Source organism: Furipterus horrens, unplaced genomic scaffold, assembly GCF_987537825.1.
Source record: "Furipterus horrens unplaced genomic scaffold, mFurHor1.1.pri manual_scaffold_8, whole genome shotgun sequence".
Lineage (NCBI taxonomy): Eukaryota > Metazoa > Chordata > Mammalia > Chiroptera > Furipteridae > Furipterus > Furipterus horrens.
In genome coordinates this window covers 88,228,933-88,299,972 of record NW_028327178.1, presented here as the reverse complement: position 1 = coordinate 88,299,972, position 71,040 = coordinate 88,228,933, and the positions used below count along the sequence as shown (strand labels likewise).

The following is a 71,040-nucleotide window of genomic DNA, read 5'->3' as shown; positions in this document are numbered from 1 at the left end:
CCAAAGGGATGGCATGGATGAAGCCCTAAGGAATGGATGGAGGATGGGTCCAGCCCTGGCATGCATATCCAGACCCCACTGGACCCCCATTTGAGAGCAACACAGACTTCCATCTCTAAGCCTGCAGGATACGGTCAAAATTGAATGTAACCTCGTGAAAATTAAATATGCAAAAGGCCTGCACACAGTGGGCCTTGCTGTAAGGTGACCGGAACAAGAATTGGTGCTTTCCTGGGCTCAAGCACCACAGGGACTGGTTGCTGGCGCAGGGGGTTGTGGGGTTGGGGATTGGGGAGCGTGCCCTGGCCTGGTCTGGGCTGGAGCCTAGAGCAGGAAGCAGCTGAGTCTCAGAGGTCTGAGCTGTAGACTGGCGCTGGCAACAAAAGGTATTTGCATCAGATAATGGGTAAAGTGTCTTGTTATTTCATTAACTTGTGTAGCAATGGACTGCCGCAGAGAGAAGGGAGATTTGGAAACCCACAGGGTGGCAGAGGCTGAGGTGGCTAAACAGCAACCAGACTGGTGGCTTCCAGGGGGCTCAGCAGCCTGGACAGGAGCTGGGCAGAGGCTGGCCTTTGGGTGGAGGGGTGCAGGTGAAGCTGGGCTTCACCCTAGATCCTCAGCCCCCATTCCCAGGACAGGAGACCCAGCTGGGAACAAAATCAAGAAACACGTCCCTGGCTGGCACCACCCCAGCAGCCACAGGAAGTCCTCAGGAAGAGGAAACAGCAAGCGCAGAGGCCCAGGTTGGACAGGACCAGCGCACCGACGACAGGAAGGAGGCCAGTGTGGCTGCAGCAGAGTGGGCAGGGAGGACAGTACGGCCCAGGACAGAGAGCACCAGAAGGACCCGCCAGATAGAGCAGGGTCAGCTGGAGGACTGGGGTTTGGTTTTAAAGCACCATGGCAGCCCCTGGAGGTTCAAAAGCAGGGGAGGGACAGAGATTGATTTAGATTGTCCGAAGGCCTCCTGGATGCTGGGTGTGGGTGGATTGCAGGGGCCAGGGCAGGAGCAGGAGGGCTAAAAGGAGGCTGGTGCAGTGTCTCGATGCAGATGGCAGTCAGTGGGGGTCGGGGGTCGTATGGGGGGAGGTGGAAAGAAGCAAATGGGCTGGAACTGGGTTTTAAAGGTGCTGTTGAAAGGACTTGAGAATGGATAAGGGGGTGAGGAAAAAGGAGGGGACGAGAATGACCAGGATGACATGAGATTACGAATGTGGATAAAGGGTTTATTTAGCATGGCATCGTGCACATGCTCAATAAATACTGCCCATAAGAGCAAAGCATTCTGCCCTGAGGCCAACCTTCTATCAGGATCAGCCCTGAAGGTCATGCAGGGTGGTGTTTCCAGTCTCGGTTTCTTGGGTTGGACCAGATGACCACGGTTCAATGTGCACAGTGACGGCATGAGCACCAGGCAGGGACTTGCCCAGTGTCACTGGGCTTGTTAGGAGCAGAGCAAGACCTGGAAACCAAGTCTCCTGATGCTGGAAAGTCCCCTTTGGGATCTGGAAAGCCTGATTTCCCAGGCAGGAGTTCCAATAGCACCTTCCTCCAGCGTCCACTGAGAAACTAGCTCTGCAGGCTGTTTCCTTCAGGGGCGCTGACAGTCCAGCCCCACAGCCTTTGCACGTGTTGTTCTCTCTTCTTGAATGTTCCCAAGACTGCTCCTCACCCCCGCCCCACACCAGCAGTCCCGCAGAGGTCGGCCTGCAGAGCTGACCCAGGCCTCCCCGGGCCGGCAGGATTTCCCAGCCCTGGGCAGCAGCTCAGCGATCCCAAGGGTCAGGTCAGTACTACATATTGCCTCATCTCCTTCCACAGTTGACTTGGAAGGACTCCCAGCCCTATGGCTGCCAGCACTCCCTGTGTGGCACCACAAGTCCCCACGTGGACTGGCTCTGATTCCTGGGGGCTGAGTCATCCAGGATAGATCCACCTTTCCTGCTGGGACAGAGCCCAGGTGGAATCCCCCTTTCTTCCCTCTTGCCCAGCTTGGATGTGAGTCAGGGAAGGTCCCATTGACTTTTTCCTCTCTACTCCTCCCCAGCCCACAAAGGCAAGAGCAGGCACAGCTGCACATGATGGGGGTGGGGGTGGGGGTGGGGGTGGAGCCAATGCCCAACCTGCCTTGTTGGTACCACCATCCAGGAGCCTCCAGCCAGTGGGTATTCCTTCCTCCTTTCCTGAGACTCCAGCCTTCTCCTGGCCCCAGAATCAGGATACACGCTTTATACTTAACCCCAGTGTGGGCCCTGCCTCACTCATGGCCAAGTTCAGACAAGAGGCAATCAGGGGCTTAAGTAGCTGCCAGAAAAGGCTAGCTGTCTGGTTATTAAATATTAAGAGGCAAGAGCCTGGGAACGTATAATTGCAAATGAGACTTTGAAGCAGATGTTGCCAACAGCTTGGACCAGCGTTCACAGTTGGGACCAACAGTGGATTTCAAGTCCCCAGGTCAGACTGCTGGCAACAGCCCTACATGCACTGGGCACCTGCTGGGTGCCAAACTCTGAACTGGATGCTGCAGGTACAAAGATGGGCCAGACATGGTCTCAGCTTCAGTGGGTGTTCCCAGTCTGGTAAAGAAGACAGACAAGTCAAGCAAAGACTCATAGCCTAGGGTGGTAAGTTCTGGGCTGCAGGTAAACCTAGGGGTGCTGTGGGCCCCAGGGAAGCACCTGTAAAGGAATGGGTAGTAAAGGCTTCAGAGGGGAAATTTCAACAAACATTTATTGAATACCTACTGTGTGCCATACATTATTGTAGATTCTGGAAAATAAAGTATTAACTAAGTCAGAGACTTTCTCTCATGGCACTTAATCCAATGGGAGCTTGCATTCCACTGTTGGACAAGAGTTTGCACCAGAAAGAAAAGGCAGAGAGGAGAAGCTTGTGCACGGATCCAGAGGCATGAAAAGTAAGATGTATTGAAGGTGAGTGGGGAGTTCAGTGTGGCTGAACAAGTGTGAGAGGGAGGGTTCGGATCGCTAGCAGTCCAGTCCTGAAAAGCTGCCAAGATGAAGAATTTGGGTGAGTCCTAGTGGAGGTCAAAATGCAATGGAATGATCTTCCTCACGGACAATCCATGGTTCCCAAGATTCCTGGGATAGGACTAGTCTGTCCTTTTAAGCCATCATCGTGAGAAGCTATGAGAGGAAGGAGACACCCCAGTGGACATCCTGAGGGAAGCAGCTGCCTGGTTAGCCACCCACCTCACCCCAGCCTGGGTTACTGCCAGGGCACCACAGGAGCCCCGCCCCTTGGCTCTCCTTACACCTGCAGCCTGTTATGCCAGCTCCTGAATGCTGAAAACATATCCTGGGAACACAGGCACCTTTGTCTCAGTCTCTGCAGAAGGTAGCAGGCGTAATTTGAGAGAGTAGACCACGCAGGAGACAAGTCCTTGCCAAGGGAAGATTCCGGGACAACATCCCCAAGAATGTCCCAGCTGACTGGGCCACCCTCTCCACTGCCCTGCCTGAACCAGAGGGGTGGACAGAATGAACTTGCAATGAACTGGCCATAATTCTATACAAAGAAAGGCAAGAGAAAAGGAAGGAAGAGAATGATGTTTGAAGATGCTAAAGTTGCAGGGTTTTTGAGTGCTTGGATATGGTTCTAGGAGCCTAGAGTTGCACGAAGTTGAGATTCTAGAATTCTCTAGATCTAAAATTCTAGGATGCTAGAATTCTGCGATTCTAAGACTAGCTTGACTGGGGGATGAGAACATCATAGCCATCACGTTCTCTTAATAAAATTCATGCCTGTGGAGTGAACCCCCCACCTTGACTCCAAAGCCAAGCAGGCTTGTTTTCCCCTTTCTGCCTTGAAATTGTCTTCCCGCTTCTCGGTGTCTGCCCATCTACACACCCCTCCACAATCCCTCCTCCAAGCCTGGCAACCACACATTTGCCATCTGCATATAACCCAGTGATTAGCACAGCTGAGCAGGAGAGGAAGGGTGTGGAGCCCTTGCTGCCTGCCAGTAAGACAGCCTAAAGCCGACCAGTAGCAAACTCCCTGAAAGGGCTGAGCAGGGAAGGGGAGACACACTCATGCAGACACACACACACAGTGAAGCACAGAAAGAAAGATTCTGGACACACAGACATACAAAGACACAGAGAAAGACACACACACACACCACACATGGACGTCTGCACATATTCACACACATGTAGACAAACCAAACAGATACAGGCAGACACATGGCCCCACAATGACACAACCCCGAGCACACAGATACACAAAGCCCCAGATAAAGACATGCACAGCACACACGGGTATTTGTCGTGCAACAAACACACATCCATAGAGACAAAGCCACACCATAGCATACACACAGATACATGTACAAACACATGTAAACAAACTCAAATAAACAGATGCATATTATAGAGTTGCATCTGAGTTGTTAGTGCACCCTCCCAGTAAGAATTGTCGGGAAGGTCACCCTTTTCATTTCCCTCTCATCCCTTTGCCATCCCCACTCATTTATGGGACATTATTGAAGGCCTACTATGCACACAGTCTGCTTTGGGCCCTTGGGACATCCCAGAGCTCTGATGCAGTGGAGTGGGAAGGAGCAGTTCATTAGGCCATGGCAGCATGGAAGGAGCTAGAACACATGTAGGCAGTAAGTTCAGAAAACCATTCCCAGAGGTGTACTAAATGAATTGTCCAGAAAGGTAGTGAGCTCCCTGTTGCACGAGGCAATTTAGTGCAACAGAGAGGTTCACACGTCAGGTGGGAGAGGGAGTGCTGAGGGGAACTGAGGCCTTTAAAATCCCATCCAGCTCTGATATTCTTTCTATCAGTTCCACTGGGCTTTAAAACTGTGGTTCAGAATTTTTAAAATCATATTTCCTACTAGTAAAAACATTTTAAGCATGCACCCCCACTGTATGTTTGTTTGTTTATACATGCATCATATACTTTTTGGACTAATATGTACTTCATAGACAGAAACAAAAATAGAAAAACTTGAAGTAATGAGATGAAAATCCGTAGGTCGCTACCTTAAATGACAGGGAGAACTGGAGGGTGAATGATGTAGCATTTATTGAGTACCTGCTGTGTGCCAGACTTCTTGAATCTTCAAAAAAGCCCTGGAAAGAGCTGTCTTCTTCTTCTTCTCTCTTTTTTTTTTTTTCCTTTTTACAGAGGAAAAACTGAAGCACAGAGAAGTCACATAGCCTGTAGTGGTCAGAGTTGGAATCTGGACCCATCCAGGCTGGCTCAAGATCCAGGCTCCACCCTGAGGCTTGGGTCTTGCAAGGAAGGGGTGGGACTTGCAAGGGGGCGGGGAAGACCCATTCTGCTGTTGTAAGCAACAGTTGCCTGGTTAAGGTTCCAGCCTTCAGCTGAGTGGGAAGGACTGCAAAATTTGTCAAGAGCCTCAGATGACATCCCAAAGGATTTGGGCTTGCAACTGAGCAACAGATTGGATTCTCAAGCCACCAGCACATTTGGACAAGACACACAACTTGCCTGCTACTCAAAGTGGGGTCCATGCATGGACCAGCAGCTTCAGCTTTACCTGGGACTTGTTACAAAGTCAGAATCTTAGGCCCCACCCAGACCTATTAAACTAAGTCAGAATTTACATTTAATAATGTTAAACTTTGATTATGTTAAATTCATCTGGCCTGTGATCCTATCCCACCAGGAGGACAGGAAGTCAGTCCAAATTTGGTCATTCTGGGGCTCCTTTTCTCCTGAGTTGGCTCAGCTTCAGAGTCTTAGAGAGTCCAGGAAAATTTGAGGTGGCTTCCAGGAATCTGTCTACACCATTCTCCCTGTAGCTTCTGGGCCCATCTTGCTCCAAGTAAAAGCCAAAGGCCTTACTTTGGCCTGTGAGGCCATGAGGACTGGGGTGTGCTTCCTTGCCAAGCTCACCTCCCCCAACACTCCCCTCACTCTCCTTGCTGCTCCACTGACCTTGAACTTGCCACCCTAGGACCTTTGCACTAGTTGTTCCTGTCACCAATATTCCTGTGGCTCTCCTTTGCACTGCCTTCAGGAAACACCATTCCCTGCAAAGAATAACACCCCCCCGCACTACCCAACCCCCATCAATGTCTGTCCCTCACCCTTCTTTTTCTCAGCAGCTAACATTGTCTACATAGCATGCAATGTGTTTCATAACTCATGTGTTTATTTTTCCACCCCTCTCATTAGAATGTGAACGCCTCCAGCACCCAGAACAGCCCCAGCCCATAGAAGGTGCTCAGTAAGTATCTGTCGACTGAATGAATGCTGTGTTCATTGTCCCACCCAAGGGGGCTCACTGGTGCAGCAGCCCTGTGGGGCCGTGGGGCCTGTGGAGAGGCAGAGGCCTTGGCACCTGGGTCTGGGACACCTGAGATCATGTCCCCACCCCCCAGTCCCACTGAGGAAGGTGCAGCACCTTTACCAGTTTGGGACCCTCCAGTTTTTCAAACATGTTCTGCCCTGCCCCCAGTGTCTCCCAACTCTCTCTGGCAATTCCTATAGTTTTAGACTTGACCAAAAACCAAGGGAGCCTTACTATGGGCCAGAATCCCCACAGCACCCATTTATGAAGCCCAGTTATTGGCTTGAAACTGGGGAGAAGAAACACTAGGAGGACAAACATAGACTAGTTCTAATTTGACCCATCACACTTCTGGGCGGTGAGACTCAAGGCCACCCGATTTCCCTCTCTGTGCCTCAGTCCCATCCATTCTCGGGATCAGTTACTGCTTTCTTGGCTGCACAGGGAACAAGACTGAGTGAGGGTGCAAACACCAAAGGTGGGATCCACCTCCTGCCCCAGGCATTGTGGGGGAGGGGTGGTGGCACAGGGAGAAGGATAAATTGAGGATAAGGAAGAGAATAAGGAATTTGGTATCAAAAGATCTGGGGTCATCCTCCTTGCTTTGCATTGACTCAATATGTTGCTTGTACCTGCCTATCACGCAGCCTCTGTTTGCTCATCTGTACAAATGGGTGGACGTGACTGGCACACTCTGGCCAGGTGAGGCCAGCATCCAGGCTCAGTTTTCACGCAGCAGATTAGAGGCTCCATAGAGGTAACAGGCCAAAGAGCTCTGGAAGTGAGCTCTGGAGGAACCTCCCATCCCACCTTCCTCCTTGCTCCAGGGACAATGGCACTGCAGAGGCCAGCATGGCCACCCACTCCCCTGAGGCCACAGGGCCAGCTCCTCAGAAGCTGGGAGCAGAGAAAGTGGTGCATGTTGCTTTGGCTTTCCCTAAGAGTATGGCAGGCTGCTGCTTAGGGACAGATACTTCCTCTCAGGAACAAGAATGAGGCCAGCTGGAGCCCTAGCCTCCCTGCCTGGGAAGGAAACCTGAGTTCAGCGAGGACATCTATTCCTCCAGGAAACCAAGGCCAAGACAGGCCATCGGGGCAGAGGATCCTGCATGTTTGGTGGAGCTGCCAGCACCTCATGGACAGAGCTACTTGCTCTGGGCTCCTCCCACTCATTTACTCACACCCTGTTCTGTGTGGGCACAGCTCCAGGGGCTAGAGAATGAGGATCCTGCATGGGGCTCACAGTTGAGTGGAGGAACATCCATAGCAACCAAAAAGTATATCATATTTACATACTATTTAGAAAAATAAACTGCGGTAAGCGGGTGAGAAATGACGGGACAGTTTTAGATAGTGGCCAGGACAGGCTTCTCCAAAGAAGGGACATCTGAGCAAAGATCCAAAGTAAGGGACAGAGCAAGCCAGGCAGCCAGCTGGGAAGAGAGGATTCTGGGCACAGGGAGAAGCAAGTGTAAAGGCCCTGAGGAGTGTGCCTGCTGGGTATGTTCAAAGAGTGAAGTGAGCCAGGAAGTGAGGGGGGAGGCAAGGTTAGAGAGGGGGTGGGATCGCAGAAGGCTTTGTGGGCCACATTGAGAGCTAGGGATTTTGTTCTAAGAGATGAGAAGCAAGGTGATTGGAAGGGTTAGGCTGAAGGAAGGACAAGATGAGGAGTCTAGTGAGGAGGTAACTGCACTAATCCAGGTGAGAGATGGAGGTGGGTGGGACCAGAGAGTGATACGGGTGGTAAGGACTGGTCAGATTCTGAGTTTATTTTGAAGGCAAATCCAGGATGATTGACTGGCAGTACTATGATTGGAAGGAAGAGAGAGAGCTTGAGAGAGACCCCAAGGAATTTTGTGTGAGCAGCTGCATGAGTGGAACTGATAAAGACGGGACAGAGGCAGGCACCAACCATGGTTCTCAGTTGCCACCTCCTGGTTCTGTCTGTTTGTCTCCCCCCATCCCTATCCCCCTCAACCCTTTTTATCCATTAATCCTGCCCTTAACCTGTTTTCAGATGAGGAATGGAGGCTGAGGTCTACCCAAGATCACACAGCTAGTGAAGGGCACAGCTTGGAGTTGCTCACACAGCTCTCTGCCACTGAGCACTGGTGTTCCATCACAGCTAGAACAAGTAAGACTCATATGTTCATTCACTGATCCATCCATTCATCCATCCATCCATCCATTCATTCATTCATTCATTCACCAGATCCTTCCATCTTTCATCAGGCCTGGGGATAGAGAGGAATCAAAGCCAGAGGGGCCCAGAAATCATCAAGCCAGCCACTGGGTGGTGGTGGGGACCCAGAGAGGCCACTGCGGGATCACCCAGGCTCATAGTGAAGTAGAAGTCAGAAAGTACAGAGGTTGGGAGCAGGGGCTGAGGAATGAGGACACCTGGATTCAAAGCCTGATTCTGCAGTTTATAAGATGTGTGCTCTTGTGCAAGTCGCTTAACCTCTCTGTGCCTCAGTTTTCTCACCTGGTAAATGGGGATAAGAATTATGTCCATGTAAGAGAGGGAGTGAAATGCATGAGAGAATCCACTAAAATCCTTCAGGTTGGAGCTTAATAAGCACTTCTACATTTTTGCTATGATTAGTATTATTATTGGGCAGTCAGCACTTGAACCCAAGTCTCCCAGTGTATGCTGAGGCGACCAGCGCTCTGTCCTGACAACAGCCCTTACTTGCATCGACACCCTGCAGGGGACCCAACTAGGGGAGTGGGGGAGGCTCAGCTCTGCACACCTGAGCTAGGTCCCCAGAGCCTGAGAACAGTGTTTAGGACCTGACGACGTGGTCCTACCCCTGACGAGCTCTGAGAGCTGCTTGCTTGCCTGCTGAGTCGTTTAGTTGCTGACTTCCCCCAGGAAAGCATTAATTACAGCCTGGCTCCCCTGGGCCCTGGCTCTGTGATCTGTCACAGCCCCTCAGCTCCAGGGCACTGTCTGCTGTCTCTGAGCCAGTGCCCTCATCCCTTTGCTTCACCTGGTGGTGGTGGAGGGGGTGTGGGAGGAAATGCAGAGGGAGAGACAGACCGACCAATAGGAACACTGGGACTGGGCTCACAAACCATTCCCCCCAGTCTATTCGGTAGCTCCCAAAGTGTGATCCCTAGACCAGCGGCATCAGCAACACCTGGGAACCTGTTAGAAAAGCAGATTTTCAGACCTTACCTGAGACCTGCTGAATCAGCAATTCTGGGGGTGGGACCCTAGGATTCATGTTTAACAAGTCCCTCCAGGTGCCACTGATGCCTGCTCACTTGGGGAACCACAGGTCTGAGTCCTGTGCAGCTATGGTGGCCGGAGGGGAAGTGGGGGACGTGCTATGAAGAGGTGATTATAAAGTGAGGTGCGTTGAAGCACAGGCGCAGACAGATTCAGCCACCTTCAAATCCAGACTCTGCTGAGGTCTTATCATGTGCTCTTGGGAAGGTCACTTTTTAAATTAATACGTACTTATGGAAACCTGCTCTTTACTGTTGAAGGCCCTGTGACTGCACTGCTGGGAGCAAACAATGGCAATAGCCCCCATCTTTTCCTATATTCACTCATTCAACCCTTACAAGAAACCTTTACGTGCGGTTCTATCACTGCCCAAACCTGGGCAGGGGAGGCACAGATGGGCCAAGCAACCTGTCCCACCACGAGTCTGAGGCTGAGCAGGAGTCTGAGCCATAGATGTGTTTTCAGAGCCAGGCGCTGGGCCGTGGGGCTGCACTGAGCTGTGGCTAGTTAAGGAGATGGACAAAATGCAATGAGGACACACAACACTGGCAGGTCATGAACATATTTTGAAAACAAAGTAACATAGGTAAGGGGATCAAGTGTATTGGGGTGGGGTGGGGTATGGGTGACTATTTTAATAGGATGGTCTGGCAAGGCCTCTCTAAGGAGGTGACCTGTGAGCTGAGACCTCGTTCTCAGGCAGCTTTCTTACCTGTAAAATGAATTATTAGCACCCCCTCCCAGGTGTGGTGTGAATATGTCACACGAACATGTCTATGAAGCATAGTAGATGCTGAACAAATAGGAACTATTGTTAACTGAAGAACTGAGTTCCAGCCCTAACTGGCTTGGCCCCTCCCTAGCTGTGTGTCCCCCAAAAGTGACTCTATCACTCTGAACTTCTGGTTTCTGCAGCTGGTGGAAGGCTTGGAGATAACCCACAGAAAGGTCAAAGGACAGAGCAGGGGCACAGTAAGGGCCCTCCCACATCCTGCTCCCACCCTGCTTTTTCTCCAGGCTGTCAGAAGCTCCTCTCTGGGGCTGTTGCTTCCCCGATCTGGGCCGCCCAGGAGTCCTTGCTGTTTTTATTTTTATTGTTCTGGCTCCAAAGCTGAGGCCTCTCACTCCAAATGGCTCCTCTTGCCCAGAAAAATAGGTCATTGGCAGCTCCAGCCTCCTGACAGGCCCCACACAAAGGCAGCCTGGCAGGCTGACTGCTGACGCCAGCCCAGGGTTACGGGAAGTCAGGAGCAGAGCCCAGGCAGGGCTGGTGCCAGGTGGAGCTGGGTCCCTGCAGGTTCCTGCAAGCCCTGGCTGAGCGACCCTGGTCAAGTCGCTCTCTCCCTCTGGCCTTGCTTCCCCAGCTCTGGGAACACAGTGGAGTTGCTGAGGCTTCAGGGAAACGATGCATATTAGAAGGGCCTGTCACACACACGTGCAGAGGCAAACTCCAGATATGCTCCACTATGGTTCCTTTCACAGCTGTGCCAGCACTGCCCCTGGGATCAGGGAGACCTGGTTATTCCTGTTTCACAGATGAATAGACTGAGGCTCATGAAAAATCTTTCCCCAAGTCGTGTAAGTCAAATTGGTGGAGTCTTGGTCTCTGTGCCCCCCACCCCACCTCACCCTGTGCTCCCCTCCTCCCACTCATTCCAGTGTTCTTCCCAACAGGGAAAGAACATGATCTGACTTTTATAAAAAAGATCCCTTTGGCTGTTGAGTGAAGAATAGATGGAGTAAAGGGGGAGCAAAGCTGGAAAGAGGGTGCCCAAATGGGAGATGGTAGAAACTTAGACCAGGGCGGTAGCAGTCATGAGGCGCTAAGTGCTTTGGTCCTGGATATGAAGGGAAGGCCCAACCAGCAAGACATGCTGCTGACAGATGGCACCCAGGAGTGACAGAGAAAAGTCAGAGCAATGCAAGGACGGAGCTGCTTCAGGCTTCCATTGGGGATCTTTCAGGCAGTCACTCAAATATCACCTCCTCTGAGGCCTTCCCCCTCACTGGCCTTCCTGGGCCCCTTCCCTATTTTATTTCCCTCTAGAGCTTTATCCCCATCTGATAGACCAAATATTTTACGTCCTTATTTGTTACTTGAATGGACTAGAATGTCAGTTCCTTGGGGCAGGAGTTTTTGTCTGTTTTTTCCCCCATTTGTGGCATCCCCAGTGCTTAGCACAGAGCCTGACACATAGTAGATGTGTAATTAATACGTTCAAGTGCATGAATAAATTGTATAGGTATGAAGGCAACTCAATTTTAATCCAGGGCATCCCAGAAGGCCTCTTATGGAGGTGGCTGACTCACCTCAATTATCTGCCATAATCTCACTGTGTGACCTCAGATAAATTGTTCTCCAACCTCAGAGTACCTGACTGCCCATTGGACTCAGTGACCTTTCAACCATGATGGTTGGCCACGGGTGAGTTTTCTATGGATCCTGGATCAAGAGAATAAGGTCTAGGCCCACTTCTGGGGCAGATGAAACTTCCCTAGTGTTGGGAAGCCCTGCTGGTTGCCTTTGCCAGAGGTGCTATATATAAATAGCAGGTGGCTCAATTATTATCCTTCCCTAATCCACAGTTTCCTAATCCAGGGAAGGGGCGTGTGTGTGTGTGTGTGTGTGTGTGTGTGTGTGTGTGTGTCCTTGGGAATGGTGAATGGCAGAACCTTCTGGAAGCCCAGGTCAGGAGTCTGCCTCATCTCTAATCTTCATCGGTGGCCCCTGTCCCCATTCCTACCCCAGATGGATTCCAGTGATGAATTTTCCCAGGAGTCTCAGCTGGTCACTTGCATGGTCTCTGCCAGATGTGTCCTAAAGAGCGAGAGATTCCCTACCCCCCACTTCAGCTACTAGGAAGACCCCAGAACAACCTCCTCACTGGCGTCCTGATTCCATGTTCCACTTCCTACAGCCCACTCTCCACCTGCAGCCAGGTTGGCCTTTCAAACACATGGATCAGACCACAACACTCTCCTGCTTAAACATTCAGTGATTTCCTATCTGCAGAATAAAGGCATTTTTTACTAAGGTCTGCAAGGCGAGCCAGCTAGACCAACCACTCTTCCCCATTCTTCAGTCACTCCCACCCAGCCAAACTGGCCCAGGGCCTTTATCTGTGCTGTTCTCTCTTTCTGGAATAGCAAATCCCCAAATCCTCAGCCTGCTGCCCCTTCTTGTGATTCAGCTCCCAGCTTCTCAGGAAGGCCTTACCCTTATCTAAATGAGTGCATCCTTCTCACTCTCTGAGCTCAATCTTCTGTTGTTCATTAATTATTTCTACTTGTCTACCTATCTGTCTCCCCACTGGAAGGTAAATGCCTCACGGTCAGGGGACATTGTGTGGAACCCTGCTGTATCTCCCATATCCACAGAAATAAAATACTCTTGCACTTCAAATACAGCCCAGAACCCTGTTGTCAAACACTTTACTTATTTATCAAATGCTATGTAGCACTTAGGATATGCTAGGCACTCTTTAAAGTGTTGTACAAATATTAATTCATCAAATCCTCACACCAGCCCTTTTAGGTTGATACTCCAGTTGGCTTCGTTTCAGATGAGAAAGCTGAAGCAGAGAGAGGATAAAGTATTTCCCCAGATCTTCACAGCTCCTAAGAGGTAGCTGACAGGATTTGAACCCAGAGAATCTGGTTCATGCTCTCAAAAGCTCTACTCTGCCTATCTTCCTCTTAGCACAAGACCAGGAGGACCAGGCATCTGACAGGGAGGCTGGGAGGGGACTGGGGCTCATCACTTTGCAAAGGTCTTTATTTAGCCTGGGAATCAGGAATTCAAACCTTATTTCTACCCCTGAACTTGCTGTGTGGCCTTAGGCAAGTCCACAGCCTCTCTGGGTCAGGATTCCTTTTCTTTGCCTCATTTATATCCTTTGCTGAGCAGCCATGCCAAGCAAAACTTGTTATTGCTTATTTCCAAGCCCCTACCCCTCCAATTAGCAGAGGGTCTTGGACTCCTTTCCCCCTCACAGTCCCCAGCCACCTTTGCCAGGTGACCAGCACTCCCACTTCGTATAACTGACCTGGCTGCTACAGCAAACACAGTTTAGCTTCAAGGAAAGGGGGAGAAAAAGAGGGAGAAGGAGAGGGGGTCAGGGGAAGGGACAGAAGACAGATAGAGGGGTATTGAGGCTGTCCTCTCCATCTCCAAGCCTCTTGCCTCCGTTCCCCTTTTGCTCTCACAGTCTTTGTGCCAGTCATTTCCCGGAGCCCAGGACTTCAAGTCCCTACTCTCCTCTACCCCCTGAATCTGCTACCCCTGATAGGCGGGCACCTGGCAGAGAGAGCTCCCTTCCCCAGGGAAGTGGGGACCTTTCTCCTCTAGTTTTCTGGCCACAGCCCCCCTTCTCGCTTTCTCCACCTTGCGCCGCTTCTCCAGGCGGCACTGAAGTCCTTCCTACACACACGCTATTTTTGTATCATCACTCTCTCCTTCCTCTCCCCCTTCCCCCTACATTCACTTACTTCCTGCTTTTCCTTCACCTAGGCCTAGCTCTAAAAGAATCGGGGCCCCCCCGGCCCAAGCCCACCCCCTACGGGGGCCTCCCGCTTTGGGGCACAGGGGCAGGGCCACTTGGGGAGGTGCAAGGCAGACACCCCCGTGCCGCTCCACACCCCCACTCTGTCGCCGCCTCTAGCGTCTCGCCGTAGGGAAGCGGGGACTGACCGCGGCGGGAATCTGGAGGCAGGGGAGGTCGGCCGCAACTTCCCCAGTCCACCTTAAGAGGACGGTGTAGCCAGCTCGCCGCGCCGACCTTAGAAAAACAAGTTTGCGCAAAGTGGAGCGGGGGGCCCGGCCCTGGGCAGCCCCGGCGGCGCTTCCACAGCCTTTCAGCCCTCGCTGGCGACGCAGGTCCGAGCCCCGCTGGCAGTGGGAGGGGAACAGGAGAGGGGGCGGTTCGGAGCTGGTGACAGCCGCGCGGGCTTCTGAACTGGCACATTGTTGGAGACGGAGGCTGGCTAGTCCCGATCCCGAGCGGGGTGCGCCGGCGGGCCGCCTCCCGGGGCTGCTGCCGTGGGCCCGGGCGCGGGTGGGTGCCGCGGCCTCGGCTCGGGCTAGGGGCGACGCTGGCCTCCCGGCCGGGCGCGAAACACCAGCCCTCACTCCCTCCCTCCCGCGGGCTCGCTGCCGGCGGGAGCTCGCCGAAAGGGTGCCAGCGCTGCCGGAGCCCCGCAGCCCCCGCGCGGGCAGGAGAAGGAGGGGCACGGGGAGTTGCGAGGGGGCCGCGGCTGGGCGGGCGGGGGCCACGGCCGGGACTGCGGCCGGGAGCGGGCGAGCCCCGGGCAACGCGAGGAGACCGGGCGGGGCAGGTGGGTAGCGGCGGGGGCGTCTGGCCGAGCTGCCCTGGACCCTGGCTCGTGAACCTCCTTTCTCCCGCGCTGCCGGGCTCGGTCTGCGCGCCGCCTCGTGCACTCCTGTGTCTCTCGCTCGTTTGCTCGCTCGCTCGCTCGCTCGCTCTCCGCTCCCCCCCCCCCCCCACTTCTCTCGCATTCTCGCATTCTCCCCCTCTCGCCTCCCTGTGTCTCTGGCTCGCTGCCTGGCTACTCTGGGTCTGTTTCCCTCTCCTGCCGCCTCTCTGGCCGCCCCGGGCTTTCTTTCTCGCGCGCTTGGGGTCTGTCAGTCTCTACATCTCTCCCGGGGCGGGGGTTGGGGGGCTCCGAAAATCCCGGCGGTGACGGCGGCTCCTAAGCAGCTCCAGGCGCCCATTCGGGGAGGGAGGGGGAAGCCCGGCCGGGAGGCGAGGGCGGGGAGCGGGGGGGCGGGGCGGGGGGGCTTAGTCATTTCCCCGCTCCAGCCCGCGCCTGCCCGAGCGCGCACTCACGGCCGCTCTCCCTCCTCGCTCCGCAGCCGCGGCCCATGGAGCCCGCCGGCCTGGCCCCGGGCCGCCTCGGGCCGCTGCTCTGCCTGCTGATCGCTGCGTCCTGTACCTGGACAGGTAAGCACCCCTCCAACCCGCACCGCTGCTGTCCCCCAAACTGCGGGCTCAGGCCTGTCCGACCGGCTCTGAGAGCCACTCGGCTGTCAGCACTAATAAGGGTAAAGATGCCTGTAACCAGGGTTACAGATTCGAAAACTGAGGCCAAGAGAGTGCCAGCGACTTGCCCAAGGTCACACAGCCAAGGATGGAAGCCCGTCCTCCCCACTCTGACTGTGTGCCACTGTGCTGGGCACTGGCACGTACCCAGTTGAGTTGTTTCACCTCGCCCCAGACCAATCCGGAGGGGGAGGCAGGCTGTCAGCTGCTTTCAGAGCAGCGCACCCCTGGCTTCTCTAGAAGCTCTCTCCCTGGACTGATGCTTTCCAACAGGTTTGCTTTCAGGGTCTGAGGGAAGAGGTGGAGGCAGAGGTCTTCCAGGTACTGCCGGAATGGAACAGAAACAGGCTGTGGCAGTTAGGGAAGAGTGAGCAATCCCTCTGGTGCGCAGAGTAACAGTGTTAGTGTGTGTATGGGAGAAAGAAGAAGGCCGTTGTAACCCTGGGGTGAGCTGCTGCGATCAACAGATCCTAATATGAAAACACGGTGGATTGTCCTTGTGGTTGCCAAAGCCTCTTGCTGGATGGCCATCCTCCTTGCAGCCACCCCCCTCCCACCCCCGACATCTCCCTACCTTCCCCAGGCTGCCAGGCAGCTCCCTGCAGTTCAGGGACTCTGTGGGGCTATTACCTGTGGCTCTGAGCAGGTCTTTTTGTTGGCCTACATCAAACACCTGGCTGTCTCCCGCAGGCGGGCTCTGAAGGCTGGCATGTGTTCGCCAAGGGGTGAGGTCACCATTCAGGAGTTATGCTTCTTAAAGGGGTTTTGCAAAACCACGGGTCTCCTGGGAGAGCATGGGGGACAGAAAAAATGGTATTAAAGAGTAGAGGTGGAGGAGAAGAAATGAGGATCTTGATTTTTGGCTTCTTGAAGCTGTGTTGTTGGCAGAGGGGCTCTCTGCACCTCCCTCCTTTGAGGCAAAGATGAGCTCAGTATCCGCCTCCCCCCTTTTGCATTTGCCTGGAGACTGGTAACCATCTGAAAGCAGTGAGAAAGGGAGAACTAGCAAAGAGTGGGCGGAGGGAGAAGTGGGGGTAAACAGCTGCTTCTCTCTGCCCTGCAGTCTGCCCTGAACCTCAGGGTCCACATAGGCATCCCCACCTCCACTCCAGGGTCTTTGGGTGACAGTTGGGTCCTTGCTGGGCCGAAGGAAACACTGGTATATTTCGTATCTCTGGTGAGTGGCATCTCCGATCTGCTCCTTCCTGCCTGAGCTGGCCACGCACACCCTGCAAAGTCCCAGTCCTGCCCTAGCATCCTTCCTGGCCTGGAAGTGCATGAGCCTCTCTCACCAGCGTTTCATTTTTGTAAAGCAGAGAACTGGGCCCAAGTTAACGTCTGAATGTCTGTTCCAGACCCTTCTCCAGCTAGGACCCTGTGGTTCAGTTTCTGGCAAATGAGCCTTCACGCTGGTTAACAAGTGTTCAGATGGACAGTCTGCCTTTCCCAGGGCACGGGCTGGGGACACCACCACCCTTCTTGTGAGAGAATCTCTCCCTTTTGTCTATAAAAACAATCTATAAAATGGTAAAGATTAGGCCATAAAACTTCCGTTCCAATCCATTCAGCATCAATAGCCTGAAAAAGTGGGAGCAGCAGAGGGGCCAAGATTAACTTTGAAATAAATAAATCTTAGAAGGTAAGAATAAATTTCTTGGCTGAAGGTGGTGGGGAAGGGATGGGATGTCACTATCATAGCTGAAGCCTCCCAGCATCCTTCACGCTGTGCTCTCCGGGGTCCTGGTCACACTCTGGGCCCTGGTCTTGAATATACCTGGTTTGGCTGAAGGATGGGGCTTCAGGCCCCTCCCTCAGTTGATCTAAGCATGAAATATGACAAAAGTGAACACAGGTAGGACAGAAGGGCAGAAAGGTAGAAGGAGGCAGTTGTGTAATTTTCTAAGAAAATGGATTTGTTTGAGTGGGAAACTCAAATGTCAGGCTTAGGAAAGCAGCTCTGGATTGAATGACTACTAGTGTCTCAGACAGAGCTGTTGGCCTGGGAGGTGTCACATGATTGCTGTGGCTTCACATGATCACTGTTTGGAGGGGGCTGGTCATGGGAATTTTGTGGTTTGGGGGAGGCAGGGGAAGAAGTTTCCAAAGACTGCTTTCAGCACAAATGCTGCCAAAGGAAAATTCTAAAAAGATGCCAGCGAAGTCACCAACCTGTGTCCTTGGAGCCAATGTGATGCTTGTTTCTTAAAACAACTTCACTGAGGGAGATTCTGAGACTGGGAAAAGGGCAGGGGACGGGGGCTTGGGGACACCTGGCAGACTGATCCTATAGCAGCAGCACATGTGAAAGTGAGCCTGCTGGCTCCTGTCTTGGTCTTACCTAGGTCTTGGGACGTTACCTACTGGGCTGATCTCAAATGAGCTTCCATTCACTCCTTGCTCTGGCCTGGAGAAGTCAAGGCCATGTTGGGGTTCACACTTTAGGGAACAGACAGCTGGGCCCTCTGGTGAAACTCTGACCTTTTGGTAGAGGGTGACATGCTGATACCTCCTCTGTACTTTCCTAAATGGTGAAACTAATCTCACTTCCTCTTTCACAAGAAGAGAAGGGCCAGGGGCTTTAGCCCTCTTGGGCTCAGGCTATTAAAAGGTGCTTAAAGGCATGTGTTCTTTGGGTACTGCTGCCATTAATTATTCCTTTCCAACCCTGCGGAGACTCAGGGTGTGATTCATTCCTCAACTTAGAGTCACTCAGCACGTATGACGTCCTGATGTGAACCATGTGTTGAGAGCAGCAAGGAGACCCAATGTTCTTTAAATGTTAACTGTATTCCAGGCTGTGTGCTAACTGCCTGTCTGCGTAATCTCATTAATCCGCAAAGACTGAGTCAGCTGTTTTCCCCATTTTGCAGACAAGGAAAATAGAGTCCAAAGCTGGGGAAATAACTCGTCCAAGACAGGGAGATTGGGTTTTGAATTCCAGCCTCTGGCTGTTCCCTCTGAAGGAACAAGTTCACTGATCTAATCAGGATTACTTAGTCTAAGCTTAGGGGAGCAAAAGGAGCCCCCTCCAGGCTTAGATGGAAGTTTGTAGAAAGGCTCCTTCTGGAGCAGAAGTATTTCACTGAGTCACAGTCATTTCTCTGAAAAAACACTGAGGATGGAAACACTGACAGCCCCTTGGCCCTCACAAATGACAGCTCAGGAGAGCGATGTAACTCCCATCAGAGCCCCCCATCTGGGCTGCTGAGCTCTGGATCCCCCAGAGCTGCAGTATTCCTCCTTGTCTCTATCTGCCTGGTGCCCTTTGCAACAGATGGAGAGGGGGTGTGTGAGAGGAAGGCAGTCTAAAAGTGTTGTAAAGATCCCACACTCACTCGCTCGCTGCTTCCAATGGCTCCGTGTGACAGGTTATTTTTTTATTTGTAGTCTTGGACTGACAGAAGGTTCCCCCAAACCCCTCTTTTAAAATGTGCTCATATTTCTGGCCTGCCAACGCAACTCAGATTACTCAAAACTGTTGAGTGGGTCCAAATTTCTTTTTAAAAATATTGTCCCAGGGCCTTCCTCCCATGACCGGCCTTACTTCTCAGCCACATGTTGTCCCAAGTGCTGACCTATTTGAGATGCGGCAAGGTGACCAGGCTTCCTTTCTGAGGGCCAAAGCTTTCCTGGCTACTCAAGTACCTTAGAACCTACAGCCCTTGAGAAATCCCTCAGTTGTAGGTAGAATCCCCATTCAGGCCCTGTTTACTTCCGTGTTCCCCAAACATACAAACAAGAGGCATTTGGTTTGTATAGCACCCATTAGCCTGGCCTAATCCAGTTGGTGAATGCTTTTCTACAAATTCATGCCTTTAGCTAAACTCAAGTATGTGCCTTTGCTTACACTGCTCCTGCCATCAGATGGATCTCCTTACCTCTTTACGTCCAAATCCTACTCCTCTCACAGTTCAGTTTGTGCTGCCTTATGCTCCAAGGGATCTCTTCCTTCTCTGAACACTCCCCCGGGATTTTATCTTCCTGTCTGAGGCTACGCATTGCTTTCTCCTTGTTTTATCATCCTGTGCGTGTTTCACTCTAGCACCTGGTTGGCATGGTGGTCCTACAACTGTAGTGATCATTTAGCCTCTCCATGGAGAGACGCAGCTAGCCTAGTCCTGAGTCACAGGCTTGGAACCAGAAGTCTGGGGGTGTATCCGCTTGGACAACTTCTTGAACTCTGGGCCTTGGTTTCCTCATCTGTAAAGCAAAATGCCAACAACCCTTGTTTCCAGGATTAAGTCAATTGCCTTATGGGTAATGCTTGAAGCCATGCCTGGCACGTTGTAGGTGCTCAGCACATACTGGCCAGTGTTGTAATCATCAGTTTGGTTTTACTTGGGTTTTCTCATCCATAAAAGCAGGCCATACTCTTGTAAAGCACCTAGCACAGCTCCTTGAACAGAGTGGGTACTCACAGAACAACAAAGCTGTTAAGGGAGTGGATGTCTTCAGCCTGAGGTTTTTCCCTGTAGCCTTTATGCCAGCGGGGGATGGACGAGTTGAGCAGAAGCCCAAGCTGTGTGATTTAACTGTTAGTAGGACTGAGTGCTGTGGGCACAGCTTGCCTCTAGGTGTCTCTGTCTCTATCCACAGGTCTGGAGTGATCCGTTCCCAGACCTGGGAAGCCATAGGGGGCCTGAGAGAGCTGTCAGTCCTCTCATCCAGCACTTCCCTGTGCTGCAGAGAAGAGAACACTGCAGCCCAGAGAGGAAGGGACTGGCGGGCTCCCACCGCAGAGCCGGCAGATCCCTGGCAACATGTGGGTGGGACGCCAAGCCAAGCCCCCTGTTGTTCGGCCAAGGCTTTTTAAAACTGGTAACTGGTGTGTGCTTAAAGTTTACATCAGTAAAGCTAGAAATTCGACAGGATCCCAACTTCTAGGGGAAAACACTTAAGTAACAAGAATGGGAGCCATCTTTTCTGGCCTCTTACTGGTCTCCACACTTGGTGTATATGATCCCAGTGGTACAGCTACCCTGAGTAGTGTGTGCACAGTGACAGTCAGATCTATTTGAGCAAGGAGGAAATGAGGCTCAGAGAGGTGGTGTGACTTGCCCAAGGCCACAACATAAGTGGCAGACTCAGGTTGATGACCCAGATCAGCCCATGCGGTTAAATGGACATCACTTAACCCAGTTTAATAGGTGGGGAAACTGAGGCCCGGGGGGTGCCAGCATCTTGCTTTCTTGGCACTCCTTTCATACGTCTGTCAGTCAGTGTATCCTCCTGGGAGGTGGCAGATGTTCCCAAGATGTGTTTCCGTCCCATTCCGGAGAAGGAAACATCTATTTTCACAGCTGAAACTGCCTTCCTGTTAACTGGGGCGTTCCTGGGCAGGTCTTCTGTCGGAGCCCTGCACGAGATGGATTTTCCTTGCCAGGTGTCCTGCCAGGCCTTCAGTCTGGAATGATGCAAAACAGCTAAGGTGGAAGTCGGAAATGATACAGAATTGGATCTTTGTGTCTGTAAGATTTCCTGGCACATCCATGTGGGGGCGCAGGGTGTTAGATGGCTGCAGATTAGCAGCAGGAGCTGAAGGCGATCAGGTGGCTGAGCAGGATCAGGAGGGAGATCAGAAGCGGGGAGTGAGCATCAAGCTTGCAGCTGGTGGGACGGCTGGAGAGGGTGGATGCCGACACCAGGGCCTCTCTGTTGTCCTGTTCTTCAGGGGCACGTGCCCTCCAGAAATGGAAGCTCGTGGTAGCACGAGATGAGCCTTGAATCAATGTTTTCTCTTCTTCCTCTTTTTATTTTGGAATATTTCAAATATACACAAAATGGCAAGCAGTGGCGTAGGGAACCCCAGCTTCAGCACTGATCTGCCATTGTTGTTTTACCTGCCCTCATCTTCAGGGGCAGGGGGTAGGCGGCTATTATAAAGCAAATGCTGGTGATTGGGGATCATTTCATCATCAATATTTTGATGTGTGCTGTCTTCTAGTCCCCACAATGAGCCGAAAAGCATGGAGCCTTCATCCCCATTTTGCAGAGAAGGACACTCAGGCTCCCCAAAGCTAAGATGGACTCCTCCCAAGGCCACATAGACAATGAGAGTTAAAGCCAGCTCCAGGTTTACTCTTAACCACCTTGCTGGTTCTTATTGTGGTTATTTTAATTATAAATATTTGCTCAACAAATTTTTCTGAGCATCTACTATGTTCCAGGAGTGGCTGTAGGTGCTAAGGATACAACTGTGGACCAGACAGACAAAATCGGCCGCTCTCGTGGAGCTGACATTCTAATGAGAAAATAAAAGTAGACCCAAGTAAACATAGACCCAAGTAAACATTACATCAGTTAGAGACATGAAGACAACTAAAGGAGTGTGAGGGAATGGAAGGCTGAGTGGGGTCAGAGGCAGGGCCCGTCTGAGGAGCAGAGGCCTGAATTAAACAGAGGGAGCAGCCATGGGAATATTAGGAGAAAAGCACTCCACACTGAAGACATAGCAAGTGCAAAGGTCCTGAGGATGGAATGAGTTTGCTATGTTCCAAGAATAGAAAGGAGGTTAGTGAGGCTGGAGTGAAGGGGATGACATGAGGGAGTTAGGAGAGGTCAGGGCCAGACCAAGTAGAATCTGGTTCATTGAGTACCTGACATTGAACGTGTCAGACCATGTGATAAGATCATTCATTACTCTGTATATTATCTCATTTAATCTTCACCACAGGTCTGTGAAATGGGAAATATTATTATACCCATTGGACAGATGAAGGAACTAAGACTCAGAGAGGTGAAGTGACTTACCCAAGGTCACACAGCTTATAAATGCAGAACTAGGATTTGAGTCCAGGCCCCTAAACACTACAGCATCCATGTCATCATTGCCTTTCTACTTTCACTCTGGCCTCTCATTCTCTTTACCCATAGGAGCTGAATGAAGCAAATCCTCCTTGTTCTTGCTCCAAACTTTTCAGTGGTTCTCACTGCCCTTAGAATAAAATCAAACCCCTTACTCATGAGGCATGGCATTTTCTGAACCACATCTACCTCTGCAGCCTCCTCTTGTACCAGACTCTCCTTCCTTCATGGGTTGCAGCCACGGCAGCCTTCTCTGGTCTTCATATACACTAACTTATTTCCTACCTCAGGGCCTTTGCACTTATTGTTCTCCCACTGCATCCCCTTCCCTGGCCTTTGCAGGTTCCAGCTGCAGTCTTACCTCCTCAGAGATGCCCTTCCCAACCCCAATCTAAAAGATGTTTTCCCTTTTTCACTGTCATGGCGCCAAAATTGTTTCCTCGCCTAGCCATCCATTTCTATATTTGTTTCATTACTTCAGCCCTGTCTCCCCAAATAAGACATAAGCTACACAAGACAGTAGGGACTGTATCTGTACTATAGCACAGGACCTAGCAGCAGTGGGTGGGTTAATACATATTGGGTGAATGAGGGGAATAGATGGGTACTAAGATCCCTCCCTTTTTTTAATCCTCACCCAAGGATATGTTTATTGATTTTAGAGAAAAAGGGAGGGAGAGAGAGACACACACATCAATGTGGGAGAGAAACATCAGTTGATTGTCTCCTGTATGCACCTCTACCGGGGATTAAACCCACAACCTAGGTATGTGCCCTGACCAGGGACCGAACCTGCAACCTTTAGGTGTGAGGAGCAATGCTCCAAGCAACTGAGCCACTCGACCAGGGCAAGATCCCCATTTTAAGGAGGAAGCTCAGAGCTACAAGGTCACATAGGCAGTTACCCTGGTCGAAAGGCAGAGCTGTGCCCTAACTACTACATAGTCCCTGTGGCCAGCGCCCTGAGCACACCACAGATTCCTGCCCATCGTGCTGACATAAGGATCCCTAAAATATCAGGAAGTACAAAAATACCAGTGTTGGATGGGGTGGGGAGGGTTGACCAAGAAACCCAAGAATCTGTACTTAAAATTCTGGCTGCACAAAACTGCTCACCTCAGCATAGACACCATGACAAAATGAACAGGCAGCCCATGAGACGTGACACAGTCAGGGCCACGGTCAGCCAGGGTTTGGTTTGGCAGGCCTGCTTGGGGTCCATTGCACGAAGCCATCTGGTGCTGTGGGTGAAAACGCAGGTGGAGTCAGATCGTGTGACCTTGGCTATACCTCTTGAGCCTCAGTCTTGTCCTCTGTGAAATGGGGCTAGTGATCACCCTGTCTTGTGCTTACTGGCTGTGTGCTCTGGAGCAAGTGTCTTGCCCACTCTGAGCCTCAGTTTCCCCATCTTTGAAATAGAAACACTGCTACTGTTTCCTCTCATATAGAGACTATTGAGGGTTAAGGGAATTAAGAGCCGTGGAAAGTGCTTTCACGAGCTGCAAAAAGCGCTATAAAAGACATCAGTAAATAGCGTCAGCTTGGGGGAAAATCTTGTCCGGAGACTCTCTGCCGTAGACAGCAGAGTGTGCTGAAACCTTGGCAAATGCCGTTTAATAAATGCATGTCGCTTTTAAGGGGCCTTTATCTCGGCTGGGAAACGTGTGTGCGTCCTTGGCAGCCTGAGAATCCAAAAGCCTGAGCTGAGGGGCCCCGTGGCCAGGAGAAGCGATTGTACACAAGCCTCAATGGCAGACGACATCTGTGTTTGAGCCCTGCCCCTGCCCCTTTCCTGCCTCTCCGGGTCTCAGCTTCCTCACCTGCAAGAAAGGGACGGTGACAACAGCATTCCCCTCACTAGGCTGCCGTGACAGTTAAATGAGGGCTTCCCATGATCTGGCCTCATCCACACGCCGAGCCCACGAGAGCATGGCTGGGCAGCTCCGGGCCTGTCCTAGAGGGGCAATTGGGCTTGGAGGTTGGAGAGATGCTACCTGGGTTCTCAGCTTCTCCAGGTCTCAGATTCTTCTGCTACAAAATGGGGAGGTGGGAAGAAGATCCTTAGGTTGTCCAGGCACTGAGTGCAGGGGATGGTGGGTGCTGGGGCTCCTGCATGCTGTCCCAGCCTCATCTGCTTCCCTAGGCCTGCTAAATGCAAAGGGCATTTACAGCACACATATACTGATAGCTGCTCCCTCCCACTTTGCAAACAGGGCCACACTGCAAGCGTTTCTTTATTACCTCCAGGTCTAGTCTAAAGCCAGCAAACACTCACCAGGGCCTTGGGCCCTCCCTGCCTGCCCGCCTCCTTGCCAACAGCCTGCTCTCAGGTCCTGTTTCGAGTGGTCTTGCGCATACATTAGGGCAACACTGGTTTTGCCTCAGAGTGAATCCTTAATCTCTCACACTTAAGGCTGTGCTCATGTGTCACCCCTCCCATCCTGAAATATCCGGGCATGGGAACAGCTGCCCTGCGCGGAGGGCCTCCTCTGCACCAGGCACAGCACTGAGACCTTTATCTTCATTTCACCCTAAAACAACCCTGGTGTTACTACTCTTATTATCATTATCATTGTCATTACAATTTTCATTATCATTATCATCCTGCCCATTCTACAGATGAGATACCAGTGGTCCAGAGGGACTAAGACCTATCCTAAGGTCTTTTAAATGACAGAGTTGGAATCTAAACCAAAACATACACTCAACCAGCGCTGGGCACTGGTAGAAACCTGGAGGCTACTGCAGGGAACAAAACTAAGTCCTTACTCTCGAAGGGCTTATAAGTCTAGGGTGGGGAGATGGGCATTAAAGAAATTAACAAATACATAGCATGTTGGGCCGTCGGTGATATGAGAAAAATAAAGCAAAATAAAAGGCATTGGGAGGGTAGTATTTTATACAAAGTGGTCAGGGAAGGCCTCTCAGACAGGCCTGAAGGAAGTGAGGGAGCCAGTGTGTAGATGGATGGAGAGTGCCTGGCAGCGGCAATGGCAGGTGCGAAGGTCCTGAGGTGAGAGGGGAATCTCGCATGACCGGGAGCAAGGCTGTAGAGTCCTGGGTGCCACCAGAAGGATTCTGGGTCTCACTCTGAGTGCAGTGGGGCCTGTAAGAGGGTTTTGGGCAAAGGAAGGATGGTACCTGGCATAGGTCTCAGAGGCTGCTCTGGCTCCTGGAGGAGTAGCAGCAGGGAGGCCAGTTTAGAAAATGAAACAAGGATCCAGGTGAGGGATGATGGTACAGGAAAGATGAAAAGAAGAGATCAGTGCCCTGGCCAGTGTGGCTCGGTGGTTGGAGCATTGTCCCAGAACCGAAAGGTTGCAGGTTCAATTCCCGGTCAGAGTACTTACCCAAGTTGCAGGTTCATCCCCAGTCCGGGTGCGGATGCGTGCAACCCCCAGCCCCAGAGCCTATGATCCCCAGTCCCAGTGCAGATCCCCGGTCTGGGTGCATATGGAGGCAACCGATCAATCCTTCTCTTGAATCAATGTTTCTCTCTTTCCGTTCCTCTCTTCCTTTCTCTCTCTCTCTCTCCCTCCCTCTAAAAAAGCAAATGAAAATGTCCTCGGTCGGGTAAAAAAGAGAGAGAGAGATCAGAGTCTGGCCAACTCTTGGAAGTTGAGCTGGCAAGATCTGCTAATAGATGGGACATGTGGGAGAGAAAGAGGGGAGCTGAGAAATGGATGGTTCTCAGTCCTGCTCTTCTGACACTGGCCATCTAACCTGGGGAGAGGATGTGGTGTTCCCTTGTTTACAGGTGAGGCTTAGAGAAAAGTGGCATTGCCAACTCACCCTGCTAGAAATGAGACATACTGGTCTCTGGCCCCAGAGGCCGAGCTTTAGACTGTTAGCACCTTAAGAGTTTACCTGCTCCATGAAGGACCTATGAGGTCTACCTTTTCCCTTCAAGGATATGGCACAGTGCCCAGCTCCCTGAGGTGCCTGGAGTGAGGGTGGAGAAGAGAGTACGCCGGGCCTGCTGGGCCTGCCTCCACCTTATTGACAAGACCATGTGTCCCCGTTTTTGCAGGTTCCAATGCAGGTGGTATCTTCTACGACACCTGCGGTGTCTCCGCACGACAGGTTTATACAGTTTTAGCAGTAGGCTGCTCCCAGTGATGGCCTGTTGTTCAGATGGCAGCTGAAGCCATTCTTTAGGGTGTCATGTTAGCCCAGTCCCAGGCTGACTGTATCCTGGTTTGCTCACAGCCAACAAGCATGTCCCAAGGACTCTACCCTGGTCCCTGGATTGTCCAGAGCCCTTTTCTCCCCTCTGTACCTTTGCTGATGTGGTTTCCCCCTCTGGGAATGCCTTCCTTTCGTCCTAGACTCTGTCAGCCTTCAAGACCTAGCTCAGGGGCACCACCTCCAGGAAGTCATCCCAGATACCACCCACTTCCAATACTCCGTCCCCAAGCCTCTTCTTGCTCATTGATCACCCTGCACATGCTTATTGCACACATCCAGGACTCTGCCCCTCCTAGCTCTTATTTAGTTGTGTTGTCTGGCATCTAGGACAAGAACCAGCAGTGGAATGAGCTTTGAGAGGGCATGAATGAATCAGTCTGAGTCCAGAGAAAACTCAGTGCCTAGCTACGGCTGTCAGAGCCCTGATTCACCTGCTTCGGAGCCCTGAGCTCCATTGGGAACTACAGAGTCCACACAGCCACCCACCCATGCAGCCCCTCCATGAATCAGCCCACAGATCATCTGTCCCCCACCCAGAGTCTGAGCTCCAGCAGGGCAGTTCCAGGCTGGCCTCTCAGCCCTGTGCCCTGTGGCCACACAGAGTAAGGTGTCAATAAAGGTTTGAGCGTCCTCTCAAGGCAGGAACCCGTGCCAGGCGCACACACGGCCTTGCCACCGGACAGATCTGAAGGAAGCGTCTCTCTCACCCTCCTTCTTTCTACACCCTTGTGCGTGGAAACACACATGGCAGGCACGTTCACAGCTGGGCACGTGACACATAGGGAGTACACAGGCAGTGGTCCCCTCACATGCTGTTGTCCCTGCTCCCCAGCACCGTGTCAGCACACACCCTCCCATTCACACTCACTTATACACCATTCCCAATGCACACGTGCTTTCCCTGTGCACACCCTCCACACACACTCGTGTGCACATCCCACTCACGGGCTTGTCTCTCCTGTACTCCCCTGCCTGCAGGCGCATTCACATGCACTACTGTGCTCACACCCTTCCCAGGCACCTGCTCACACCCTTCCCAGGCACACCCCCTCACGCTACTGACATGCTCACACACCCAGGCCACCCGGGATTCATATGCTCATGCACACAGGTCACGCCCCTTGTGCTCCTGTTCGCTGGTCCCCATTCAAACACCCTCTGAGCTGTGGTGTCACGTTCCTTCACACACACATCATCTTATGCACACGCTAACGTGTGTACCGCCCCAGGGCCACCCATGCATGTGTGTGTGAGTACTTGCACTTGGCATCCTCAGGCATGTGTCCACTCTCCATCGGCTGCTCTCTTTTACTCCCATGTGTGTACTCTCAGCTACACTACTCTACCACACACACACACACACACACACACAGCCATCAGATCACAGCCCAGAACATGCCAAAGGCAGCACCTATGAGGTGCTGCCGTGCTTGTGGGCTGATAACCCAGCAGCCCCCCGGGATGGTCAATAATGCTCGTGATTGTAGTCAGGGAAGTGGGTGTCAGGCTACCCTGCTGTGCGGGCTGGGGTGTCATTCGAGCCACCTTGGGATAATGAGCCCCAGGCACAGCCAGAACTCCAGCCATACCACCCCCAGGCCCTGGGCTCCTTATGTTTGGGGAAAACTGGTGGGAGGCCCTGCTTCTCGGGGATGGGCAGCCTCCCATGCAAGTGGCAGTGGGCACTGGTCTGGGCAAGGCTGGCTTTTGGGAAATGTGCGTTTCAGCTTTGTTCTCTGCCCCGATGAGGCAGGCTTCTGCAGGAATCACACCCAGGGATCACGGTGGCCCTGTTTCATTTGCAGCAAGTGTCAGTTCTAATTTGATGTGTTTTTCCCATTAGCAGAGCATCCATGCTTATTTTTTCACTTCTAATGAAAATTGTTTCCATTTTTTCTTAATCTTGAAAGCCACACATGAACATGGAAAAAAAAAATATCCCCAAGCCTGATGGTCAGTTCTCAGCCCCATCTGACTTCATCCCTCACACCCTCCTTGGCCTGTTTGTGGAGGACAGAGGAGACTGGGGTGCTGGGAGCCGCAGGTCGCTGGGATGGGGTCAGAGCTGCCAGCAGGAGTCACTTGTCTTAGGGGTTGCGGTTCATTCCAAAAGTAATCCCTCGATTTATTTCTTTAAATTCTATCTTCTCTGCTCGTGAGCAAGCTCCGCCAGGCCAAGGACAGAGCCGTTCCACGGCCCTCCCTTAGCTCAGGACCTGGCGCACAGTGGAGCCCAGTAATTCATCACTGACCGCCTCTGCTGCGGGCGCCCGCGTCCTGTAGACAATGAGTTCCTCGCACAGCAAATGCACAGGGCAAACACCACCCCTGTGCTGACTGCTTTCATCAGAAAACTTACTCATAGGTTTTCTTTCTTCACCTTAATTTTTCCCCCAAAGCAGTGAATGTTCACTGCGAGAGCGAGGGAGAGACAGACCGGGGGGGGGGGGCGGGGGGGGGCTTCAATCTATGGTTTACTATAGAGGAGAAAGGAAATGTGCACACCCCGTTCCTACTTCCCAGATGTAACACAGCTCAGCATATGGTGTTCATCATTCTAGACGTCCTTCTCTGGACAACCGGTCAGTCAGTCTGCAAATGTTTATTGAGCATCTGCTCTGTGCCAAGCACTGTATCAGGAGCTGAGGAAAACAGCAGTGAGCAAAACAGACAAACTTCTTGGAAGAGAGGGTCGTTCAGATAATAAATACCTACAGGGCAGGCAGAAGTACATTTACTGTTATTCATATGGAAAATAATACAATAATAATAATTCAAGAAATAAGCTCTGTTTCCCATACTCACAACTGTAAACCTACTTTTGCCCCACCCTGTATGTAGTATACATGCTATGTGTGTAGATTTTGCTTATTACAGAATGAGATACTGTAAATATTCTTTAATATTCATTCAGTTTAGAAAATCTGAAAACTCCCTAAAATAGAAGGGGAAAAAAAAAAAACCCATCAGCTTTAGATTCATGATCCAAAGAGAGTTGTGTTTTATAGCTTTGTATAACCTTGCAGCTGTTTATTTATATATAGTTTTATTTGACTTGATGAAGTCATGAGCGCAGCATAGTGAAAGCATAGTTTTTCCTTCTTTTTATTGCACAAGTAATGCAAACAGAAAACATAAAAATAAAATCTCTTGTAAATCTACTACCCACAATTAATCGCTGCTAATCTTTAATATCATATACCATTTTTTTAAAAACTAGAAGTCTGGGATCACACTGAAAATGTCACTCAGTAAATGACTGTGAATTCCTAACGTATCTCTGTGTCAATAATTGTAATTCCACACCATCATTTTCATGGCAGTAGACCTGGTTGTCATGTCGGTTCAACATCTTGGATCAACCAGTCTCCTTTTCTTGGACATTAGGGTAGATCAAATTTTTAATTTTCATCAGAACCAAATGAATGAAGCAAAATGTTAGTAGATAGTCTTAGTTGTCTGAGTATAATTTTACATTGTTTTTATTCACACATTCTAACTACATTAAAATGTTGATCTCAGTTGTCTTTTATGATATTCTGTGAGATCATTAATTTGTTTTTATACTTTTTTTTCTATAAATGCTTTGCAATGAACAGGTTTTATTTGCATAATCACATCATTTAAAATTCTGCCATTCAAAAATTTCCAGATTACCACAATTTTCATTATGATCGCCTTTTATGGCTGCCTGTAATTCCAGCTAGGGGAGAGGCCGTGATTCACCTAACCATTCCCTACCATTGCCCATTTGAGTTTTTTCCCAACCTTTTCAAGATCATTATACAGGAACCCCAGTTCAGATAGCTTTCACACCTTTGGTACATGCTACCAAACTGCTCTCCCAAAAGAATATTCCAGTTTCCACTCCCACCAGCAGCATGTGAGAATGTCCGCCCAGCCACCGTCCTCTCCCGGAGGCAGCTGTTCAGGCCCCTGGACCACCCGCTCTCTGCCAGGAGTGCAGGAGAGAGCAGGAAATGGTTTTGTGACCAGCATGATGACCCCAGGCCCCGAACCGCAGGAGTGAGTTTTAACAAGCCCGGTTCCCAGAACAGAACCTGCAGGGAAAAAGAAAAGCAAGCAGGCAGGAAAAAAACTCTCTGTTGCAAAAAACACACACATGCACAGATTAAAATAATATTTGGCACTTATGTCGCACTTTTGAAATTCTTCAAACGCTTTATAAACACTAGCTAATTAATTAATCCACCTAAATCTGGCTGCAGTTGGTGGAGAGAACGTAAAGGGGGGGAGGGGCAGCCCTATGCAGCTCCAGATTTTACTGTCACCTGCCCGGGTGTGATGGCAGGCGTCCGGTGGCACCTCCAGAATAGCCCTGCTGAGACACGCCACACGCCTGGCTCTGCAGCCTCCTCTCCTGCTCACAACTGCTGACTCACAGCCCCTCGTGGTGGTGGTGTTGATAAAGATAATAATAACTGCCGTGCTTTACAGGCGCCTTCTGCGGGCCAGGCACAGTCCCAGGCTCCAGCTCGCCTGCCGCAGCTCTGTTAACAGACAAGGAAAGAGGCCTTGCCTGGGAGCAAGTAAAAGCCCTCCTTCGCTCACTCATGCGTGTGTGCATTCAACATGTTTTTATTGAGGGCCTGGTGTGTGTCAGACACTGTTGTAGGCAGGGGCTGGGAAAGGGTCCCTTGTGGATCCTGCATCGTGCTTGGGGGACAAGACAATCCAGAGGACATCAAGTGCGTATCTGTGATCATAATGGGAACAGAAACTACAACTGAACCAGCATCTCTGCAGCAGACACCTGTGTCCGACTGTGTCATGGTCCCCTAATCATCATGAGGGGTGGGTGGCGGACGCTGCTTTCCAGAAGGTGGAGTGGCGGCGCCGGGAGGGCGGGGACTGAGCTGGCTGCAGGGCCCTGGCTCTCCCAGGCCTGCTGGGCCCGGCCTGTGCTGGCTCCAGGCAGCATTTCCAGCTCATCCAGTCTCCAGCTGGAGCGCAGACCACTGGGAATGTTCCTGGCTGGGTGCTGTTGGCAGCTGCCGGTGCTGCCCAGATGTCTCTGGGGCCTCCTCTGTGGGCCTCGCACACACCTGGCCACCAGCTAGACCCTAAGCCCACATCCTCATCGGACTCTGGTTTCTTCCCTGCACCTTAAAGGCCTGGCTGCCTCAGTGACTCAGTGAGGACAGATGAAGTCCATCGGATGCCCTGCCCCTACCAGCGGGGTGGTCCCAGGCCACTGGCTGGAGGGCAAATACACAAGGTCTCCCTTCTGCCCAGCCAGAGCCAGAGCATCAGCTGCAACCCTGTCTGAAGGCCTAGGAAGCCTAGGTCAGGATGGTCAAGGTCACCCAGGCAGAAACCAGATGGCCTTTCTGCACCTATAACAGGCTGCCACCATTCCATGTCTCCATTGTTCTTATTCTCTCCCCACCCCCACTGTCTCCCTCTGACTATCTCTGGAAAAAGAGATCTCTCTCTCTCTCTCACCCCCCGGCCAAGGTCTTTATGATCTGTCCCTTCTCCCCACCCCGCACCTTCTTCAGCATCAGGGCCCTCACTCCAACTAGCTTTGAGCCCCTGCAGCACATCTCACAGCATCTTTACCTGCCTGTTCATCCTCTCGATATGCCCTCCCCGCCCCCCATCTCCATTTGGGGCGCAGGCCCCTCCCCACTACCAACCTCTAAGGCTCCTTCCACCTGCCCAGTCTGGAAGCCTTGAGGCCCGACGCAGTCCCTCTCCCGTGTGTCCTCAGCACCAGCACAGGCCTGCAGGAGCATCAGCATCAGCGAGGGTTGGTGGAAGTGAAGTTTCAGCCACAGACCCTCCCTCCCTCATTCATTCGTTGTGTAATGACAGTAGCTTCCCCTGTGCCCAGCTTGGTACTAAGTGATTTAGACCAGAGAACTAAGTGTGTCTGCCATCTTGTAGATAAGGAAACTGAGACTCAAAACCAAAGGATAAACTAGGTTACATGTAAATACAAAGGGAGCCAGGTTTCAAACCAGGTCAGGTGGCTTCAAAGACCAGATGCTTCCTTTGACACTGTCCTGGCCCAGGCTTGTTGGTTGGTCCTACCAGAGATTCATTGAAATGGGGTCCTGATAGATGAAGACATAAGGCTGAGAGGACAGTAAAGGGATGTGGCACTTGGCAGTACCAAGCACACTCACAGGAGTCCCGGTTGGATCTTCTTGGTGGCTCTAGTGATGGCCAGGGTCACACAGTAGTAAGCCCTGAGCCAAACCCAGGTCCTCCTGCTTCACTACTTCACAGCCTACAGGAGCCCCAGCTGCTGAGTCTGGCTTCCATGCTGGGGGTCTGCTTCCTGGGCCAGGCCTGAAACAGAGTCTAAACCTTTAGGGAGCTCCTCACACACCATGCTGCCACCCACCTCTGAGCATCTGTCCATGCTGTTTCTTCTGTCGGAAACACTGTGCCCCTTTCTTCCTGCTGAATTCAGATTTGAATTCAGAGCCCAGCTCAGACGTGACACTTCCAAGGAGGGCTCAGGAGCTCAAAGCCACCCTCAGCCGTATAACTTAACCTCTCTGGGCCTCAGTTTCCTCATTTGTAATAGGCCCTCACATTACGAGTTCATTATGAAGGCTATATGTGTCACACATGCAATGTGCTGAGCTCAAGGCCCGCTCAGGGTGTGCACTAAATCAATGAAAGCTGTTGTTGATAAACATGTGACAAAACCTACACGCTCACACGTGGATGAATAAACAACTGCTTTGTGTTTCCCTCCAGGAGGGGCAGGTGACGAGCAGGTGCAGGTTATCCAGCCTGAGAAGTCGGTGGCAGTGGCAGCCGGGGAGACGGCCACTCTGAGCTGCACCGTGACCTCCCTGTTCCCCGTGGGGCCTGTCATGTGGTTCAGGGGGACAAGGCCAGGCCGGGAGTTAATCTTCAGTTTCAGAGAAGGAGGCCACTTCCCCCGAGTAACAAGTGTTGCAGACACCACGAAGAGAAACAACACGGACTTTTCCATCCGCATCAGTAACATCACCCCAGCGGACACCGGTACCTACTACTGTGTGAAGTTCCGCAGAGGAACCCCTGACACAGAGGTCAGGTCTGGATCAGGCACTCAGCTCACCGTGAGCGGTGAGTACAGGGCGGGATCCTTTGTCCCTGGTGTGTGACAACAGGTCCATAAGAATGACCTTTGTTCTTTGATCAGCACTAGCAATCAGGTGTAGTGGTGGGTGCTTATAGTCATGACCTGATTCAGGGTCTGATTTCACCCTTCTGCAGATCAGGGAAGTTGAGGCTTAGGCCCCAAGGCTGGGAAATGGTGGGAAAAGTCTGGAACTCACGTATGACTGACTCCCAAGTCCTTGTCTTTTCCAATCCTGTCCAGCCCTTTGGTTCCAGGGAAGAGGGAACAGAAGGTCTGAGTGACTTGCCTGTCACAAGGACAGACCTCACCCCTGCCTCTAGAGAATACTCCCCTCAATGTGGCCGAGTCTCCCCCTTACACTTACTGAGCACCCACTGTGAGCCAGGCTCTGCTCTGGGTGCTGTGGGAGCTGCAGTGAACTAAGCAGGCAAAGGCTCTTCTCCCATGAAGCTTCGTTCTCTTCCCTCCAGTTGGGAGAAACCATGCTGGGCAGGGAGGGAACATGTTCCATCCTCAGAAGCATCACATGAGAAGAAACTCCTAAGAGGCACAGACGCCCTGTTTCCTCTGACAGCGCTAGTGGGGGGAGGTGCCCAGAAGTTGGGCAGTCACTGTGGGTCTGTCTGAGAAACCCCCGATATTTCAGGGACCCAGTCACACAGTCACTTAGGCTCTGAGCAGAGTTTCCTCAGACTGTCCCTCACTCTGGGAGGAGGTTTCCCATGTGGGTGACTTTGGGGTCACCCCATTTAGGCAGCAAAAATGCTTACTTAGGGTTTTCTGCCAGAGGTTCAGGATCCCGAATCCTGGAATGTCTATACACAAAGGACCTTTAGACCATCCAGCCTGACCTCTCAGGCACAGATGGGAACTTGAGCCTAACAGGCGACAGAGGCCTTGCCGACAGTCACATGGCCAATGACTGAGGGAATCATTCCAGAACCTTATCTGATTCCAGCCCAGCGACTTCTTGCCCTGACTTTGGACAGTCTTTCCATCAAAGAGTCTGGTGTATGCAAACACACCATAAAAACTCATTAAAACAAACCATTGAACATGGAATCAGCATTTCTCCTTTTCATTAGTTTCCCAAGATTCAGATGCCCCTCCCATTCAGACCTTGAGGCATGAGGTGATTGAAAACTTCTTCCACGCTCAGCCTCATCAGCCTAGATCAAGGATCCACATCAGCACCTGGAGCCGTGCCTTGTTCTACAGCTGCCTAACCCTCCAGCCTATGGAGACAGCATCGTTCAGTGACAGTCTTCTGTTGAGGGATATAATCTGTTCCAGATCTTGGGCTATTAAAACAGAGATGCAGGGGATAACCTGTCCATATGTCACTCTATTCAAGTGGCATTGCTGGGTCAGAGTACATGTGCATTTAAATTTGTGTGGATATTGCCAACTTTCCTTCTTCGATGTGGTAGCAATAGAGTCTCCCCACAACCCCTAGACATAGGCAGGAAAGGTGGCTTTATCCCAGATTTTCAGATGTTAAAAAAGTTCCCAATGGTGTGTCACTTGCCTAGGAAATCACAGATGGTGAGTGGCTTTATCTTAGGTCTGCTGCCTCGTGGTAGAGTGCTCGCTCCTCTTCCCCAAGCTGCCTGCCCAGAGGACGCCCTGCATGAGAAAGCGGGGAGCTGGGAGTGGGGAGCAGGGAGCATGTCTTCCTCCTGGCATTTACTTTATAACCAGTGCTGTGAGGGAGGGGCCCTCTGTTGCCCCTTTGGCAGATGAGGACACTGAGGCTCAGAGAGAGACCCAACCTGAGCAGGGTGAGGAGACAAGAGTTGAACCCCAAGCAGCCCCTACTGTCAGCAACACCTGTGTGCTTGTCAAAGTGTGGAAGAAACTGCAATGCTCTCCTTATAATCTTGTTAGCAGTCAGCATGAAAAAGGACGTCCTATGTGGGGATGTGGAGATAGCCTTACAGCCCAGATCAGACAGGCACACAAATGTCCCATGATGTGCTGACTCTGTTCCTATGTGTGGCTCAGCGTATAAAAGCATCCGGATGCTTTCCCCTCTATTGTTGTGGTGTCTTGTCTTAACTGAGCACCTACAGGAGCAGTGTGGGGACAGTGGCCTGGACAGAGCAGAGAGGGGCCACTGCATTGTATACCACGCATAGCAATCCCAGATCTGCAGACTGAGGATGAGGGACTGGGCCCCAGGGGAGCAAGAGTTCATGTTCTAGCCCCAGTTGTCAGGGGCCCACCTCTTCAGCTTATTGGTACAGGGTCCCCAGGCCTGGGCACTCAGAGGTGACTCCTCCCTGTAATTGCTTTTAGTCAAGAATCTCAGAGGGAACTGAGAGGTGGTCAGTGTCGGGCTCCTGCAGGTGGGGCACTTGTTCTCTTGGTGGACATGAAGCTTGGGGTTCACAGGAAGTTCTCTGCAGGACACAGTGGGAGGTGAGGAGACAGCCCCTTCCTTTCTCTCGGCCTCACTTTGCTCATCTGTAAGATGGTGATAATCATGGGCTCTTTTTAGGGGAACTGAAGGATTGGAGGTGCTCTGTCTGAGTCTCCCAGCACAGAGTAGCACCCCCAGATAGAGGTGTTACTTCACAGTGAGGCCCAGTTTCTTTTGCTGGGCCTCAGTTTCCTCACCTGCAGACAGTGGATGATCCCACCAATGTCTACAGACAGGTAAGCCTGGAGAGAGAGCAGACTCTCAGTGAGCGAAGGTGTCCTCCCACTGCTGGGTGCTCCTGGGCAAGTCTCAGACTCCCTGGAGTCCTCAGTTTCCCCGTCTGTGAATGGAGACAATCCCAGCTCCCCATCAGGGGTCTGTGAGGACAGGCAAGGGTGCCTAGAGAGCCCCAGATGTGACAGCTCCGGGTGGTACTGTCTGTGCCCAGCGGGTGAGAACGTGGGCCGAGCCCCCTGCCTGGGCTCACACCCCAGTCTGCCCCTTCCTGGCTCTGTGACCTCTGACACATCACTCCCCACCCTGTGCCTCAGTGTCCTTGCCTGTCAGTGACAGCACTGTCCTCACAGAGCAGCCACAAGTACTGAGTGCGTGAACACATGCGACGTGCTTACAGCGGTGCCTGGCACGTGGTAAATGTTCGATGAACAGGAGCTAAGACGTGCCAAAGCCATAGGGCCTGGGACGGGTCACGTTCCCTCCAGGCCTCAAGTATAAATGGGGTTGGAGGAGGGGTTCAGTGCCTTTCAGCCTTGACTGCTCATTGGAATTCCTGGGAAACTTTGAAAAGGTCCCTGGACCCTGGCTCCACCCTAGGAATTCCGATTTATGCTCAGATGTGGGCCTGGCAGCTGGATGTTCTCACTGTCTTGACGCAGAAGGCCCTGCGCTTGATGTTCTCTGAGGTCCCAGAGGAAACCTTGCACATTTCTGCCTGATGAGGGTGGCTCCCCTGCTGCTGGGCTGTGAGGACAACACCTTTGGGTGATGCAGGTGCTTCAGAATAGCACATGCCAGGGACAGCTCATCAGAGACCCAAGAGAAGGAGCCCAGCTGGGGTGGCAGGGACACCCTCCCAAGGAGCAGGCCTGGGCTGAGAGTGGCACCCTGCTCTCTCCAGCCCTGGGGAGGGGCAGCCCAGACACCCTGTTCAGATCCAAGCTCCACTGCTGGGGACACCTTCCCATCTTTAAATGCCTGTGTGTCTAAGCAGGCTCTGGGATCCCCGCAAATCCTTGCTGCTCAGCCCCAGAGCCCTTCCTGCCGAAACACACCATCATGTCACTGCCGAAATCTGCCCTTCCTGTTTCAGAATACTTCTGGCTTCTGTAAAGAGCTAATCTGCAGGGAAAGACCTTAGACCTCCTGTGTGTTTTGAAAGTCAATTTGCCAAACTTGTTTCCTGAGGGGAGCATTTAAAAAAGAGGGAGAGAACCATAATTTGGTGGTTTCTCTGCTTTCCTCGTCTGGGTTTTCGCACAGCAGCTGCGGGGAGCAGGACTTGAGACTCTTCTTGGTGTTTCCACTATGCTTTTGTTTTGCCCTTTTACTGCCAAAGGACTGGTACTTCCAGAACTAGAAAGACCAGGTGTATGATAAGAGTCATGGTGTTATTTATTAAGCACCTGCTGTATGCCAGGCTCTGTGTGTTATGTGCATCCTCACTCCCCTCACTAGGGTGGTGTTTTGACCCACTTTGTACAGAAACAGACACTGAGGCGTAAGGACAAAGAGCAGAGATGCTACAATTAACCCTGAGCACAGTGAGATGAGCTCCGCCTTTTGCTCCCTGTGTGCCCCTGACCAGCCGGGTTCCTCTCTCAGCCTCATCCCATAAGTGAGCCCACACAGGGCTGCCTGCAGGGTGGTGGGGGGATGAGCAGCCGAGGGGCACAGAGGGACCAGCCCACCGTCCACAGCCCAGGAGGCTCTCCATCCATGGTGACTGCCCACAGCGCCCGCGGGGCAGGCAGCAGCTGGTATTTTTATGACTTGACCAGTTCAGGTGACCTCCCTTATCTGTGTCCTCAACATGTTTGATGAGTTTTAGGAAGCAAGGTAGATATTTCCAGATGCAAACACTTGCTAATATTTGCTGTCTGCCCACCTGTTAGAGGAGGTGTTGGGTCATAAGTAACAATTTCGCTACAGCCTGCAGAATCTTTCTACAGGAGAAACTGCTCTTGCTTTTGATTCACTGCTGGGTGGATGCTTTCAGGACACAGGGTTGTCCCGCCTGCTTGTAGGCCTGTGTCTGTGTCTCTTCTCATTGGATAGCGACTAAGTGGTGGGGCTTGGTGAAAATGGTGAAGGGATTAAGCAAGATAAAAATAAAATTTATAGACACAGACAATAGCCTGGTGATTACCATGAAGAAAGGGGGGTGGGGAAGGTAGAAGAGGGTAAAGAGGGGATAGATGGTGATGAAGGAGACCAGACCTGGGGTGGTGAACACACAATATACAGATGATGTAGTATAAAATTGTACACCTGAAACCTATATAATTTTATGAACCAGTGTCACCCCAGTAAGTTTAATAAATAAATAAATAAAATTAACTGTATTGGCTTTCTCAGCAGTCAGTGAACTTCATTTTCAACACAGAATTGACCCAAGAGAGGAGCCCTAATTCAGAAAAATATCCCATCACCCCTTCCCTTTCAAATTCAAAGTTTGGCAGAGATTAGATCCTACTGGAATATATGTAGAAATAATGAAAACTATGAAAAAAAAAACTAATAAATACCTGAAGGGATATCTCCAGGTATCAATTCAGTCCAGGTTCAAAATAGATTTGTGCTTATTTATTTTTGTGACATATCTTCTGATTTACTCAAAGCAAAACAGCTTCCGTGGCCTGACTTAACCCTCCCGCAGCCCAGGAGGGGAAATGCCTGCTGTCCCATTTCACAGATGGGACTGGGGTGTGCCCCCGCCTCCCCTCTCCTCGGCTGCCTGCCTGGGCCCACCCTCATGGGGGTCCCGCTACCCACTGCTTCCCTGCCTTTACTTCTGTGAACACTCTCTGAGGTTGGGAAGGTTTCCAGGGAAGGCCAGCTGGGACAGTTAATACTACAAGGAGTGAGACCACCCAGTAATGTTGCTCCTGTGCCCAGACAGGTGGGAAATCACCTGGGGAGGAAAGAAGGTGGACTTTGAGCTCAGGCCTGGAGTTGCTTGTCAGCGCTGCCGCTCACTCAGAGTTCAACTCTGGGCACCCGGATGTCCTCCTCCGTAAGATGAGGACGATGACACGTCCTCCCAGCATTACTAGAAGGATAAAAGAATAACACTATATGAGAAGAATCATTATAGATTCATATGCTTGTCATTAGTGTTGATGATCACAATCATGTTCATTGTTTATTTGCTCCTTTTAAAGCCAAACCCTCTCCCCCTGTGGTATCAGCCCCCACGAGGAGGGCCACACCTGGGCAAACAGTGAACTTCACCTGCAAGTCCCACGGCTTCTCCCCCAGGGACATCACCCTGAAATGGTTCAAAGATGGGAATGTGCTCTCGGCCTCCCAGACCACCGTGGACCCAGCGGGAGACAGCCCTTCCTACAGCATCTCCAGCACAGCCAAGGTGGTACTGGCCCCGAGGGATGTTCGCTCCCAGGTCATCTGCCAGGTGGACCATGTCACCCTGCAGGGGAGCCCTCCTCTTCGTCAGACTGCCAACCTGTCTGAGACCATCCGAGGTAGACGTCCCTCACAGTCAGCCCGAGCCCACACCCAGCTCCTGCCCTGTTCCTCCTCCAGCTCTTTGCTCCAGAGTTTGGTTTCCTGGAATCTAATTCCTGAACATCCTTCCTATTACCAGGCACCCGGATGTGCCTGTCACTCACCACTGTTTAATGGCAGCTGCCAGGTGAACACCTACCACTGTACTTGGTAGTTTCATCTCCTTTCCCAATAGCAACTCCAAAAACCAAGCACCTACTATAAGACAAGCCACTATGCGCTTGGTGTATTCATTAATTTTGCTACAGTCACTGGTCTGTACTTGTTGATTTCACTCACATTACCCCAATAGGAGCTACCTGCTCTTGAGCACCTACTGTGTGCAGCACAATGTGCTCAGTGATTTATTCCTATGCAAAGAGAACCCTGAGTTCTGAGCACCTGCTGCACACCTCCCACTGTCCTGAATGACCCCCTGCTGTAATGGGGGGCCTAAGTTATGGGCCCTCCTCTGTGATCTGTGTGTTCCATGAGGTCAGAGCTTTTGCCCTGTGCTGTTTCAGTTCCACCCACCTTGGAGGTCACCCAACACATGGTGTCAGAGAACCAGGTGAATGTCACCTGCCAGGTGAAGAACTTCTACCCCCAGCACCTACAGCTGACCTGGTTGAAGAACGGAAACATGTCCCGAACAGAAACGGCCTCATCCCACCTAGAGAACAAGGCTGGGACCTTCAACTGGAGGAGCTGGATCCTGGTGAATCTATCTGCCCGCAGGGAGGATGTGGTGCTCACATGTCTGGTGGAGCACGACGGGCAGCCGGCCGTCACCAGAAACCTCACCCTGGAGGCCTCTGCTCAACGGAAGGACCAGAGCACAGAGGGATCCTCTGGTGAGGCCTCCACTCCAACTGACCCAGCTCTATTTAACATTTTTTAATGTTATAAGTATTTATACATGCTTATTATAAAGTAACCTGGAAGTCTATAGATAAAAAGTAGAATTTTGAAATGAGCTCCCCTTCCCTAAATCCCATACTCCATAGTCACCACTGGTAAAGGCTAGTACAAATCTTTATTGATCTGATATAAATATACATTAAAGAAAGAAAGAGGGAGGGATGAAGACCATGTGTTCACAGTGTCCTGCTTCTTGACTTTCTTCACCCAACAGTCCCTGCACAGGTTCAACGTCTGTCAGCCCCCCTCTCCCCTTTGCTCTCTCTAAGCTCTGCCTGGTCTCCCTGGCTGCCATTGCGAGCCTGCCCCACAGGGAAGGGGCGGGACTTCAGGATGTGTGTGGCCTTTCTCAAGTAGAACCACAGCTGCAATACATGTGCTTGTACATATTCTGTTACATGTGCAGCTATCTCTGTAGGACAGTTTTCCAAAGAGTATTTCTAGGCCCGAGTGCATGCTCATTACAATGATGGTAATGCTGCCTCTCTCTTGGGACAGTAAAAGGTGTCAGGGCGTCATTTTCTCAGCCCCCTCCCAATGTATTGTCATGTCACTCTCTTCTTTCTTCAATGGTAGCACCTAGTTTGTGTTTCCGTGCCACTGTGGAAGGTTCCATCACCTGTCATTAGCATGGCTATACTTTCTACATAGCAGACCCTTTGAGTGGATTAGAATAGAGGCCATTTCTTTCCTCCATGCATCCTCCAAGGGAACAGGGAGCACTAAAGAAGTCCTGGGCCCTGTCAGGGTGTCACTTTGATGTCACTGATGCCTTGTTTTTATAGGATGAGCACTGCACTTGGAGACAGGATGTGTGGACAGATCTTGGGCTCTGTCACAGACTTGCTGGGTGACCTTGGACTTGTCAGTGCCTCTCTCTGGGCCTTTCTCTGGGCCTTTCTGCTTACTCATGGCGGTGTTGAAGGAGATGAGCTTTGTGGCCCTCACTCTCAGTCTCAGCTGCTGGAAACCATGACAATGCAGCTTCAGGCCCTGGCACACAGCCTAGCACATAGTAGGCATTCAGGAAATACTTTTAGAAAGAATGAGAGTGAGTTAGAGGTTGGTTGGTTAGTTACTGAGTTATCCTCAGAGCTATTCAACATAGTAAAGATTATCCTTGGCCTCAGTGACACAAGAGGAAGCCAGTGTGTGGAGGTTTAAATGACTTACTCAAGGTCACACAACTAGGGGCATTGACTTGAGCTCATGTTTCTGCAGCTCAGAGCCTTCCTCCAACTGCCCACTGTGCCCCAGTGTAGGATTCCCTTCATGTGCCCTCGGGCCAGCCATGTCCTTGTCTTCATTTCAAGTGTCCTGGGGTCAGAGCCCCTATATCCTTGTTCTGGGCACTAATCAGTGGACAGTCCCTGAGAGGTTTACAGAGTCCATTGGTGACATACATGTCTGCCACTCCTCACTGTCCCCATCGTAACTCAAGAGTTTCAGATGGACCTGTGCCATCAAGATGGCCACCGTGGTTCACTCAGATGAGGAAGAACTTGTTTTTGTTTCTCAGGATTGATATTTGTGCCCACGTCCTGCAGCCTGGTTCCCACTATGGCTTCAGCACCAAACAGTTTCCCTCCTAGCAGCTCGGCATGGTTCAGATGCTACCACTGTTGACCCACGTGGGGACCATGAACATGCCCATGTGGCTCAAAACATCTGAGAAGACCCCGCTAGGTGTTCTCAGTTAATGACGCCCGTCTACTGGTCAAAGGAGGCTGTGGGTTGTAATTCTCGTTGATTTTAATTTGCGTGCATGAAACCTCTATTTTGTTTTGTCCCTAGGTAATAGTAACAGCTTGAATAATGTCTTTATTGCGGTGGGCGTGGTGTGTGCCTTGCTGGTGGCCCTGGTCATTGCTGCCCTCTACCTCCTGCGAATCCGACAGAAGAAAGGTGAGTGGATTCTCTGCTGCCTCCCCTGAACTTGGCCCCCAAGCTGTCCTTTCCAAAGGGAGAGGCCGCAGAAGTGCTTCAGGCTCTGCCCAGCTCAGGCCACGAGGATGTCCAGTCACTTGCCGTCATAAGAAGGAAGTCCAGAGGTAGCAGTGCCATGGCTGCACGACACCTTCACCAGGCTGGAACCTGGGTGGGTCCCTCTGCGACCTTCCCCTCATGGCTGCAAGGTGGTCACCTGTGCCCCAGGCCCCACCTCTTCATGTCGAGGTGGGAAACGGAGCTGCAGGGTGGCAGGAGGGTCTCAGGGAGGTAATACTATTCCCAGGAACCCCTGGCAAGCTTTTGCTTTTCTCTTACCTGCCCAGCTTACATGCCCAGCCCCGAGGCAGGGGACTGGAAGAGGGTAGCGATACCACCATCCCCTACTTGCAAGACTGTTGGAGGACTAAGTGGGTGACTACACGTAAAAGGTTAGGAAAGTACCTGGCACAGAGCAAGTGCTCAATAAGTGTTCGCTCCTGTCGTCAGCATTGTATGTGAGGCCAGAAGCATGAGCCACCTCCCTGGAAAACTCCCCTCACAGTGGCAGGAGGGTACAAGTTCCAATCCAGGACAGCGTCCCCTGTGTGCGTGGTGTGTAGTTGTGTAGCTCTGGCTGTGGTGAGGCCTCTGACTTTGGAGTCAGACAAACCAGGGTTGTTATAGGTTCTAAACAATCAGTTTGGTCTCCACACTCCTCAGTTTCTTCACCTGTAAAATGGGTATAGCAGTGCCTGTGTTGAAGGATAGTTATAAAACCAAAATAGCTCCTGTGAAACAACAGCTCTAACACATTCTCAGGCCTCAGAAAATACAAGTTTTCTTTCCTACTCTTGAAGGAAACAATTTTAAGCCAATTTTAAGTGTGTCTGAAACTTACTTGAATACAAGTGATAGAAATACATTTCACGTTTCAACCCAACACATATGCACCCCTAGAGATAAAATTAGGACTCTGATATTTTGTTTTTTGTCATCTTTTATACTAAGTTCTCTTAACAATGCTGGTTGTGAAATACCGCGTGCCACAGGCTGCGAAGTGGGAAGTCTGTCCTTAGCTGCCTCTCGGTGTCCGATCCCCAGGCTTGGCCCCAGGGGGCATGTTGTGCCTCAGTCCCACATCTCCTTCGCAGCCCTTACCTCTGCTCCCAGGGTGCGCCTCCCTCCTGGGCCTGCTGGAAGGATGTAGCTGTGAGTACTGGCCGGGCCTCCAGCTCCCCGTCCAGGAGGGCTAGAGTCAGGCCCCATGTCTCTGGAATCTGGAAGGGCTTCAGCAAGTGATCTATCCAGTGGTTTCCCTAACGTTTCTGGAGCTCCCCACACAGGAGGGACTCCTTGCCTGCCAAGGGTGACAAGCCAGCCCATTAAATGGACCATTCACAGCAGCCGTTAGTGAAATCCCAGCCCCTCGTCCAGAGCCTCACCCCTGGGCACCATGTCACTGCCAGCACACGTGGGCTCATTACTAGGGACTTAGGCATCAGGAGCCAGATGCTCCAGAGGAGGAGGAATGGGGGCCTGGAGAGCTGCAGACATGGGGGCAGCCCACCCAACCCCTGAGAGCCCAGCCCTCAAACAGGCTTCAGGGACAGGGACAACCAGCACCCACTCAGCCCTTCTGATGTGTCAGGCACTGTTCTTACCACAGACGTCTACAGCAGTATTATTAACCCCATTTTACAGATGAGCAAACTGAGTCATGAGAAAGTTACAGAACTTGCTTAGGACCTCACGCCTGGTAAATGGTGGAGTCAGGATTCAAAACCTTGGCAGTGCATCTCCAGGGACCACTGCACATCACTTCCACCCTAGTGAGATGCCTCCTTTTCTCTCCTTGGTCCCTGGAAGGGCCACTCATCCTCTACCTCAATGCACTGAAATATCGTCATTTCTGTTCTACTGGTTACCAGCTGTGTGACCATAAGGACTCACCCAATTTCTCTGTTGTGCCATGGGGGTGGTCAGTCATTGGACTCCCTGAGACATCGCATGTCCCAGCACTTTGCAACCACCAGCCTCCGTTCAGACATTAGATGCTGAGCTACAACCTTCCCAACTGGTACCCGCTCACCTAGAAATCCAGGGCCTGCCCAGGCACCGAGCGTTATCCTAGCAGTGAGAATGTTTGTGTGTGGCAGCCTCCAGCCTGGTCACATGAGGTGCAGAGCACGTCTGAGTGTGCATGTTGCTTTTTAATTACAACTTTGCAGTGAAATTCAAGTCAAATGGTGGCAAACCCCAATGGCTTCTCTGTGGGATGCCCCATATCATAGGTTTAAAAATCCCTGCACCAGATGGACCCTTTCTTTCCTCCCAAGATCCTTTTTGGAAAAGTGGTGACGTGAAAGTAAATGAGTGTCCAGCCCAATGCTGTGAGTTAGAGAACTGAAATCCAAGCTCCAAGGGGAAAAGTGACCGATCCAGGATCACACAGTGAGCTAGTTGGTGGCAGAAGTGGGATTCACACCCACACCCCCAGCTCACAGCCCTGCTAGATAGAATCTGTTCTCCTGCAGTGAAAGGCCATGACTGGGACCCAGGCTGAATGCAGGGCCTCAGGTGAGGAATGTGGTGGAACCCAGACCAGAGGTAGGGCAGGGGGCCCCTCCCAGACTGAAGGCTGCTTTGGGATCTGACCTTTGGCAATTCTCAGAGGTGATAAAGCAGGAAGGCCCAGCTCCAGCTGGTCTTCCTCAATGGGAGATAATGGAGCACCCCACAGGGGTAAGCGTGGGGTGTCCTATGATTGGGAGGATATGATTTCAACAATTCCTCCCAATGTCACTGGAGGCAAACCTTTGCCCATCCCCCCAAAAAATTACATAAGAAAAGTATGTTTCTAGGTTAAATAACTGGCTTTTGTTTCTTTTCTCTTTCAGCCAAGGGCTCCACTTCTTCTACAAGGTAAGTGCATCGCTGGCTGGCATGCTTTTGCAATTGTTATTTAGTTGTTTGACAGCCCCTGAGCTGAAGAGCATAATCCACACTCACAGACCCCCTCACCTGTGCCAGTCAACCTTTCTGTGTCTTTCCTTTGTAAGCTCCTCATGCCAGGCCCGTTGTTAATTACTGTCTCAAATGAAGGGATTTGAGGGGATTTCCGTGCACAGACGCACTGAATTCTTGCCTGCTGTCCACAGACAGCGAGGCTCTTATGAAATCCTGTTTGGATTGTGGCAGAAGCCTCCTGCACACACCATCCCCCGATCCAAGTTGTATACTTTGCTCTTTCCTTCATTCATTAAATATTTACTGAGTACCTTGGCACGGGTGGCCCTGGGGACACCGGGTGAGCAGGATAGAAGGCATCTATGCCCTCCCGCAGCCCGTGCCCTGGTTGGAGGCTAAGACAGTGACATTATGTCACAGATGGTGCCTTAGTTTGCTGAGTCATATTTTCAGTGATTTTTACTGAGTCCCTACTTTGTGCCAACTCTCTTCTGGGCACCGAGGAACAAAAATCAGTCTGGACCTAAATTGGGTTCAGATCTCAGTGAGAGAAGCAGCAGTAAGTGCAGAGGTAAAATGATAAATGATGTCATGTCAGGTGGTGGCAAATCAAACAGAGCAAAGGGGTGGAGATTTATGGCAGGGCCTCTGAAGATGTGAGCAGAGTTCGGAGCTAGGGAGCTATGAAGCAGAGGTGTGCGCGGTGACAGAGCAGGTGCAGCTGAGGCCCAAGGTGGGATGGGCCGGGAGGCACGGAGGAGGCCTGGGTGGCGGGGGCAGAAGGACCAGGAGGAAGGGCAGGAGATGCAGGTGCACGGGCCCTTGGCTGAAACCCGTGCAGCCAGATGTGTTATTCATCTGAACCTGTTAGCGTTAGGGAGGCCCCCAATGTTCACCTGAGCAGAATAGAAGCAGCACCCCATAATCTACTACATGGATGTACCTGCTTGGAAATATATGAACATCTGTACTAAGAGCAATAAATAAAAAGTATAAATATCTTCATGTTGGTTTAGGTCAGCTTTTCCACCAAATGGATTTTGCAAATCTTTCAATTTTTTACAGCTTTGTGGATTTCTGAATTATGGAGCAGGAACTAAGGATCTAGAGTGGAGGCCAGTGGTCAGGGCCTGTGGCTGCTAGGACTTCAGATTTTACTACCAATGGGATAAGGAGCCGTAGAAGGGGGATGATCTGACTTTTGTTTTAAAAGTATCACCGGGTGTCAAGTGGGGACCCGGCTATAGTAGGTGAGGGTGGAGGCAGAGAGGCCAAGAGGCAGCTTCTGCAGTGGTCCAAGCAGGTGATGGTGGCCTGGACCAGGGTGGTGGGATGGCCTGAGAAATGATCAGATTCTGGATATATTTTGGAGGTGTAGCTAAGAGGACTTGCTGATGGATTGGATGTAGAGTCAAGGACAATTCCAAGGTTGGGGCAGTGGCCGAGCTGTGTGTGTGCACACCGAGTATGCTCCTTTACAAGGGCAAGACTTGGCTTCCATCCTTTGCCTAAAAACCTTCAGTGGCTCTCATGGTTCTCAAGATACTCAGATGCCTTACTGAGGCCCTCAAGTCCCTCGTGGTCCAGCCCCTGCTGACATGGACGGGTTCACTCCTGGCCACTCCCCAGTGTTGGCATTCTGTGGCTCAGCCACCCTGCACCCCCTTCTGTTCCTCCCTCATGCCCTGCCCTCCTTTCTCTGAGATGTGCTCTCCCACCCCTGCTCACTCACCACCCAGGGTCTCCACGACTCCAGGGGGCAGCAGTCACAGTGGGTTCTGTGAACAGCACCCCCTGGAGTTGTGGGACATGGAAGCTGGAGTGCGCACTGTTCCTTTCACCCAGTTACCTCCTGCTCTTCCTCTGGGTCCTGTGGGGGCAGTATCTCCCCAGGATTGGGAGCTCCTCCTGTGAATTCTCCTGGTGCCCCTGCTTAACATCCTGGTGTGCTCTCTGCACTTGCCCCCAGATTATAACCCATCCCTCCTGAGGACTGGGTCATGTTCCTCGTGTTCACTGCTAATAGTTGCTGAACATGGCACCGGGCCTGGAATGGAATAGGTGCCCGGTAAACGTCTGTTATATGAACAAGTGAATGAATGGATGAATGAACGCCATCCCAGACCACCATAGCAATCTCCTGCTCCTCCATCTCTGAGTCCCTAAAACTCTCCCTCTCAGTGGCTTCACGACCCCGAATATGAAAGTATCTCTCTTTTTTGTTTTTATTGTGGTCATTGTTTTTGGTTTGCCTTATCTCCCCAATTAGACAATAAGTTTTGGAAGAAAAGGGCAGTGTCAATAATAATAATGATAATGGCATCAGCAGCTAACATTTATTGAGCTCTCATTGGGTCTTGGGAACCGATCTATGCCTTTGCCTATATAAGCCCAAAGGTAACTTTAATTATCACAAAAACCCTATGATTTACTATTATCCCAATTTAATTGAGCAGTGGCTCTCAGACTTGAGTGTGTAGCAGAATCCTCTGGAGGGCTCGTTAAAACAGATTTCTGGGCTCCACCCCCAGAGTTTCTGAGGCAGAATTTGTATCTCTAACAAGTTCTCAGGTGGTCCTGATGCTGCGCTGTTCCCGAGCCAGACTTTATGAATCCCCATTCTAGGAGGTTATTATTGTCCCTCTGGGTGGTTGAGGAAACTGAGGCTCAGAGGACTCGTGTGACGTCCCCAGATCCCCTAGCTCGTAAGTGCTGGCACCGCGACTCCCTTCCGAGTCCGCTGGCACCGAAGCTGACGCTTTTCATCTGTGCCCGTGCCTCTTGCTGCCTATTTCTTCTTCCCCAGAGAAGCGAGCCATTTTCTGCCTGTTTTTTAATTTTTCCAGCGTGAGCCTACACACAGGGAGCCGGAGATCGCTTGCTCCCTTTCATCTCTCTAAACCAAAGCGATAGCTAGGAAGCGGTAATGGTGGCTTCCCCTGTAGCAGCCGCTTCCGCTGGGCTGCCTGGGATCAGACGCTTTGCGGAGGACGTTGGTGTGGGTAACACCAAGCACCGCAGGGCGGGTGCCAAGGGAGATGCCGCCGCTTTGAGCTCAAAGGGGCCCTTCAGGCTGCGGAGCCGGTGGAGGGACTGGCTGCGTCCAGCTCCCTAGGTTAGGAACGTTCAGGCAGAACATCGTCTGTAATCTTCCTCAGCTCAGACGACAGTGAATGTGTCTGCTCCCTTAATTAGGCACTGGGGTTCATTCTGTTGGCCATTTGTTCATTGTCAGACATTCGCTGCGTTTATCCTCGGGATATTTAGGGGTTCCCCGATACTTCCATTTATTCATTTGATTGAGCCCAGCTCAGTGCCAGGCCTTCAGCTGGGGGGTTGCAAAGGGGAGCAAAAAAGGCACTAGCCCCGGTCTCGTGGCACTTTTGATCCAATGAGAGAGATGTTCATTCATTCATTCATTCCTTAAATATTTATAGCATGCTAACGATGCGCCAGCCCATCACTGGGTGTCAGGGCTCCAGTGGTGAAAGAGATGGGCCTAGTCCCTGTCCTCATGGAGACCCGCGTCCATTGGGAGGCAGGTGACCAAACAAGCCAGGAGGTTAATACACAGCGTGATACAGGGGCTGACTAAATAAAATAAAGCTGGGCACAGAGCAGAGCAGGAGCTGGGATGTGGTGGGTGATCATCGAAGGCTTCTCTAAGGAGGTGACATTTAGAAAATAGCTGAAGGATGAGAAGGCACCAACTCTGAGGATATCTGGGTCAATAGTGACCAGTGGACCAGGCAGAGGGAACAGCCAGTGCCAAGACCCCGGGGCAGGAGCAGTTGGGGATGTTCATGAACGGGGAGGAGGCCAGGGCAGCTGAAGTGCAGTGAGCCAGGGGCAGAGAGATGGGAGGTTAGGGGCAGATCATGGGGGCCTTGCCCATCAGGATACAGAAATACACTTCACTGTTGGGGAGAAGGGGTTGAGGGTTTTGAGTGGGAGAATGATATGCAGAGGGACAGGAACAAAAGCAAGAACATAGGGAGCAGACACCTCAGGATCCTAGGGAGCCAGGATAGTGGAGGTGATCGAGTGATTGGGTTTGATAAATATTTTGGAGGCAGAGTCAACAAGCCTTGTGGTAGATTAGAAATGGGTTGTAAAGGAGGAGAGAGGAGACTCAGGGATTGCTCCCACTTCTTTAGCCCGAGCACAGGGATGAATAACAGCAGTGCCACTCACTGAGTTAGGAGAGACCATAGAAGAGACAGACAAACACACACAAAATGAATAATTTCTTCCAGTCTCCAACACTGCTCTGAAAGAAAGGAAACCGGTGAGAAAGGAGTTGGGAGGCTCAGTGAAGGTTTCCTGGAGAAAGGACTATTTGAAACAGGAGCTGAGGGAAGAGAAGGAGTGAACTAGATGAAGAGGCAAGGAAGAATGAGTGTGCAAAGGCCCCGGGGCAGTCGGACTAACATTCATCCCATGTCACTCTTGAGCATTTTGAGCATTTTTTGGTAAGGAAGCATGACAGGCAGACAGACAGACATATAAATCAGATGAGAAAATAGATAAGAAGGTTTGAAATTGTCATGGAGGTTCAGCCCAGTGAGTCCATCACTGTCAGAGAAGCCTCCCCAGGACATGATGCCTCCTTGAGTCTTGAATGGTACATGAGTGAACCAAGAGAAAAAGCGGTCAAGAGGGTCATTCAAGGCTGTTGTTGTTGGTACATAAAGTATGTCACATCAAGTAGCCCTCTCAAACTATTTGGTTGTTGTGGCTCAGTTGGTTGGAGCATCATCCCGTAAACCAAAAGGTCACAGGTTTGATTCCTGGTCAAGGCACATACTAGGTTGCAGGTTTGGTCTCCAGTCGGGCCATGTGCAAGAGGCAACCAATCGATGTTTCTCTCTCACATCAATGTCTCTCTCCCTCTCTTATTCCCTCCCTTTCTAAGCATGTCGTCGGCTCAGGATTAAAAAAGAAAGAAAGAAAAAGAAATATTTGATGGGTAGATAAGTGGGGAAATGAGAACAGGGCCATGAATGAGTCTGGGGGTTCAGTAGGGGCCAGACCCCATGGGGCTTATGAGCCAGATGATGAGCTGGACTTGAACCAGAGGCACTGGGAGCATCAGAAGAATTGGAAGCAATTGGGATGTGGGTAGATCTATATGATCTTCCTTACCAGATGGTGTCCCTGCTCCTAGAGGGTTGTTTCTGTGGCCATGTTGGGCACATCATGCCCCAGAACTGCCTTCTGAGCCAAGCACTCATGCCAAATAATCCCACTGGCCAAGCCCCATTGCTTACTTCTGACATTATCCAGGCTAACATCCCCAGAGTTGCGGCTTGAGAATTTATACAATTCCTGCAGAACCAGAGGCTCTGCTTTGCTCACTACCTTGATTACGACCCTGCAGTGAGCTAAGCCATGGCCTGCAATTACAGAATCAAGTGCATGAATGGCTTCTTTGATTAACCAGGACACTTGGCTGTTCCCTCTTCTTTTTTAATGATAACGCCTGGATGTGTATACCATGGAACAGTTGGAGAATATGGGAAACTAAAAGGAAGAAAAATAACACCCAAAGATCACTGTTATTAGCATTGTACTGTGTTTCCTTCCAGTGTTATCCATACATTTTTCATAATTGAGATCATTCCACTGAGAATTTTGTTTTTTCGGTTATCTTTTAATGTAATCATTTGTAGTAAAAAAAGAAAGAAGAAACCTCTTCATAAACCTTTCAAGTCTTTATCTATGAGTCCATCCTAATTTCCTTAACCAGTCCCAACTGGCAGAGCTATAAGATATAGACCTGCCTCCCCCACCCTGCCCTGTGCCAGTGCCTCTGTGCATAAAGCTTTGTCAATATTTTGAATTCTCCTCAAATGCAATTATGAATCAAAAAATGAGGATACCTTCCAAGCTCTTGATCTGGCTGACCAAGCCGCTTCCCAAAAGGGCTGTGCTGGTCTGCTCTTCCCATGAGCAATATATGAAAATGTCAGTTTCACCATATCTTCCCCAGCACCAACTATTATAATTTTCAAAGATCCTTGCCAATAGAATAGCCCCAAAATTTGGTAGTCCATTGCTTAAAATTCCTTTTTCTGTGAGATGAACCCATTTGTCCAAACATTTGATCAGCAGTGGTATTTCTGTTGTGAAACGCTCATCCACGTCCTCCGCCCATGTAGGAAGTGGAACCTCAGTGTTATTCTTATCAATTTACATGAGCGCTTGAGATAGGGAGGATATTTTTATCTGTGTGTCTCTTTCCTTTTTAGGTTGCATGAGCCCGAGAAGAACGCCAGAGAAATAACCCAGGTACAGTCCTTGGTGAGGTGCCCTTCCTGGGAAACTCGATGGTGTGATTTTCTTACACCAGCTGGAGTTACAGATTCTGTTCTAAATTAAGACGCCTTTCCCAGGGTGGGAGGGTGCGGAGGGAGGAGGATCTTTACATTTCTCATTTTCCCCTTGTTCTCTGCACACCCTCTCCCTCTGCTCTAGCCCAGGATGCCAGTCTCCACCTCCCAGACTCTCCACCTCCCAGACTCATTGCCACCCATTGCACAACTCCAGGGGGCACCCTTCACAGTGTGTTCTATGTAAATGGAGGCAGGCTGCAGCCTTCCTTCCTGTGGGTGGCGCTGTCCTGCCTGCGTGCCTGTGCCCAGGCCCATCCCCCCACCAGGAGCACCCTGCCCAGCTCATTCCTAGCTCCTCCTCGTGCCTCTCCCACCGGGTAACATACCGCACAGCCAGTCTCTCTTTCTGATAGCAAGACCTTGTGTTATTAATTACCTCCTGAGAGGACACGCTTCCTCCAGCTGGCAACATCTCCTCGCCAGTGCCGAGGACATTTCTCAGGCAGCGTGGCTGGCCTGTTTCCGAGAAACCTAGCCTCTTACTCCATAGCGGCTGACGCTGTCAGACCTCGGAGGCAGAGGGCTCCCCTGCGTCTTATAACGAGACAGGCGCTGCCCTGAACTTGGAACAAGAGGACGCCAGCTGTCCTTGACATTTCCCTGGCTGTTGTCATCATCTTAGAGATAATCTGTTGAAGAGAATCAGGGCTGGTAGAAGACATGATGTTTGTAGGCCAAAATGTTATGCTCTGTTCTCCTGACCCAGCACGGCACCCCTGCCCTCCTCCTGCCCCCTGTGGCCCTGGGCACAAGCTCAGATGGTAGTTAGAACAAGACAACTTCCAACCATGGGAGAAGGGGACCTTCTCCCCAGTCATTTTACCTCTGGACTTCCTTCTGGAACCTTCTGGGAAAAGAATGATGGTAAAAAGAACTGATTGCTGAACCCTGTACAAAATTCAGTCAGTGAAGACTTGCTGAGCACCTACTAAGTGCCAGGCACTGAGCAGTGAGCAGGGCAGTCATGACCCACCTTTTGTGGCACTTGCAGTGTTGTATCTGGGATTCCTGGGACCAGGTGCCAACCCGTGCCAGGGACGGCATTTAGTGCTGTCGGTGCAGGTTTCCTCGGGAGAAGTGGGAGCGTGCAGGGTTTGGGACAGAGGAGCTGTGTGGTCAGACCACAGCTTTAGAAGCCAACAGACTTCAGTTCTTCTCCAGCTGCATGATTTTGGCCAAATTATTTATCCTCCCTGGTTCTCAGGTTTTCCACCTGTAAAATGGGGTACGTCATTCTTACTGAGCAGCATTGTGATGGGGCCTAAATAACGCGATCCAGGTGACAGCAAGGTGCTTACAGCCATCAGGAACCGAGATCTACAGTTGTCACTATGCGCCAGTCAGGAGTTCCCCCTGTCGGCGGCTCCTCTCCGCTTCTGCAGTGTAGGTGCCAGGCACAGAAGAAGCAGTTTATCATCCTTGATGGGTAATTTTAAGGCGTAGTTGTGGGTGATGAGATTAGCACATGGGAGATAAGTGTTCAGGTTTGCTGGGTGGCTGACAATTGCGACCATTTATTGAACACAATGTGCTCATTCAATGCGTGCCAGGCTCCAGTCTAAGAGCTTTACCTGATGATCTCACCCAGCCCTCACAGCGCCCCTGGCTGTAGGTACGATGATTATTCCCACTTTACAGATGGGGAAACTGAGGCCCAGAAAGCTGAAGTGAATTGCCCACAGCCTCTCAGCTAGAGAGCCGAACCAGGATTCCAATTCCAGTCTTCTGACTGCAGCACCTTTGCCAGCCTCCTAACCGGTCTCATTCTCGCACGCCCTTATTCTCTGTCCCCCAGTCCCCAGCTTCACCCCGAGTGAGGCTGCAGTTGTTGCCATTCATTCATTCATTCGTTTGTTCAACACCAATCCGGCTTCTTCTGTGTCAGCCTTGGTTTCTGCATCATAACAAATGTCTAGCGAATGTTTGTTGAATAAACAAGTAAATGAATGAATGTCCCCCCAGAAAGATACAGTCCTATGTGGTGAGTGCTGTAATGAAGAAACGGGCTGAGGAAGCACAGAGAAGGAGCCCTGGCAATGGGAGGGTCTTAGGATGAAGTCATGCTTGTTCTTAAACGTCCAGAGTGGGGTGAATTCATTACAAGGATGGGGGATGGACGCTAGGCAGAGGTAGGAGTATTGACAAGGCATGACAGAACAGTAGGAGGAGGTGACATTGAGCCAGGACTGGGAGGTGACCACAGTGGCCTTAAAGAAGATTCTCAGGCTGTGGAGGAGGGAGGTGAATTGGAAGGGTAAGGCTGGAGGCAGGTAACCTCAGCCAGAGAAGAGCTGGTGTGAATTATGGCTGAGTCAAGTGGGGGCCAAGAGGAAACAGAAACATCCAGACTTGGTACTGAAGAGTGGGTGAGAAGCTAGGGGACCTAGAATGACCTTCTCTCCATCTCATTTAGATCCAGGACAACAATGACATCACATATGCCGACCTGAATTTGCCCAAGAGAAAGAAGTCGGCCCCCCGGGCTGCTGAGTCCAACAACCACACAGAGTATGCCAGCATTCAGGCTGTCCAACAGCCTGCGCCAGAGGACACCCTCACCTATGCTGACCTGGACATGGTCCACCTCAACCGGGTCCCCAAGCAGTCAGCCCCCAAGCCCGAGCCGTCTCACTCAGAGTATGCCAGCGTCCAGGTCCAGAGGAAGTGAACAGGGCCTAGGTGGTCTCTGGGTTTGTGCCTGTGAGCCTTCCTGTCCCATGTGGGGCAGCCAGCCCAGTTCCCAGGGGGCTGGGGTGGCACAGGTCTTGGGATTCAAGGATGAGGCTGGCTCTTGTCTCCCCTGCCCGCTTGGCTCTCCAGCATTTCCAGGGTGGCCAAAGCCCCCCACATTGCCACACATGGGGGCTGATGCTGCCAGACCAGCCGGGGAACCCACCTGGGAACCAGCCAGAGCTGCTCTCATGCTCCTTTCCATTAACCGTGGGTCTTCGTCATGGTCTTAGTGATTCTTGACAGCCTCCTTGATGCTCTGCAGCCTGATCTTCCAAGGTGAGGAGGAGGAAAACCCCACCTGCTCCTCCCACCACCACCACCACCACCACCATCCAGCTGGGGCTTTGGAAAAAGTTCTGTTTAGATTAAACTGTCCCATCCATGGAGAAGCTAGAAAAAATCTCTGGGTCTGCACCCTGAGACTCAAGTGAGGTTGCTGCCAGCCGTCCTGGCCTCTTGCATCCCTGGACTGACAAGTCACACGCCCTGGGGAGTAGAGGACCCTCCAGTGAATCCTCCACCACCAAGGACTGAGTAACAAGGCCCTCCTCCTCCTGCCCTCCAAGACTCCTTGAGGACCTGGCATCCTGACGGTGACACTCCATGCGGACCTGCCTCTCCTTTCTAGACCTGAGCTTGCTTCCTCCAGCTAGCACTAACTCAGCAACATCTCGCTGTGGACGCCTGTAAATTATTGATAAATGTGAAACGTGCAATCTTGAACCTGAGGTGTTAGAAAATTTGATCTGTGGTGTTTTGTTTTGTTTTTTTTCTTAAAACAACGGCAGCATTATCTTGACTCTTTGTCATGTGTCGAAGTACATGGTTGGGTCTTGTGCTGTCCAAGGTTTAGCAGCTGGTTTCCTTGGAGAGAATATCCCGCAGCGGAAAGTGTCTTTCCTCCATGTCCCAGAGCCCTGAGGATGGGGAAGAAGGTTCCAGTTTGGCTGCTCCATGGAGATGCTTAGCCGTCTCTCCAGGACTAAATTGGCCACGTTTTCGACCAAGCCACGTGGCTGGTACTACAACCTTCCTGCCCCCAGCGTGGTAAGTCTGAACCTGCCAGTGCTGCTCCAGGCTGCCCCCCTTACCCTGCGGTCTTGTCGAGACCTAATGCCTCAGTCTGCTCGCCTGGAAAGAGGGGAGAGGAAAAGATGCCTCCCTCCCCGCCCCACCATTTCTCATAAGCACTTTAGGGCCATGCAGGGTAGGGAGCTGTGCCTGGCTTTTTTCTCCACCCCTTTAGCCACCTTCCCCCCTTCCCACTCTCTGAGTTGATCTCTGCAAAAGGAATCTTCCATTTCGGCTCTCAAACCCTTTCGGGATCAAACTGGAATAAATCCAAGACAGACAGGCAGTCTGGGCACCCATGACCACCTTTCTGTCCCTCTGTCTCAGGAGGTTGGGCAGAGGCTGGGATCCATTTTCCCATGACCCCCACCCTTCCATTTTGGTGCGGGAGCCTGGCTGGGCCCAGGGCAAGCAAGTGTTGCACGCTGCAGCTCTGTATTCGGTCTTAGAGCCGAGACACTAATCTTTGCTGCCCACTGCTGCCTGGGTCCAGATGTTTTGGTGCCCAAGGGATGGCTGGCTCAGGCCATCAGAGCAAGAGAGACCCGGAACTGTCCTGCCTGTCCGCATGTCCTACAGGTGGAACTCTGGACGCTCAGCACAGACCCAGCTCTCTGGGGGACAGTGATTTGATGTTTTACATCATGGCATCCAGGGATGAGCTGAGCCAACAGGCCATGTGGGCAGCTTTGGCCCGACGAACCAGAGTTTCTCTATGGCACCTGGGAGCAGAATGTCCCAGCCACCTGGCTCGAGCTATTTCCAAATTCCAAAAGGTCGGCTTGTGAACCTTTGTCTCCTTCTCTGCTGCCCAGAGAGAATGCAACACACACACTCACACAGAATCTTGAAAGAATGTTTTCGTGGTGCCATTTTAATTTAATTTAATTTTGAATTTTGGAAGGGGATTAAGGGGATGAGGCCAAGGAAGCCGTGTAGTTTTAGCTGCAGACTGGCAGCCTGGAGATTCTCGTACCTTGTGTATTGAACCCAGGAAAAGGAAGAGGTCGAAACAACAGTGCGGAAGGAGCGTGGTTTGGAGAGTTTATTTTAAGACTTGCTGGGAAGGAAACAGGCCCCATTTTGTACATAGTTGCAACTTAAACTTTTTGGCTTGCAAAATATTTTTGTAATAAAGATTTCTGGGTAACAACAACCCCTTTGGGTGTTGAGTGTCCTTGTCTCTCTGAGTGTGTCCCCCTGTGCCCAGGAGCCTGGGGGAGAGGATCACATGTGGTCCTGGGGCTTGGCAATGATTGTGGCCTTTGGTCCTCAATCTTGGGTTTTACATAGACACAAAACTTTGTTTCCCTTGCTCAGAGGGAGTCAGGGTAGGGTTGTGCCCAAGACACCTGCATAGCAGAATTCCGACATAACTGAGTTTGAATCCGGCTTTGCTACTTCGTAGCTGCAGGAATGCCAACCACTCACCTCTAAGACTCAGGTCCGTCTTCAGCACAGTAAGGATAGAAATGCCCTCAGCCAGGGTTACTGTGGGGATTAAAGGGAGTTGTGGATGCCCAGCCCTGTGCTTAGGACATTCAGTCCTTCCCTAAGCATTGGGTGTTTCCTTCCTCCCACATAAAAACTGCATATTGGGGTTCTGTTCTCCCCTCGCCACCCATGGGACCTTGAACAAGCAGAACCTCACTTTCCTTCTCTACTGAGTGCAGAAACCTAATGCTGGTCCTAGAACATCCTTGCCCAGATGATTCATGCCAAGTGCTAGTATATAGTAGGTGCGCAATGTGTTAGCTTCCTTACCTCCCCTCCATTGGTATATTAATAATATTAATTGCAATTATATGATATTTACTGCTTACTGAATGTTGGCACTTTTCTTTGATTAGCTCTTATAAACCTCCCAACTTGAGGTAGGTAATATTATTGGCCTCCCTTATAAACAAGTCACAGAGAGGTCATGTAACTTATACAGGGTCACACAGCTAATGAGTGATATTGTTGAGACTCAAACTCCAGCTTTCTGACTTTACTGCCCGACTTCTAATCTCTGAGCTAGTATCAATACGTCATGTATTGTTACTGACTAGGCAACGCGGTAAGTAATATGCCAAGTGCTTTACAGTTATTAACTCATTTAATCCCCCAACCATCATGTAAGGTAGGAACTCTCGTCCATATTTTACAGATGAATAGACCAAGGCACAGAGAAGTTACTTCCCAATGTCCCGTAGCAGAGCCAGGGTTTGAACCTGAGGAATCCAGCTCATCACCGCCACGTTGTGCTGCCTCATTTAATTCTCGTCTCCATCCGCAGAGCTCCTGCCCATTTTGCAGAGAAGGAAAACTGAGGCTCAAGACATGCATGTAACAGGACCAATCTCACACAAGGTATCTTTAGTTGATCAGGGACTTGCACTCGGATTCATAAGAGCACCTGTGGCCATCCCTGAGCCCAGAGCCCTTGGCATGGTTCCTGCTCACAGGGACCAGGGACCATCTGAGGCAAAGCGCCCCCACAGCGCTCAGAGGCCCCGGCCTCGGCTGTGATGGAGAACTCAGCTCTCTGTGAAATCTGTATGCCGCTTGCGGGGATGAGGTGTTCCAGGCATGCATCCAGGCTGAGTGGGCGGGAAAATGCCTGCTGTTTTCTGGGAAGGTGGAGAAGGAAGAGCCGTGTGTCCGGGCAAGGAGACTTGAGGGATGGGTTTCATGCGGCACCTGGGCCTGGCTTCTCCACGACTCAAATCTCCAGGGCTGCAGGTTGGCAGGAGAAATGAACATTGATAGCAGCCAAGTGACCCTCCTCCTGGCCACCGGGATATCAGTCAGGCATTTGGCATTTATCAGACACCTCCTTTGGGTGACTCGTGTGCAAAGGAGAACAGTAGGGGCCCCTGATTCCACGAGGACCCACAGGCCCCTGCCCACTTTATATGATAATCAGGAAAATGTCTTTCCTCATGATTCTAATGCCCAATGTGAAAGCCCCTGTGTCTTCTGTCATATTCCCACCAGTTAAATTTGGATCAAGTCTGTTTATTTTATTTAATTTTTACATAAGCACCTACTGTGTATCAACAGTCTCTAAATTCTGTACAAATATTAACTTATTTAATATCAAGTCACTCCATTCTCTTAACAAACCTACAAGGTAGACACTATGATTATCCCCTGTTTAACAGAGAAATGAGAGCAGAGAGAGACTATATGTCTTATTCAAGGGCCGCCTTGCAGGGAGCAGTGCAGCTGTGGGTGTGGGTGGGCACTAAGTGGGCAGAGGGGGCCTGGGGGCTGCTGGAGAGACAGTGGGGCCCTCAGACAGTGTTGGGTGCACTGAGCTCTACAAGGAGCCAGAAAACATCGCATGTTCTCACCCCCGACGATTAGAACATCAGGGCTGTCCTGGTCACCTGCCTGGCCACCAGCCAGCAGGTGTACCCTTGGCCTCTCCAGGGCTTGGCCTGCCACCACCGGGGTCCCCACTGCATTCATCCCTTAACCACAGCCAGGTGCTTGGCCAGAGTCCAGATCCGTTTTCTGAATGCAAGATTATGACATTGTAAATGCTTTCAAAAAACACACGTGCCCCAGATGTTCAAACACAGGCGAAACCTTGGTGACAGAGGCTATGCTTGGAGGGGGTCAGTGATTGGAGGGGCCCTCTGGGTGATGGGATGCTCTGTGTCCCCATCTGAGGGCTGCTGCGTGGGGGTTTGCAGGTGTAAAAATCCATCCACGCAGCAGTAACATGTCTGCAATTCCCTATGTGTAAGTTATACCTCAAAGTTTAAAAAAAAACTGATGCCCTGTCCCCGTGGGGATCCCACCCCAAGTTTGATGCCTCCCCCATCTGACAGTTTCTTCAAGATGGTGTCAACGCTTTATCTTTGGTCCCTAAGCCCCGCCCAGGGCCTGGCTTCCATGGGGGCCTCGGGGAGTGTTGCTGAGTTCATTTGAAAGATAGCATCCCAGTGACCAAAATAGCACATGAAACCGCAAAAGAAAAAGTGCCAAACTGGGCATGAAGACCAAGGCTGGCTACAAGAATAAACCGTTTGTCTGCCATCTCCTCATGTACTGAGGCTCCCTTCATTACTCTCCCCACTCACCCGATGCCCTCCCCCTCCCCCCAGGGTTGTAGAAGCAGCTGCACACAGTCCTCACCCTGTGACCTTGGGCAAACAGCCTCACCTCTGAGCCTTGGTTTGGCCACCCGAGAAATGGGACAGGAGCTGTGTGCACCTCAGGGGCTTCTACTGAAGGTTAAATAGAATCTAGGTCTAAGACCCTTGGCAACAGCGTGGTGCAGGTGGCAGTCAGCTCACACACATACACACATACACACACACACACACACACCACATACATTCACACACACATGCATTTGCACCCCCACTCACACCCCCATACTTGCATACATTTACACATAATCATACACATAATCACTCACACATTCACACACACAATCACATATTCTCACATTCACATCCATTCACACACACATTTACACACACGTTTACACACAACCCACACACATACACATTTACACACTCCCACAAACCACACACATTCACACACACACACACTCTAAGGCCGGGTTCTCAGAGGAGCGCAACAATGGTGGCCCCCTCTCCTGGCTGAAATAATTGTATCAAGTCCCTCCCTCCCTCATTAGTCTGGGCTCTTTCTTCCCAACCTTGGAGAATCCAACACCCCAGCCTGGTTTTCAGGGTCCTCTTTCTTCATCCCACCTGACCTTTTTAAGGACGCACCCTGTGCTTCCCCAGGCCAGACTGGACTCTCTGGCCAGGCCAGTCTTCTTGTCCCATCAAACACCAGGTGGACCCACCTGTGACTGCCCTGGCCTCACAGTGAGTCACCGCGCAGTGATTTAGTATCTCCCAACCAGACCGTGACCTCCCCAACTTCATTTTCTACCATTAAGATCCAGCCCCTGGTGAAGGGGGACTGAAGACCACCATGTACCAGACAGGATCCCTGGCACCTGAATTCTTTGTTTCACTGAACCTTTACATCCTATACGTGGAGGATGGGTGCTATAGTGTCCATTTCACAGAAAAAATTGGGGCTCAGAACAGTAAGGAGATAAGCTCAAGATCCCTCATTCAGCCAATAATTATTTCTCGGGCTCCTACCGAGAACCTGACCCTGTGCAAAAATTTGGAGGCTACAGTGTTGACACAAGATAGGCCACATCCCTGTGAGCTCCTGAGCTGTGAAGGAGCCAGAGCATCTGGTAATCCCCATGCGTGCGCAAGTGCTGCTAGGACAACGGGGAGCCAGCGCGCGGCTCTCAGGACGCTGTAAAGCATGATACATACGACTACAGAACGAACACATTAATGAGCGAGCCAGCAGGAGGGGGCGGCTGATTCCAAGAGTAAGTGGGCATTTACAGACTTTCGAAAAAGGAATATAGAATAAGATTTTTAGATTACATATAAAACTGGTTAATGTTCTACAAGACGATACAAATCATACCTTTGGAGTTATCTTTTCTAAGAGACTAGAAGTCAGTTGCACCTCTCCTGGATAAACACCTACAAATTAGCATATAATTTTACCAAATCTGGTCTCTAATCAAATGGCAAAGTCAAACTCAGGTGTATTCCTCATAAAATTAAGTAACCTTGTAGTGGGCCATTTTAATTTTTTTTTTTTTTTTTATCCTCACCGTGGACACTTTTTCATTGCTTTTAGAGAAAGAGAATGGGAGAGAGGAAGAGAGAGAGCGAAAGCATTGACCAATTACCTCCCATGCTCAGCCAGACCAAGGAACATACGTGCCCACACTGGGGACTGAACCCGCAACCTGGGCATGTGCCCTGACCAGGAATTGAACCCGCAACCTTTCAGTTCTGGGACAACGCTCCAACTGACTGAGGCACACCAGCCAGGGCTTTAGTGAGCCTTTCACACAGGCCTCACTCTGTCTACACAGGGCAGAAAAGGCTTCCTGAAAAGGAAATCCCTGAGCTGAGAACTAAAGGATGTGTGTGAATGAATCAGATAAAGAGGGTATGGAGGAGGCAGTGCCAGGCAGAAGCAAGCCTTCCCTGTGTGGGCTGGCCCCAACCAAGCTCTGCAGCCCTGTACTCTACTTCTCTGCCCATCGCCCTGACAGTTCCTGGAATGAACCACAGGGCCTTTGCATATGCCGCTCCCTCTTCCTAGAACACTGCTTGTCCTCCATACCAAAGACTAAGCCAAGTTCCTGTGTTCAACAGCATCACAACAACCCTGCCCAGAACTTCTCCTTTGTTTCCTTGTCACCATTTCCAATATTTGCAATTATACATTAACCCTGTGATTACTTAGTTAACATCCCTCACCTCCACTGCGCTGGAAGCTGCCTTGGGACAAGAAAGGTGTTGTCTTTGCTCACCAATGTAACTCCTGTGCCCAGCCCATGAAAACATTCAATAAATATTTGTTGGCTTGATGGGAGAAGGAAGGAAAGGATGGGAGGATGGAGGATGAGAGAATGGAGGATGAGAGAATGAATGAATGAATGGGAAGACAGATAGATGGGAAGGAAGGAGAGAGGATGAGTGCCTGGATGGATGGATGCGTGAGAGAGTGCATATATGGGTGGGAAGGAAGGAAGAAGGAAGGAAGAAAGGGAGGAAGGAAAGGTGGAGAAAGAAGAACATGAAGAGAATGTAAAAAAGCCTAGAAATTGGAGAGCGTGTGGCATCTTAGAAGAACTGAAAGTGCCCCAGCAGGCAGGTTTGGAATAGGATTCAACCCCCAGGCGACCTGACTTTTCCCACTGACTCAGTCTGCCCCTCATCATGATCCTGGGTTAAGAGAAGTCACTTTTTTAATAATTGGTGCATGCTCCCCAACAGGCAAGGAGCCAGTGACCCTTGTCACTGGAGCCTTGGATGTCTCATCTGGGGAAACTGGGCCACACTTAGAACACAGGATGAGAGATTACACAGATCTTTCCCTGCCCTGGAACGGCACACCTCTGGCACTGCTAATGTCCTAACTCAAGAGCCAGAGGGGCTCAGCTGCTAGGAGGACATGTCCTCCCTGGCCCAGCTTCAGGGACAGCAGGCCAAGCCCTCATGGTGGAAGGTGCTGTTCCCAGCCACCCGGGCCGTGTGCCCCCGCAGGCTGCTCTGGGCAGGGTCAGCTGGTGCGGCAGCCGGTCGCATGGATGTGGGCCACAGACCTGTCTCCAGAACGAGGCTGGGTGAGAGTTTAATGATGAGAAGGCTGTGGCGACAGAGGCTGTCAGCTCTGTGCAGCCCCAGCTCCCCTGGTGCCAGTAAACAGACCCTGTGCACATGCAGATTAATACATTACCAATAATAGTATATGCGAGTTGCAAAGGCACTCGAGTGTCCAGGCCAGGAGCTGCCATTACCACAGGACCTTTCACTGAAAAATATTTCTTGCGGCAATTAAATCTTCAGCTGTCTCCTTGTAGGGAGTGCCAACTTGCATTTTAATTATTCTTAAAAGAGAAAAGTAGGGAAAAGGACACAGGCGAAAATTCTTTTTTAATAATAGGCTGCTTTATAAACACAGCCATCATCTCGGGCTGGGCATCTATTCAGAAAGTTTCTCCTCCATCATCTCCACAAGACCATGACCCTTTGAGCCCCGGCTCCCTGGAACGTTGGAAGCGGCCAATTTCGGGGGTCAGGGGACGTGGTGGGGAGCAGCTTGAGTGAGGGCATAGGTCCTCTGTGGGGGAAGCCCTGTGGCGCTGCATTACTCATGCTCCTGTTTGTTCTTCACTACTCTCTACCAGGTGGAAATTAGCAACCTAAGTTTACAGATGAGGAAACTGAAACTGGGAAAATGCTTGCTAATAATATGAGCTACAGAAATAAAAAGGGACAAACTACCAATACACACAACAACGTGGGTTTGTATAAAGTTCTAGAACCAGCAAAACAAATCTGTCAGGACCGAAAGCAGAAAAGTGGGTGTGGGAAGAACGAGGACAGGATTGCCTGAAGGGCAGAGGGAATTTGGGGGAGGTGGAAATGTCCTTCATCCTGACTGAGGTGGTGCTTACGTGGATGTAGAGATCTAGCAAAACTCATCAAACAGTATTCTTAAAAAGAGTGTATTTTACTGTTTGAAAGCTAAACCTTAACAAAGTTGATTTAATCATAATTTTTAAAATACGCATGAGTTAATATTTATCTAGACTTTCTTCTGTCCCAACCCATATTGTGCCTTCCCTGTGTTAAGATGTTAATTTATCCTCCATGCCAATCTGTAACATAGGCACTGTGAGGACCCCATTTCTCAGATGAGGAAACTGAGGCGCAGAGTCATTAAGAAACTTTCCCAAGGTGATAAGGATAGGAGGAGGCAGAGCCTGGGTTCAAAGTCAAACAGGCTGACTCTGGAGCCTTATAGTTTTGAAAGCAAAGGTCAAAGCTGCCCAGCTAATTAGTCCTAGAGGCAGCATTAAATCCCAGAGCCTTTCCAACATGACAGAACTGACAGAAGGGGAAAACTCATTCAAGAACTATTTCCCCAGCATCACTGTAGGTCATCCTGTGGACACATGGGAGCAACAGAAATTCCAGGTCCTTGGAGGCGGGGGTGTGGGTGTGGGTGGGTGGCACAGAGCAACAGGTGAGGCAGGGATTGCCAAATAATCACAAAAAACGAAGTGAACTTGTAGTCAGTGATGAGTACTCAGAAGGGGAGGTTACTGGGAACCCAAACACATAATTCATACTGGACTTTTGCCCAAGGCCACACCCTCCAGTGGAAACAGTGCTGCCCGGGCATGAACTAAATATGCACTAAATTCCTCAGCCACTTGCTCCTGATTCAATTTCCCTCCCAAGCTGCCAGTTCTGCTGATGCAGGACAAGTTTTAAAATCTTGTCTTTCGGGAGACACAGGCAGAAGTCCTTTGAAATCATGCCTACCCTGCTCTTAGCACCTTGAGCTTAGAGCTCAGCTATTTCAGAAGAATGTCCCCTGTGCATTCCTCTGGCAGGGCCACCCAGGGAGTCGCATTCCAGTGCAGTGGGAGCTGCATGCCGGGTGACAGCTGGCAGCGCCTGGGCCCCTAAGGGAAGACCTTGGCAGTGAGCCAAGTGCCGGGCCCTGTGGAGACTCCACGCAGCCTTGGCTCCAGGAAATGGAACCGGATTTTTCGGCAGCAAAGGTGAGACCTGTTCCCAAAAGCGCACAACCTTTGCTGATAGGTACCTTGTGTTGAGAGCCTGAGTTGGGCCCTTTGAGTACATTAGCCAATTTATTCCTTTCAGTAAGCTCCAGACCAACACCTGGGTTCTCAGGTGAGCACAGAGAAGGGCGGTGACTAGCCCGAGACCACACTGTAAGAATAGAATGGGCATCTGGGCCTCTCCCCTGACATCCCGGCCTCCTGAATCTCACCTCGGCCCCAGCGCCTCCGAGGGAACTACCCATCACCATTTAGTGAATATATTTTTGGAAGGCAAGACTCCCTGGATTCACCTCCTGGCTCTCCTACTTCACAGCTGTGGACTTTGGACAACTCGTTAACCTCTCTGTGTCAGCTTCCTGCTTTGTGGGAGGTGCCCAGAAATGTGCCTCGCCCAAAGCGTTGCCGAGGAGATTAAAGGAGATGAGACAATAAATGCAGAAGTGGTTACAACAGGGCCCGGATCGTCGTGAGTCCACAAAAACTCGTAGCTATTCTTATTGGATAAGCTCTGTTTTTATATAAATGGGGTCAGATCCAACGAGCTTATGCTTGGGGCACCTTTCCAAATAACACATAGAGTCTACCTCGTTCTTTTAAACAGCTTTGTAGAACTCTCATATTCACTCATTTGTTCATTCATCCGTTCATTTGCCAAATATGTGTGTGGTGGCAGCTTCTAACCACCAGGCAAGGACATGCAACATGTTAATTCCTGCTCTTGGTTCTAGTGGAGAGACAATTAACAAGCACACAAATAAATAATCAAGATCATTTCACCTGCCGAGTGCTGTGAAGAAAATAAGATGGCGCCAAGTGATGGAGAGGGACGAGGCGGCGAGAAAGAAAGCAATTTAGATGCAGTGTTCTAATTCCCCGAGGAGATGGCATTCAAACTGCCACCAGCAGAAGCAGAAGGGGGAAGGCAAGGGAAGAACCTGGGCTGGACCATTCCAGGCAGAGAGAGGAGAGCAAGGGCAAAAAGGGCCAAGGCCATGAGGCCGGCCTGAGCTCTGGGTGGTTTGATAGGAGGTCGAGAATGAGCATTTTTGAAACGGCGGTGGAGAGGCCAGCTGGGACCCGGCGAGGCAGGGCCATGGTGAGAGCTCGGCTTTTATCCTGAGAGGAACAGGCAGCTACTGGAGCAGGGGAGACGCCTGCTCTAATAGGAATTTTCACAAACCAGTCTGGCTGCCGGGTAGGAGCGGATGGGAGAGGCACTGATGGGAAGAATGAGGGAGGGCATGCATTCCCCATTGATGAAGGTTTGGGCTGTTTCTATTTTTCCCCTCCTTGCAAATAATTTTGCAATAAACATCATTGCACAGAAATTCCTAGAATGGGGGAACGGTCAGATGCAACACACGAGCTTTTTTTTTTTTTTTTTTTTTTTTTAATCACGTCCAGATTGCTACATCGCCTTCCATTTTACTCCCGTGGTACAGGCTGGAACGCCAGTTTCCATGCTGAACTTTTGTCCACCTGCTTTGCTCCTGGGGACCCCTCCCCCAGCCTCACTGACCCTGGCACACACCCACCAGTCTTGAATGCATTCGTGTTTCTTGTTGCAATCTGGAATTATAAATTGTTAAAAAGAAAATCTCAGAATCAGGCTAAGTGGCTGAAAAACTGCCCAGGAGCCGCCTATTCCAGTGGGAGTCAAAGAGAAGCCTCCAGCACCCCAAAGAGGGCCAATTTACCCCTATTCTTCCAACCATGGTGAAGTTGCTTCTTTTTTTTTTTTTTTTCCTCTCTTCAGCTGTGAAAACAAGGCACGGCACTGAGATGGCAGTGAAAACAGGCCCTGAGTTTACAAATGATCAAGGACCGGAAATGAAGAGAGCCGCTATCCTCCGAGCCCGCTGGCTCCCACCCCTGCCCGCTACACCTGGTCTTGTCACCGCCCCCTGGTGGCCACCACCCGCCGGGCACTCTCCCGGCTTCCGTTCCCTGCCACTCCAGGGCCACAGTCCCTTTTCCTGAGTGGCCTTTTCCAAGAAAGCATTTCCTTTTAATCAGCAGCCACAGCATATGCAGCAGTGTCGAAGCATAATTTCCCTATTTCCTCATCACTTAGGGCTTACTCGTGTTGCTTATTTGGGGGAAAGGGAAGGTTTGCTGAGATTTATAACTAGCATGCATGCGGCATCTGATTTTAATCTTGGTGTTTGGCGATGCTTTGAAGAAGGTTTATGTTATGTTTCCTAGACTGACCTGGTGAGTTACTTAATTGGGAGAGGATTTTGCAACATACTGTTTCTTAATATTTTATCTTTTAAGACAAGTGACTTTTTTCCCCCATAGCTAAATAGATGGATAGCAAACTCTTTGAAACAAGTATTCATTATTATTCATTAACTGCTGATGAGGTGGCAGCTGTCAGGTTGGACTCATTGTCTCATTTTATCTTCTCAGCAACTCTTAAGAGAGGTAAGGGTTTTGCAAAAATTTTACAAAAGAAGAAATTGAGTAATTGAGTTTACTTATACAAGGTTAGGAGCTAATCGAGGGATACAAACCAGTACTCCTTTTCTTTGTAATTATGTTTTGTGCTAGCCACAAGGCTCTGAACAGTCAACCTAGCCCAGATGGAGTTCTGTGTCCCAGAATTCCTGTTCCGTGTGGTCCTGGGTTGACATTGGTCATGTCCAACATTTAGCTCAAGGTTTCCAAGGCACAAGTTAAGAAGCCACCATCATTTTATGCTCTGATGGTTGGTGCACGGCACCAGGCAGAGAGGCCACTCACTCATGCTTTTGCTGGTCTGCTGTCCCTCTCATTGGCCTGGGGGCGACACTTAGATTCACAGCTCCCACCAGCGTCTCCGAGTCCTGGGCCAGGTGCACATGCACTCCCTCGGAAGGGCTCCTCATTCCCCTGCAGGTCATTTTGACATTGAGGTTGGTGACAGAAAGATGCAATTTCCAGTTTGTCCTTGCTGTCACCCATAGCCGCTCTTCTTTCCAACTGCTGGTCAGCTGACCCACAGAAACTTCCAACTCACACTAAATGCAGGACAACAGCCTGCACAGACAGCTCCACCAGCTCCCACACTGCATGAGGTCACAGCTCTAGGATGAATCACTCCTTCTAGATCACTCCTAAAGGTTCTGCTCCTCTGATGGGACTATAACTGATGCACAGGGGTTTCTGCGGCAGGTAGTTAGACAGACATGAGCAGGGCAAGGACAATGGGCCAGGTACGGAAGGTCACTGGGCAGAAAGCCCCGGGTGCCTAGCAACGGGAAAACAAAGACCTCGCTCACCCCAGGATAACATTTCCTCTCGTAGCCTATGTCTGGTCATGTGGTTTAGAACCCCTAGCTTTTCCTCCATGAAGATAACATCTAGGCCTCAGTTCCAGGCCCAGAAAAGCAGCAAAACCAGACAAGCAAGAGCAGAGCTGCCTCGGGACCAGTTGCATTGACTAATGACCCCCTGCCTTGGCAGGGCAAAGTGGTGAAGACCATGACCCTGAAAGGACACACCTGGAAAACTGACAAATATTCTGCTGAAACCCCTCCCTGTGGGTTTCCAACCTGTGAGAAAATAATCCTTAGGTCCAAGAACCCAGAGAGCGCCCTCCCTCTGGGGAGCAGGCCCATGCCAGTCACTTCCCCCTCTTCTTCCCCTACAGGAACACACCTCCTAAACAATAAGAATGCCCACCAGACTTGCACCCTGACTGGTGTGGTTTGGTTGGTTGGGCATCCTCCTGCAAAGCCAAAGGTTGCTGGTTCGGTTCCCAGTCAGGGCACATGCCTGGGTTGTGGGTTTGGCCCCCGGTCAGGGCACTTTCAAGGGGCATCCATTCAATGTTTCTCTCTCGCATCAATGTTTCTCACCCTCTCTTTCTCCCTCCCTTCCCCTCTCTCTAAAACAAATAAATAAAATCCTTTTAAAAAAGAACCTCCATGAGACTTGCAACCAGCAGAGCAATGCGCAGCAGCAGCTCATCCTGGGTTGAGCCTGAACCTGTCTCCAAGGCCCCTTTCCTCTGACCGCCCAGTGGGCCAAAGCCTAGGCTCTCCTGTTGCCTCTTCTACGCTAAGCCCTTCCTTGTTTCACTGCCCTGAGCAAGCTTTTGCTGTGGCCAATACATTCCTGCTGTGTTACTGTACTTTGTCTCTTGATTGAAATCTTTCCTTCAGGAAGACTAGAACGAGGTCTCCTCATCTTGCCAGTAACATCTTGAATTTTATTTAGAAAGTGGCCAGCTCCCCTCCGCCTAAATTTGACAGACTTAGCAAATAAAAACACAGGACATTAAATCTGATTAAACTTGAAGTTCAGACAAATAATGGACACCTTTTTAGTGTAAGTATATCTCATGCAATAGTTGGGACATATTTATACTAAAAACTTATTTGTCATCTATCTGAAATTCAAATTTAACCGGGCATAGGTGCCCTGTATTTTTTCTGGCTGCCTTATCTTTATCCTCTGACTGATGCCCTTCCAGGGAGAACCACATAACTGAGCCTCTTTGATTTGCCATACATGTGAAGCTGGGAAGTCCCAAGAAAACCTGAGTCCACACCCTGATCATCACCACCTTCAGGATAAAGTCCCAGTTTAGTGAGGCATTTAAAGACCCAACCTGCCACCCCACCTCACCACTTGCCCAGCTCATACAACCACCTAGAAAGACTTCATATTCCCCCAATCTATTCTCACCTGTAGGTCTTTACCTTCACTCTCATCCTTGCCTGGAATGCCTCTCCCTTCCTTGAATGCCCTTTAAACTCCTATTTACCCTTTATACCTTTAATACCACCTCCTCCCAGAAGCCTTCCCTGATCACAACAGGCAGAGAGGTGTCTGCATTCACTTCTTTGGCCCTTTGGGCTTCTTTCACACTTAGATTACAATGGAATCATAGCTTATACAAGTTTAATATGCTATTAGGACAAAAGAAAAAAAGATGAATAATTAAATAAGATACCAGTGGTTCAAGGGGCACATGTACACTTTCAGTGGACATGAAATACAGGTCAGAATCTTTTTTCTCTTTTCATCTATGCATAAGACTAATGAAAATTCATGTTTTTCACTTACATCATAATTTACATACAAAAATAGCATGACACAAATATATCAGAATGTAATATAATATAATATACATACTCTATGTCTGGGTCTCAGTCCCCCAGAGCCTCTCATCCTGCAACTAAGTTTAGGCTTTAAAGATCAATGTTTTAGCTGTTTTTTTGTTTGTTTGTTTGTTTAAGTAGCAGCAGAGTGGTCAAGAATGAGGGATTTGACAGACCAGACTTGCCTAAATTCAGATTCCAGGTCTGCCACTTGCTAATTGTATAAACTTGAACAAGTTGCAAACACCTCAGTGCCTCAGGCTCCTCATCTATAAAGTGGGTGTGAGAAAAGTATCTTCTTCACAAGGTTGCCAAAGGGATAAAATAAGTTTACAGCCTATAAAGTGCCTACAGCAGCACCTCACACCTACTACATTCCACCAGCCCAGGAGCTCCAGGGACGGAAAAGCAGCCCAGAGCAGAGCTACAGGAATCCTGGCTGTGCCGACTCACCAGGAGACAGCGTGAGTGGGGGTCTCCAGCCTGGTGTTGCCTGTGGACGCACGCATCAAGCACAATGTTTGTGATACTTGATGTTTGCTTTCCAAGCTGACGCCACTGACTAGCACCCTCGGAAGAATATAACCAGCACAATCTGGAGCTGAAGTCCCATTTTGCCATTTCCAGTGTGTGACCTTGAGCAAGTCACTTCAGACTTGCCCGCTTCACCTGTCAGATGGAGGTGATGATACCCACCTTGCAGGGCTGTGAGGAGTTAACACCTGTGCTAAAACAGGTGATACCTGGCGGCTTTTGTTATTTGACTCTCATACAGCTGTTACCACACTGTTGCATTTTCAGTTTACGTGTGGTTCTCCCCACAGCCTGGGAACCCTTGAGGATGGGCATTAGTTCCAATTAGTCCAGGTTTCAAGGTCAAGTCTGTACTCAGAATCAAGGAGGCATCCACATATGT

General features: G+C 50.8%; 1 protein-coding gene across 1 annotated transcript; it reads left to right on the top strand.

Moving 5' to 3' along the window:
* Positions 1-14,794: 14,794 nt before the first annotated feature.
* LOC150003340 (tyrosine-protein phosphatase non-receptor type substrate 1-like) lies at positions 14,795-57,030 on the top strand. Its single transcript, XM_090286147.1, has 10 exons — positions 14,795-14,867; positions 15,406-15,493; positions 19,076-19,078; positions 33,320-33,676; positions 39,516-39,836; positions 40,383-40,712; positions 42,574-42,684; positions 45,606-45,630; positions 51,927-51,966; positions 54,484-57,030. The coding sequence occupies exons 2-10, from the start codon at positions 15,415-15,417 to the stop codon at positions 54,736-54,738; spliced, it is 1,521 nt and encodes a 506-aa protein (XP_090142273.1). The 5' UTR covers positions 14,795-14,867; positions 15,406-15,414; the 3' UTR covers positions 54,739-57,030.
* The last annotated feature ends 14,010 nt before the right edge of the window (positions 57,031-71,040 follow it).

Coding starts and splice junctions, on each gene's coding strand:
- LOC150003340 (XM_090286147.1), top strand. CDS start 15,415: ATGGAGCCCGCCGGCCTGGCCCCGGGCCGCCTCGGGCCGCTGCTCTGC. Junction 33,677..39,515: donor CACTCAGCTCACCGTGAGCG/GTGAGTACAGGG, acceptor CTCCTTTTAAAG/CCAAACCCTCTCCCCCTGTG. Junction 39,837..40,382: donor CCTGTCTGAGACCATCCGAG/GTAGACGTCCCT, acceptor GTGCTGTTTCAG/TTCCACCCACCTTGGAGGTC.